The sequence below is a fragment of the Diplotaxodon limnothrissa genome, linkage group LG13 (assembly GCF_057381915.1).
Source record: "Diplotaxodon limnothrissa isolate DT_005_m linkage group LG13, D_limnothrissa_male_GT1.1, whole genome shotgun sequence".
NCBI lineage: Eukaryota > Metazoa > Chordata > Actinopteri > Cichliformes > Cichlidae > Diplotaxodon > Diplotaxodon limnothrissa.
This window is the reverse complement of record NC_140608.1, coordinates 22,438,405-22,510,493: the sequence shown is the minus strand read 5'-3', so window position 1 is coordinate 22,510,493 and position 72,089 is coordinate 22,438,405. Positions and strand designations below refer to the sequence as shown.

The following is a 72,089-nucleotide window of genomic DNA, read 5'->3' as shown; positions in this document are numbered from 1 at the left end:
ATTTAAAAATAAGAAACACATTCCTGTGAGATTTTTTAGGGGGGGGGGCGGCGATGCATTTGGTGATCATTTTAGCGGCAGCTCCGCATACGGCGCACATCCCGCAGCAAAGCACACGACTGGCTCCAAACTAGCGCTGAGCACGGAAAGCCAGAAAGGCATGGGAAGATGTGAGCCAGGACTCCATCTGCTGTACTTATTATCTAAATAGGTTTAATTTGACAATTTCATTCTTTTAAACAGCGAATGTAAGTCAGCGTGGAACTCCTGTCTCTCCTAATAGGCCTAATTTATCACTGTAGTTTATTTTTGTTTTTTCCAGAACCCATCAGATAAAGTCATTCACTGCATGTCATGGCCACATGCTACAGTAATTCTTAACATGTTAGCAGACAACTTTACATTTATACAGAGCAGAATATTCTTATCAAGATGTGGAGTCACGGCGTGTTTGGTCATCTGATAATGGATCCAGTATTCCACTGTCCTCTTAGCTTTTCCTTGGTTTCCATTTAACTCTGGAAGAAAATGTCTGAATTCCAAGAAACCACAAAATCACATTGTATAAATAGCATAGCATGAAAATACCATGAGCAAGTTACTCGGCACATCATCATTATAAATTGTGTTTAAGAAGTCAAAGCAACAAAATCTGGTGCTAAACAAAGAAAAGAGAGATGACAGGAAGAAGGATGACTAAACCCCCAGGACTTTGGATTCAAGCAGTGTTGCTTGTTATGGTGACCCTGTGCAGTCAGGCTTCTCTCATTTTTCTCGTTCCAACTTTAGAGATGTTACAGTTGTCCTTATGTTACTTTGCCAAGGATAAATCTCTTTTGGGCTCTTGGTAGCCTAGTTGAAGGAGATGGTGTGAGCTTAACATAATCTTGTTCCCCTTGTCTGCTCCCCTGACCTCTGACGGTGGTTATTGTAGTTGGTGCTGATCTTATTGATTGTTTGTTGAATTGAGAAAACATGCAGTGATGAGTATTTTGTCTATGTTCAAACTGTGTTTCTGAAATGCTACCTGCTGTAACTCTTAGGTAACGTCGACTCTGTAGTTTAAGCGCTGAGTCTGGTGATAGATGCGGCTGCCTGCCCAAACCTGTTGCCAGAAGGCAGGAACACCGCAGGTATTTCAACTTGACAGCTAAACACCAAATGAATCCCTCTGACTGACATTCCACTCCACCTCTATTTAGGTGTCCCTTTACTTTATGTAACAATACATGCCGCACAGAGTATCATACTCTGCGTTTCTCAGCTTAAAGACAGAAATTAGCTCAGAAAGGATTGTCTGGAGGCCTGTAATAACGGCTCGCGCCTCAGAAACTCTAGTATGTGTCAAAAGGAGGCAGAGAGGGAGCTGATGTGGGGGCTGCACAAATGCCAGGGATACCTCAGCCTTTATTGTATTCAGAGCCAGTGAGCGTGTGCAGAAGGTTTGAGACACCGAGCGTGTGCAGTCAAACTGAGTGTGTGCCAACAGCCGTGACACAGAGGCCAGAAAAGAGCTGGAAGGGCATTTGATCATTTGGATACAGGAACGTGTGTGGTATCAACTGAGACCATCGAAGAGGACTCTGATTGGAAGGTGCGCTGATAATTAACTCACAATTGCATCTTTCCAGTTAACAAATCAGTAGTTTCTGACCCATTTGACTGATCTAATTATGATCTAATGTTGCCTGTAAGCATCCAATATTCTCGATTAAAGGTTTAGTTAATGAATGTCCTGGAATGATCTGAGTGCTCAGAGCCAGAAGAATACCTAAACATAAAGTCGGTTCTTGTAGTAATGAAATAAAGGACCTTATGTTGCTGTAATTTAGCAATGATCATAGCAGGACAGCATATTTCAGTGAAAAGCTGCTAATAATAACTGAATTGTTTGATTCTTTTGAAGGGTTGATATAACTGAACTAATCAAGATTAAACTTTGGTATCCAAAAAAAAGAAGATTTTCTGCTGTGTACTTTGGCTAATGTGCTAAAGATCTGCCTGTTAGCACTGAAACATTAGCATTTAGCTGCTACATCTGACTATAACAGCAGTTTTGTGCTGGTAGCATCTGTTTTCAAAACAAATCAGATGAGGTTAGAGGTTGACAGTCCTCAGTAAACTTGCCATCAGAGCAGATTTCTTTTCCCTCTTTAAACCACGTGACTCTCAGCTGAAAATAGTTTACCTTTTGGAATAATGTCAGAGGAGAAAAGTTGGAAAAGATAAGGGTTGTTGCAACATAGTAACAAGCACCAGATAAAAACACTCATTGGGCCTTAAAATGCAACAAACCTGATGGAACCAACTAGCAGAGACGTGGCAGTGACATTCAGTGACTTCAAGTGAAAGTGGGCGAATTAGTGGTGATATAAAGTTGGTGAGTCCCCAGTTTTTCTCAACTTTGAAGCAAGTGATTGAAACAACTGCCAATGAGAGTGAAGGATAGCAGATGGTTAGCCCCCAGCCATACAGGCCTAGAGACTGCTTGGTAACCACCTGACAACGACCGGTATTTAGGTAAAAACAAGTGCTACTTGACTGCTTGCAAGTTGTTGCTTGAGGTTACTGGTGGTGTGAAATGTATTGCTAAAGCTCTAGTTTTACAGGCCTAGAGACCAGTCAGCGTCCTGCTAGTGATCACTGGTCACTAGAGAAAAATATATATTCCCCAACTGGTTGGCGAGTGGTTGCTGGCTATTGGTAAGTGAAACTAGTTGCGATTGCTTTGGTCACTGGTAGATTTCTGCAGTTGCCTATAGTTTGTTGCCAGCTACTACAGCTGTAGTGAAACTAAAAAGAGTATAACATAAACTGAAAATAGAGACCATTTGCCTTCAAAATAAAAGTTGCAAATTTTTGGATTCATGGTAAGGGACAATTTTACTTTGATATCAAATTCCTTGGATTTTTTTAGCTTTCAGTACTGCTTAGCAGTCAGTTAGCAAGTGTTTGCAGACAAGTCAGTGTTCTGACCAGTTACACCCAGCAACAGCTTGTAACCTCCTGCAGTCGGTTAACCGGTCAGAGAATACACCTTTGTCCCTGGCAATCCGAGGTTCCCAGTGTTGCTGTAGGATCAAAGCCTTATAAAGGAAACTGCTGTCTGGACTGTCCACCAATGAACAGCCATCAGCTACAAATCAATGGGTGATGAGCAGATTGTTTCACAACAGTTATGCATATATCCTCATTCAACGGGAACTATGACGTGCCTTTGATGTATAATCCTGGCCTTAGTCATGTAAAGCACTTACTGACTTATTTACTTACTACTAAGTTTGTCTTTGGTGATAAATTGCACTTCTTTTTCCTCTTTGGTACTTTTCCCACCTTTGAGCGACTCACACATTAAAACGACTCATAATCACTTCAAACTGTAATAGTAGTTTACAGGATTTTTGGCATGAACACCTTAAAGACTAATTAGGCTGAAAGCTACTGGAGAAGTAAAGACTTTTGTTCTGTTAAAGAGCTTTTGAGGTAGACATGATAGATGAGTGAGGCTTATCGGTAAGGCTTATGCAATATACTGTACTACAGCATTTGCCCTATACAATGTTGCTTTGATTTAGAAGGCAATAAATTATAGTGATATTAGAGATAGCTGCATACAGTACAGTCTGGGATTTCTTTTATCAAATCAGACTCCAGTCTTCTGTCTCCGGACAGACAGTGACTTTGTATCTATTACAGTTTATTGCAAAACAATGGATGATGATGAAGTAACCTTTTATTCAGCCAGGGCAGAGAGAAACATTTATTTTCACATGCATCTGTTACCATTGCTCAGCCACTCTTTATGTTCTTCTGCTATGATTAGCAGGGATTTTTCATCCTGCTTTGTTCCACTGCAGCACCTTCCTAACCTTACAAGTCAGATCAGTCATGGAAAACCAAACTCTAAAAGGATGAGAGTCAGGCTCAAGTCCAAGCCAACAGCTTTCTTCTGCCCATGGTAGCTGGGTCATACAAAGGCTGAAGACAGAGAAACACCCCATCCCCATCTGGGAATCAAATCCCCCCACAGGGCTGATCAAACGGATATCTACACTTCTCCCATGTGGTATGTATTTGACATGGGGGGGGTGCAAGGTCAGTGTTGGTCCCCGCCATCCCAATATCAGGGCTGAATCATGTGGGAAGACATATCTGACCTGCCCCATCTGTGCTTGGTTATCACCAAGTTTCTGGAGCCAGGGCTTGTCATCAAATCCAAATCTACGGCCACTGATATACAGAAGTGTCTGAACTGACCATGTGTTTCTCTCAGTGAAAATCAATTTTGGCGGCTCTGTACGTCGCTATAAATGGAAATCTTTTTGTGACTATGAGTCATTCAAAATGTTTGGCCCATTTAAACAAAAATTGTCCAAAAACAATCCAAAAAAAGACCTCAATGCTATTTAGAAAATAAAATATTGATTTAAACATATTTTTGGAGAGCATGTTGGAAAGATTCTGAAGCTCAAACAAATAAATGTTGCCTTGTATGTTGCTCACATCCAACATCTTTCTGAAAATATAATTTTTTTTAGAATCAATTCATTTTTATCTATATAGCGCCAAATCACAAAAAGAGCGGCCTTAAGGTGTTTTATATTGTCAGTTAAAGACCTTACAATAATACAAAGAAAACAGAGAGCCCCAACATTCACGTAACCCCCTATAAGAAAGTGCTTTGGTGACAGTGGGAAGGAAAAGCTAAACTTTAACAGGAAGAAACCTCCTGCAGAACCAGACTCAATGAGGGGCAATCATCTGTCGCGACCGGTTGGGTGTGAGGAGCGGAAGACACAACAAAGACATGCTGTGGAAGAGAGCCAGAGGTTAAAATCATTAATAAATAAATGCAAAGTGGTGATTAAATACATAATAAATGCTCACTCTCAGTTAAATCTGAATCTATCAAACAGCTCGATGACTTTATTTTGTGTCATCCTCAGTTTTTAAGGCAAGTGAAGGCTTTTCCAATGTTTGTTGAAGATTCTCTTTTACATTGGTTGTAAGGCCCTATCTACCATAAAAGATCTCCCAGCTGGTCTCTGAATATTCAGCTTCCCTCTAAACAAGAAGAATCTCACAGTCCTTTGGTCTTTTTTTCTTTGGCAGCCTCTTCTCCCCACATTAAAGAAGTGTGGATTAAGGATACTGGTGAGGCGATTATGGATGAGTTCTTGGCAAAAGGACTATAAGGGATAAAACTATGTTCTACGATTGGGTTCAACTCAGTGTCGTATGTTTCTCTTTTTGTTCTGCTACCTGTGAAAAGTCTCTGCTGTTGCTGCAAGCTTATGACTTTCTGGGAAGACAGTTTTCATTTGTACAGCAGCACACAGAGCTGACAGCTAATCCCAGAAGTCTCTGTGATATTGGTTTCCCAAAAACTCCTCCTTTGACTCTTCCCAGAGCACTGCAATAAGACTACATTTTTTGCATGGCTGTCACTTTAGACTCTGTTCAGTGCCCACCCCAGTTTTCTAGAGAACAGAGAATATTTTATTGCACATGTTTTTGTTATTACTATTTCGCTGTATTATATGATCAGCCTGTATTTCAGTCTTGACCTCACTTGGCCTTCAAAGGATCCTACTCCAAGGACATTCTTATGTGCACAAGTATGTGAGTTAACAGTTGGTTGTTTTTTGTCTTTGTGTGTTTCTTGCAGAAAAGAATGAAAAAAAAAAAAAAAGCATTCTCAAAGTTACACATTTATATATGAAAATATAAAAGCAGCGTTTGTGTGAGATGTGAGGGCATGGCATTGGTGCCTGACATTCAGTTATTCTCTGACAGGATTTCTTTTCATTTCTTGGTTGAAATGTGTTGGGTTTGACAACAGGGGCAATTCAGGTTACTAACCCACAATGAGTGGGCCTCTACGGTCCGTCTGTCATGCCTGTAATGCACTCTTTTAGAAATACGGTGGGCCCGGCTGGCGTGCATCCAGACCAGTAAAATACAGTAAGCCTGTGCATACATTTGTGAATAAAGAGGATGACAGAGGGAGTGAGAGTGTTTGAGTGGGAGATATAGCAGCAATTTAAGTTCTGTACAGGTTTTCAGTCGACACGTTCTTGTGTGTCGAGTATGTGTGTGCGTTTCTGCTTCACCAGGTGTCTGGAATGCATCTAAGCAAACAGGCAATATTTCACTCGTATGGTCTTTTGTGTCGCTGAACGGTGCACATTTAGGCCTGCAAAGAAAGCCTGAGAGTAACAAATGTTAACTTAAGGCCTCCCTGAAACAATGCCTCTCTCTGTACGCATGAAAAATTCCCCAGCAGCCTGCCATTACATTGTTTAGAATTTATATTTCCCAGAGGCGCACTTTGCCGACACATTCGGATACCAAACAAAAAGGAATGGTTTGCATTTCTCTCTTGCTGCCCTGAGGTAGCTAAACATTCATTAGTCACTGAATTAGACTTAATCAGCTCCACATCACTGTGTGATCAGCTGCAGTAACGCCCCAGGAATGTCGGTGTTATCGTTAACGCTGATGACCAACGCTGTGATTAACGGCACTACGGGGTGTGTTTATCCTTTTTCCTCGCAGCACTTACTGTTTCTTTAACATCTAGAAATAGCATTGCGCATTTAACTCGGTGACTATATTTTTCTTCCATTTAAATTTAAATGTTTCCCTCTCCTGAGCATTTTACAGCAGGAGGAGGAAAAAATAGATAAATATTCCTGTGTCACTGGTGTTATATTACAGCACAGCTGCCAAAAATAAGATGGGACTGGTTGAAAACGGAGAGTATGTGGAATAAATGAGCCAACTAACTTTGGCAGAAAGTTATTTAGCTCATAATAAATTATAAAATAGGAACAGGAAAATTTATATTTATTTCTGTTCAGGCTGACACAAAATCAAGTGGAAATTAGGGTAGAGGGCAAAGTCAATCTAGTTATTTTCCCCCTCGGACTCTATTTTCCTCCTACCTTTCATCCTCGTGCATGCTTCCAGTGCATTTTCACATATTTTAAAAGCCTTAAAGGCAGAAAAGGAAGAAAAGAAAGAGGAGGTAAGTCTGTGAAAAAAGAGTAAGAGAAGAGGACAGAAATAGTTGAGGGTGTGTAGGCCCGGCTCTGACCACTGGCATGCATGAGGAAGCAGCCTCCATTCCACAGGCCAGCGGATGGTTTAGAGACACTACAGAGCACACAGCTCAGCAGCCCACATGCAAGTCCACTGGCCTTCCCCACCCTCGGCTATTCTGGGCCTCTTTGCCACTGTGGTGGCTTTCACTCAGCAACCACACAAATAAAGCCTGAGCAAGAAAAACATGAGAAACTGGAGGTAGAGGAGAGGAGGGGGAGGAGATGCATTGTTTACTGTTTATCTTGTTTGTTTTTTTAATTTCCACTTGCCAACATATGGTTAGGGAGCTGATTTACGGGACTGCGGCGTCGCTAAAACAAAGTCATCTAGCCGGAGTTTACAATAAGCTGGCACGAGCATCTCCCAAAGGTTTAAAGGATAAATCTGCTTTATGTAACTGAAGTCTTATTTTTTCTGTCATGATGTTGTTCTCAGTAAGTGAGAAGGTAAGTACGGGAGGTCAAAGTTAAACTCAAAGTTAGATGATAATCAGTGATTGGCAATCATCAGCTTGGGCCCTTGCTTTCTTTTTAGATACGGTTGTCTAACCGGATGGTTAGTTTTTGAACCTATGCGATCATGTTTCATGTCACTCGTGTTTTTGCTAACAGTATCACCACATTCCCAGTGTCAGCTATCAACTTGGCGAGTACGGTGTCATTAAAGCTTTTACGAAGGATGGAAAGTAAGACTCGGAATGATCCTTTAAAAAGGAAGCACCGCCCAAGTTACAGTTAAATTATGTGAGTCTTATTTTCATTACTCTGCTGTTAAAATACTGATAACATAGCTAAAATTCTAGGATGTGGCGCGGTCACTTGTCTGCCCACAGGAAATGAGCAAATCAGATGCTATCACAAGTCAATAGTAGCGGGTGAGCAGTAAAAACTGACTACTTTACCATCAGTAGATTCACTGAGCATAGAGTTTATTTTTTTAAGATTCTTTTAAAAACGTTATTACTAATTCCTGTTAAACTTAAAGGACTAAATTTGATAAAAGAGTATAAAAAGTCACGTCAGAATATTTGTCATGCAATAAAAATACACTCATCATTTCACAATAGTCTCTTAAGTCATCGTATTGTGATATAAAAACCTGTGGCCAATGAATCAGCGTCACCAAGAGCCACTGAGAGGCGGTGCCAGAGATTCTTCTCATTCGTGTTTAATGATTTATCCGTGGGGATGTGGAATTAGTAGTAAATACATGAGTAAATCTGGATGCAGATGTGTGGGATTTGAAAGTGACGCACAACACAAGCATTTGTTTTAACGTTTACCTAAGGAGGAAGTGAAATCCTTGGGATTAAAACTGTCTCGGGCCAAGATATGGTCATGTCTAATGTTTTAAAGTACAATAAACAAACATAAAAAGTAGTATTTCACAGAAGCGAGATGCGAGTGGCAGAATATACAGCTAAGCCCGCAGTTATTCATACCCTGCTTGTTTGTTTTTTGTGAAGCAGTGTATATCATTTACCTAATTAATTTGCCAAAGGGCTCAAATACATAATAGTAGAATAGTACGATTTAATGCTTTTTAACTTTTAACATGGACAGTTAAGAATAATGCAAAATGTCAGTGTTTATAATTACACATACCCGTCATAGCAATCAACAGAATATTCTTTTTGCTTAATCGCATCTTCTACTTTGTTATTGTAGTTCGTAACCATGATCCTGCATTTAACTTCCTGTATCCTAAACCACTCCTTCTTGCCGTAGACGTCCAGCTGAGTTAGGTTGAAGGCCTTGAGTTTCAGCTCCTTCAGCAAATTTTCATTGGCGCTGAGGTCGGGACTTTGAAATGCCCACTTCTAAACCTTCACACGATTATTGGTGAATTTACTGCTGTGAAGTTACGGCATAAACCCAGATTAGAGGTTGAATATCTTGCACTTTCTTCAAGGGTCATGATCATGATCCATTCGACCTTGACCACAGTTCCCACCATCATGCTTCCTTGCTTTTGTCCTCCATACAAAGGCTGTGCCCATGTGTCCAGAAAGCTCAAGTTTTGTTTCCTAAGACCACAAAATAAATAACCAGAAAGCTTCTCCCTTCTCCAAGCGCTGTTTTCTAAATGCCAAATGTGCTTTCAGAAGCATGGGCTTGAGCACAAACATAATGAAGAGTTCACTGAAGTGTAGCCCTTGAAATTTGTATCCACTAGTTTGACAGATTCTTCAGGATGGCCTTGGAAGTGGTTATTGGATTGCTAATGACTTCCATGCCAAGACTGGGGACACTTTGAACTTCCAACCTGGAACTTTCAAAGTGTCTGAGTGTTCTTGAGCTTCCCATGATGGATTGTACAGTAGCCTTGTGAACTTGGAATCGTTTTGCAGCCGTGTTTTAGCTTTGAACCTCTTTATGGGCAGTCACAAGGTTCAGGTTACTTACTTTAGTTCACAGGAATATTTGGTCTGCAGTAAATAAGTCATTCATCCACATTTTCAAAACAAACACAGACAACCAAAAACAGACCAACATAACACAACACATAAATAAATAATTATAAAAGAGAATCCACGTAGCGTCATGGGGGCTAGCAAAATCTTGACCTCAAGTCAACACTGAGCTCCTCAGTCTTTATCACAGTAACATTTGATATATTGGCAACATGTGATTTTAGAATCATGGTGCAGGAAATTTAGATATTTAATCAAAACTAAAATGTTTTGAAGTTGTGACGTTTATAAGAATTTTTGTATTTTGCCTTAAAATTTGAGGATAATTATCGATGTCAATAAAACTAAAAAAGTGTTTATACCTATTGTACCACCATTACTTATATATTTTTGCAGATAAACATAAAGGATAGACATTGTTTCACAATACATAAAAACAGGGAAGGCGTATGAATAATTGCCAGCTTAACTGTAGGTTAGGATGACCCTCAGCTTAGTATATGTGACAAAGAACAGGCTAGCATTCCAATAAACAAGAAACACTGTGACTGAGCATTCCAGCTAGGGTCCAGCTTGTCCTGACTCCGACTGAAGTGTCTTTGCTTGTTGTGGAATTTTTGTGGGTGGGTGGGGGGCTTCCTCTGGCTGCTGGCTAACACTGTCAACACTGACTACAAGTACAGATAAACCCTGCTTCTCTTTCTGTCTATAGCCACTTTCTTATTTTCTCTAAGTTCTCTTGATGAGGTTGATTGAATTATTTGTATTTTTAAATCTTTGTTCAGATCTCTAGTAAAATCTTCATAGAGCTACTTTAACTCTTGGTTGGACTACTGGTTGGACTACTGCTCCCAGATGGCCACATATGTGCACATCTGGGAGCCACTTTTCATGTATTTTCTATCCTCTGGTTAAAAGTATCTCACTATGGCCGGACATGAGCTCACAAGACAGAAGAATCAAAGTTTTTACTGTCCTAGCTGCTAGTGTGTAATGATATTGTCGTGACGATCAATGTTGGAGAAAGTCTGACATGGGTTTGGCCAGTGCGAACTAGAATGTAACCTTTATGTCCTCTGATAGCAGCACTTTAGGAAAAAGAAGAAAACACAATGATTTAAAGATTTCAGACAAAGTGTTGGATGGTGCAGCAGTTCAATGTGAGATGAATAAAACATTTGCAACTACATGAAACAAGCTCTTTGTAGTTCCTTTCTTTAATCTTACCTTTTATACTGTGTCTACATTCCCATCAGCATAGAAAGCACGATTTACACCGACTGAGGACAGACAACATTAATAGCTGTGAACTCTGTGATGTTGTGTACGACTCACCTCTTTCTTGCCGTGATAGTGAATTCAGTAGATTGACCATTCCATTTTTTATGAAATCATTAAAGATTGATTAAAAGAAAACAAGGAAGCACTACAACTTCTGTTGCTCTTTGAAGCAACAGAGTCTCCTGAGACTACTGCACATGCTGAATTATTAGCTTCGCACTGTATTTGGCTTCATTTCATTGTTCACACTCTATAGTACAGTCTGCAACTGAGGGCATGATTCCAGTGTAATTAAATGCTATTTAAGTCAGGCTATATTATTACATCTTACAGTTTCTTTTTTATTTTATTTTACTAGTTTACCTGGGTTTTTTCCTTTATTAAATTATGGGGGTATTTTTAGGGGCAAGCTTTAAGATGTTCAGCCCTGATATTGTAATAGAGACAAAACACTTTATGAGGCCAGCTGACTCATGGTAACATAGACATCACAGTTTCAATATGCTTTTGAAAATGTTTCCTGGTCTGAAGAGTCGTGATTTCTGCTGTGAAATTCAGATCTTAGTTTAAGGATTTGATGTAAACAACCTAAAAGCTTGGATGCTTCGATCCATCCTGCCTCGCATTAGTGGTTCAAAAAAATTGGGATTCATTCATGTTATGTTCTCGTTGGCGTATACTGTAGTTAAAGTGTTTCAAAAAAAATTGTTCTCCAAAATTTCGATGATGGAATTATGTTTAAGTCACCACTAAATATGGAATTTGGAACTTCTTTAAAACAAAATGTGAAAACCTGGGTGGGCTTTTGCTAGTAATACAAACGAGGTTAACATCAGCTAGCAGGTTAGCATTCACATTAGCTTAGATGTTAGTGTAATGTTTACTAGCAGCTAACATGGTTATTTAGCAACTTTCTACTCAATTGAATAAATGTGATTCTTATTCACCTAAAGACTCACATATTTATACAGTGTTTTTACTTCCACCTAAACACTTTTAACTAAGATTCCCGCTCTCTCACACAGAAGCACAGAGGCTAAAGTCTGGGCAAGTTTGGGCAAGGTGCTAAACTCTAGGGTTTAGCATCTTGCTCAAGGAGTGTTTGATACATGGGATCTCGGATCAAACTACTGGCCTTCTAAATGGCTCCACCTGATCCACAGCCGACCCAAATGTTCAAGTTCTACATATCTTTTTATTTTTTTATGATGTGGTTGATTTTATTAGACACTGAATTATTTTGGATTATTTGGTCATCTGGGAGAGTGCTATACTGACATCTGTTCCTATATTCTTTACTATATTGGTAATGATAGGCGTAAAAGCTCAAAAAAGATATTTTAAAACACATTACAGACTTGCATGGCATTATGGCTTTGGTGTTTTGTACAGACAGTAAGTGGAGCTTGATTTGCACTTGATAATATCTAATTATCTTATTTTGGTCTACCTGAGTAGAGCAGACATAATGTAACCAGATAGACATGACTCATACTGTCCTCACCTTGACATGCACAAATGCTGACTGGATAATGTGTCTGGAGCTGTCGACATCAAGTGCAGGCTGTGTTTAAGAGCAGATTATCTTGATCTTGGATTTATTCTCTTCTCAGCCACACAGGGCTGTTGTGTCTCAGTCAGCAGAGACTAGTGATGAAACTTAGTTTGTTCTATTAAAATAAAGACTTGCTGAGGATACTGAGGTTGAGCAATGTGTCCCGTTGCATCAAATATCCAGTCCTGACAGTGATCCTCATCCACAGCTCGTCCATCTGGTGCATCTCAACACTAATTCTTTAGGCGCCACCTTCTGGCCACATCTTGCCTACATATAAAAAAAGAAAGAAAAAAAAAGCACTTTCACTTTCATTTTACCACTGACTTTTAGCTTACTACATGCAGAGTAATTTCAATGAGATAAATAATTAACATATTTTTCCCCTTTACAGCACAGGATGACCTTCATACATAAATTTAAAATACTGACAGCTGAAATGTTGTTGATAGACTGCATTAATCTCTCAGAAGATAAGTGTCATGACCTTGTGTGTTTACATAGTAAATGGAGAGGACAGGGAGGTTTGATCAAAGTTCAAGGACAGCTATGTGCTGCTGTTGTATTTGGCTGTGCTGTTAGGCAATCATGTAGTCCTACCAAGTACTCCATGTTTTGAGTAGATAAACATTTTTATTGTTGTGGACAAAAATCTCAAGAGAAATCTGGCCCACAAATTTGCTAGTGATGTGTATCTCCTTCTGGAGGAATGCTCAGTGTCCGATTGCATGACTGATTGTCACTGCAGGGGAGGATACAAGGAAGGAAGAAATCATTAAACTACACAATCAAAAGTCACAGAGAGGTCTCTCGATGCAATCGGCCTGTCTTAGGTTTTCCTAGAATTCATAACTTGTTAACCCCAAAAACCCCCTTAAAGCTGCTGTTGGTTGAATTTTGAAACGATCAGATTAGAAGCCATTGGACCAAATAAATGGCCAGGATGGAAATCTGTGCAACGCAAGCTAATTCACTTTATAACCAATATGAAACGCTGCAAAACTGTGCATGAATTAGAAAACTGGTGTAGTTAATAAAACAACTGTAACACGTTTACCTTTAAAACGCAGTTTTGATGTCATATTGATGATTTGTATAGTCTTTAAGCAACAATCTGACACATTATGGTGTGGTGAGTGCTATCGAAAGTGACTTCGCTTAATATAAGACATGCACAGCACCGACAAGTCAGGTAAGTGAAGACAGTGCCCTAACCCCTTAATGCCTAGTGTGTCATATTTGATAAATACAGGGTTTTTTCAGTTGTTGAGACTTCTACATCAGCAGTGTGATTTCCCCCCCTGAAAACCTGAATAAATTGCATTTTAAGCAATTAAAAAACAAGCCGCCAGATATCACAAATAAATTACAAATTAAAAGTCATGTATGTAAATTTAAATTTTAAATAATTTTGTCAGATGGCTCAATAAATTTTCTGGCAATTATTTCAGATTTTAAGCTTTAACAGGCTAATCCTCCAACAGGGTCGCCATTACCAAACTTGACCTGGGTGGATCTCACTTCTGAACCTGGAAGAGGATGCAAATATATATTCTGGCTTCGGTAGAATATGTTTACAGTTTTGGGTATGGCAATTATAATCATTTTTGTTTCAGAACATAGAGTTCATTTATTTCTGTTTGCCACACCATGGTGCAGTGACCGTCAGAGAAGGGAACGGGAGTTTGATTAGACAAGGGAGAAAATGATGTTTCCTGTTTCTACCAAGAAATATTTTTAGGAAAGAAAACAACAGGAAACAGCTGAAATACTCATTTTGTCTGAAGATAATTGAATATACAATGAATTAACATTTTTAAAACATTGTGTTTCTGTTGACTCTTGAGACTAAACTCTGCTGCAGTCCTTTAATCTCCTCCAAGGCTTTAAGTTAAAAAGAGCAGGTCACTTATCACTAACACAAAAAAATTACTTCTAGTTACTTATTTTTGGTATCTTTTTGTTATTATTATCATTTTTATTTTCTTTTTACATTTGCTTTATTACAAGGTTTTGTGCTTCTCATGTCTTGTGTGGCAGTTTTACATATTTTACCAGCTTATGAAGGATCCAATCAAACAACAAAAGAAAAAACAGACTTGGGATTTTATGTAAATGTCCATACAACATCAACATAAAAATGCTGGGGTTATGGTTAACCTGCCATACAGAAAAAAGAGAGCATAAAAAAATTAATGCAAGAAGAGATGATTAATTTGAAAATGATGAGGAGACAGAAGTTCAAGGCCACTTAATGTTCACTTAATCTCTGTTATCGTCTATACTTTGACTGCATTCAGTTAGAACAATAGTTATTATTTGTGCATACTTTTACAGCTCAAGCCAAAATTATGTAGGAAACGGACACTGATTCATTTGGCAATGGGAAAAGGGAAGACAGCTCGCCATGCAAACATGCAGGAATGCTATTCATGCTGCTGAGTAATACCGCAGTTGGAAGCCGCTATTGCAGACTGACGGGAATACTTTTAAACTGGGATCATGTCTTGGAAAAATATTCATGTTTCATCCACAGATGAAGCCTGAAAAACTAATTTTGGTTAACCCAGTTAACCTGCCAGATACCATAGCATAATCCCCCGCACAAGCAGGACCATGACTTTCAGCAGGAAGAATTTCAGTTTAACTGGGATGCAACTCACAGGTTTGTGTTGATTTTTGTTGGTTTTCTAACCTTGGGGGACGTACACATTAATTCACTACAGCTGAGACTCTTGGCAGACCTGAGGATAAGAACACTGAGTGCTTGCAGCTGAGATAGTCATCAGGTAGTGCTGTGAGTTAGACTTCCCCAGCTCCTCACGAACGTGATGTTGTGCATTCTGTTACACAACAGTAGCCACATCTTCATGGCTGAATGAGTCTTTAAACTATCTGTTAACACGGCACGCAACTGATACAGAAGTTTTTCCTCCCACTGAGGTAGGCATGTCATGCACATGAACACTCCTACTACAAGACCGACAGGGAACAATGAGGCTTCACACTGTGGTTTGTGTGTGCAGTTCTGATAGCGATGCCTTATTTCTCCCACATATTGTTTGACAGCTGAGCTTCTGTGTGTGCACAAAGGCAATTCTGCGATATGAAAGTTTTGGCAGATGCGTGCTGAGTGGATAAAACAAAATCGTTGACAATATCTGCTCATCTCCAAGCTTTGACCCGACGGGAGCAAGGCCATGGCTGGGTGCGCCTCTCTTATCGCCATATCTTCATCTGTGGGGCCAACCCAGAGCTGCTGGCCAAGCTTTGTTGTTTTTTTTTCTTCTCCTTTTTGCACCACCATGCCTCTGGGTTTCAGGTGGGCTTTTTGTTCCCTGTGGTAACTGGATGCAGGCTGTGGGCTAAGGAACAATACAGCTTTCAGAGAGCAAGGAAGAAACTGCACGTAGCGATTCCCACGGCATATTATGCAAGGGAACTTCTCATTACCCCTGTTTTCAAGAAAGTGTGCTTACCTCCCTCTCTATAGGCTAAAGGAAACATCCATTTAGAGATCTCATGTTCATCTTCCAAATCAAATAAACACAGTCAACTTAGAAAGAAGTCATTTATGTAATTCACCCACTCGTAAGGTCATCAAGGACATTTGTTGGTTGTTTTCTTTTCCCTCCCCTGAATGAAATGTTTCTCAAACCATTAATCATGAACTTGTCTTTATGTGCAGATTTAAAAAAGCATGAAGGAAGAAGAAGATCAGCTAATACTAATGTAAATAAACAGAAAAGGATGATTAAAAAAAATACAAAACTCAATGATTTTTGGCCTTTGCCATAATTCAAGGTCACCTTTTTGGAGATTTGTATTGGACATGATATATGTTGATAACTAGATAACTAGGGAAACTCTATCAGATAAAGCTTGATATCCTTGAAGATCTTTTTTTTAGGCTTTAGTGTTTCTCTGTTTAATCAGACCATGTAAGGACAGTTCCATGACTGCAGAGTGCAGGTCCAAGGTTTATGCAGTGATAATACGTGTGCTTAGCAGTTTTTTTAAATCCTGGAGGACATTCTGCTCAGGCTCACTGCAGAGAGACACTTGTGTGAGTGAAGCATACACAGCGGTGAGTCATTGTTTGTGCTTATTATTTCACAATAATTGCTACTAGTTTTACATAAAAGGAATTTTAAAAACTAATTAGATGACAAAGCCTTTGCACTTTCGTTAGAGATTGTAATTGTAAAGAACATAACATTTTGAAGCAGTTATTATCTGTGTTTTCTAAATGCAGTTCTGGCACATTTGCTATTGTAGTGGACCTTGATCACTCTTTGCCTGATTATTAACTCGCATGTTGAAGCCAAGTTGAGAAAAAATTGAAGCGAGGAATGTTTAGAAACTGAAAAATAAATTGACAGATGCAACAAGTAAAGTTTAAAAAAGGTGACTGCAGTGCAAACATTGGAGTGCAACAAGAAGGAAAAGGATCTGAATGGCATATAAGGATGTTGTTTGTGCATTATCCATTTCATATCAAAGCTCACTTTATCAACATGAAGGACATGTTTCACAGAGATAGTTGGAAGATAGGAAAAGGCATGTTCTGTGATTTGTTTTTGTTCTGTTAGAGTGTAGGCCTGTACTGCCACGTAGAGCATATGCGAGCACACATTCAGCTGAATATACAGTAATGTGCAAAAATCTTTAGTCAACCCTATTTCATTTCTTATTCTTCAGAAATAGTTTTCCAGGATTCTTGAAAGATGTCAAAGCTCTTCTTTACATGTTTGCTGCCTTTTGTTCTGTACTCAGCCAATCCATGGTTGATAGTATTCCATTATGTGAAAACTTTGAAAGCCCTTTAGACAATCTGGAGAGCCTTCAAAACAATATAGTCTGTCTCTTGGGAAGAAAAATAAAAATAGGACAGGGCTAGATCAATGCTGTTGCACACTACACAGTAAGCAGTATTAGAATTGTTAAAATTAGAGCTGGAGCCTGAGAAGTCTCTTCCATCAAAGCCACATCGTGCTCTATGCATGTAAGCACAGTGTAGCACAGATATGCATATTTGACAGCCAACAGGGTTTTAGCTGCATCAGTGGGAGTAACTGAAATGGTCCACCCACATTCTGCCTGGTGAAATAGAAGCAGTGGCTCTTACACCGTTGCTTCTCCCAAATGAACATACTCAAAAGAAATCAGTAACTAACAAAATAAAGTTTCTTGTGCACTGAGGGTAGAGGGTAGAAAGGATTGCTTTTATGAATGGCTTAAATACAGACAGGGAAGCAGACCTAATGTAAATTTGGAGTTTTCTTTCTACTAAACATGTCATTAGTGGCCCTGTGATGCATTAGTGACCTGTGCAGGGAGTATCTTGCTTATCACTCTATGACAGCTATGCCATGAGAACCTTCTGTCCCCTCAGAATAAGAGGTTAAGAAAAGGGATAGATGAATAAATTAATTAATAATTTTAGAAATGTCTCATTGAAATTTAAAATGTGATTTTCAAGAGAAATCTTGTGACAGCAGAAACTGCAGCGGTGGCAGAAATTACAACAGATATATTCTAATAGCTATGCATTAAATATCTGAAGTGGCCAAAAAAGGGCTCAATAAAATATAATGTAGAACACAGATAAGGCACAATAGCGCAGTGACAAAAGTCATTGCAATACAGGCTTTCTTTATTATTATTATTTTCTTTTTTTCATATATATATAGCCCATTCATAAACTCGTCGACAGCATTCTATTTACCAGTTTAACCAAATATATTAAACATAAGCACACAGAACCATCAGCAATCAATTTTTGTTTTTGGCACATAACCGGAACTCTTCCTTTCGGCGCCTGAGCCAGCACGGAATGTTTTTGCTGTCGCACCAGATAGCTGTCAAGCCGACAAGTGCCTCCTTCCCTACCTTACAGTAAGGTGTATATTAATGTCACTTTTCATTACTTTTACGTACATTTTGTTCATGTAAGACCTCGAGATGATTCTCTGTTACTGAAAGCGATCAATTTATGTTTTTGTATCTGTGTGACGTTAGCGTGTCGCTCTGTTTTTAACGTTGGCACGTCGTTTGGTAACTGGCGACTAAGAGCTAGCAGCATAACTTCATGATATTGTAAGCTAATTAACACAGATATCTTCTGTGCTTCTAGTGAAGCTGTGGTATCTCATAGGGTACTGCTAAGGAAAACCGTGAAAGCTTTTAAATTTCTTAATGTGCTCGGGCTGCAATAGCTGCTGTTTGACTGCTGGCTGACACGCTCCCTTGAAGATTATGTGTTGATCCAATTATCTGAGGCTAGCCACTACTAGCATGTGTCTTTGTTTAAACACTTTGTTGCTGACTAATGTTAGAAATTTCAGTGCTGGCAGAGTCTCGTTTTATGTGTTTCATATCTGGTGCTTCGTTAATCAGAAAGGGGTTTAAATGCTAAAGTTGGTCGGAAGTGTAATGTGAATTTAAATGCCATGATCATTTGTCTTAAAGAAAGCAAAGTATAGCCTATTATCCAAACAGGGGAATGTTGTTTTCCGTATAGTTAAACTCTCGCTGTTCTGTCCTTGCTTCACTTTTAGTAGACCCTGTGCAGGCAAATCTTTCTGCAAGAACTAAGTACATATTGAAATCAGTGTTGACAATGCTCCTTTCAGACACTGATCATTCATGCAAGTCATGAGACACATGTGAGTGAAAGGGCTTTTGTTTTTCTCTGTTAGCATGGTGGAAAAAAATTATATCATGGAAAATTTTCAATATTTTCCATCATTTTTTTTAAGGATGTGAAAATCAAATATATTTTAAACCCATTATATTGAAGCTATAGTGTTTCAAGCACTTTAAAAGCTCAAAAAATGTAGCAAACTTATCATAACATATTAAACTCATTTTGAGGAAATGGCTGTTCAAACAGTATAAATACAATATATCTCTGAGTTTAGTTCAGTTCACAAAACCATAGTCATGTAGAAGAATGCTGGCATGAGAGCTGCGCTTATGATAATTATAGACACCCTTCATGGGGAGGGTGAGCCACAGAAGGTCAATGCTGAAATGGCTGCTTGTTGGCAATAGTGTTGTATCAAAATGTACTCATGCAAAGCTGACTGGAAGGGAGAAGTGTGGTAAGAAAAGGTGTGAAAGCAAAAGGGATGGCCGCAGCCTCAAAAGAATTAGCAATTCATTAACTACAATCTTCCTTTCACAGCAAAGTTTCTGCAGTCAGTGACCCTCAGGTTGTTTTTTTTCTTCGCGTATCTTCAGGTTTGCAGGATGGCCCAGACAGACAGCAAGGTACTGGTTTTGGGAGCGTTGGCTGGAGTGGCTGGTGTCAGCTTGGCTGTGGTGTGTTACCAAAATTTTAGGTCTCGGCGAAGAGGCTCGTGCCTGGGATTCCAATTTCACCATACTAATGAGCAAGGGTATGGTCTCACGCTGGTGGATGGTCCTGGTCTGCCCAGCGGTCAGGCCGAAGTGCTGGATCGCCTTGAAGCCCTGATTCAGTGTGTGTCAGAGCTGAAGGATGAAATGAAGGCGTTGAAGAACGCTCTGCCATCGCTGCAAGACCAGGTCAGAGAGGAGTTCAGGGGACGTGAAGAGGCACGGCGAACTGGCTCTCTGCACAGGACTACGCCAACACGAAGGAAAAGAACTGCGGCCACTGTCGCTGAGGCCAGAGCTACAGGCCGGAGCTCAGAGGAAGCAGAGAGTGAAGGAGGGTGAGTACTTTAAAAGCTGAAAACAGTTTTCCCTTTTTATTATCTGGTTAGAGATTTCTTAATAATGTCTGAGCAAATGTACAACAACATCAGAATCTTTTCCATTAACAGATTCTATGACAGTAATATGCTTTCCTGAATTGTCTCTCAGCAAGCCATAGAAGTCATTTGACTTCCTCCAAAGCGCTCTTTTGCTCACATACACGTAGATACATATAGACTTAAACTGAAAATATCAGATTAACAGGATTCACACACAAAATTATGCCCAACCTAAACAAATGCTACTTTTTACTTACAATTCCATCCCATTACACCAGCCTCACTAGCTGCAGCAGTTTTGAATTTTGAGTGATGAAGAAGCCGCTAGATCGAATAAATAGATACATCTACAGCACATGAGGTGCACATATTTTATGTGCACCTCATGTGCTGTTAAGGAACACACACTGCATGTGGCCAATCTGCCAATATCACAGTACTAATGCTGATACGCTGATGCAGGAAGTGCAGTGGCTCAATAATAATGACATATTTGTAAAGTAAGACTATTGTGTCCTTCACTGTTCTTTCTTTGTGAATTATAGAATAGGGATTAAGTGAGTAACACTTAGTTTGTCTCCATAAGTCAGTTACAGACTTCTCTATTGCAGTTTCTGGCTTGGTTTCATAATTGTTACACCCTTAACAAATCTTAACATTATCACAGAAGCGAATCTGTGTTGTAAGAAAAGCATGTGCTGCAATTAAAGTTAAACAAAAGATAATGCACACTTGTGGTCTGTTTTAAGATGTGGGAATGAACAGGCACTTAAGAAGAATTCTAATCTCACTTTTATTTCATGTTCTGTGAAGGGAAAAGTATATGGTTTTCTGTGGTTTCCTGGGAGCCAAACAGCTAGTTAGATTAAAGTGACGTGAAGTGAGTCACTGAGCAAAAAGGGAACCTGTGATCTGGCTAAAGCAAAAGTCCAAAATGAAACAGAAAGCACACGCAAAAAAAATCAAGAGTTCCAATTTAATACAACAAAACAAAACAGACACTTTGATAAAGATGAAGGGGAAGATGGGACTGATTAGGATTTAGAACCAGATGTGGAAACTGTGACTTACCTGTAGTGATTTGCACTGTTTGCCTGTAACACAACCATTGTTGTGGTTGTGTTACTAAGGCAAACTATAGAACCAGTGTGTGAAATCATATAGGTATCCAGAGGAGTTATCTGCTGCTAATCACATGTACTTGATTATCTGAGCATCAGCAACTGTAAATATGCTGAACGCTGATGTTTTATCAGTTTGCAGGTCTGGAGGCTTCAGGTGTGTTAGTTGCTGAGGAGGACAGATATCAGCTGTTTGTTCAGTCTGGGAAGGGTTATATAGTTGTTTCCTAACAATTTGGAGTTCATCATTTATACAATGAGAAGGATTGAATAACAAGTGAATAACCTTCAAGACGAATATCAATATTCCCAGGAGTGGAAATCCCAGAAAATTCACCACAAGGTCAGGCTCTGCAGCACTCAAAGAATCTCAGACATAACTCCTCAGTTAGAATGTTAAATATTAGCCATGCCACCGGACAATGATCCCAAGCAAAGTAGCAAATCTGCAAAAGAGTGACTGAAAAAACAGTCCAGTCAAAGTCCAGATTTCAATCTGACTAAAATGCTGTGCATAAGTGAATGCCCACAAATCTCCCTGACCTGAAGCAAGAGTGGGCTTTTATATCTTCATAAAGTATAGAGTATGAATAAGTTTTTATATGGACACAAAGAATCTGTGACATTGTTCCACCGTTTGTCCAGCACACTTCACTCAGTTACACCCCATGAGCCTGTAGAATATAACAGTTGAGTAAAAGGTTTGAAAATATCTGCCTCACTTTATGGTTGAAGAGCAATAAATGTAATTATATTATAATCAGTTTTATGCTAATTATCTATATCCATACAATCATCAGGCTGTAGTCATTTCTTACTGAAAGTAGTTCTAATCACAAAGAAGCAAACAGAAAAATAAACTGCAGATAAATATCTTAACAGGTGGTGAGTGGTAAATTAGTTTCGGGTTAGTTTACACGTTAACAGCCGTATTTGTTGATCATTATCTGCTTTTAGGAGACTTTTGGCCCACCTACTTTACCAGTTAAACCCGCTTGCTGTTTTTTTGCATTAAATTATATATGTGACAGTATGTAGAAATGCCTCAGGTGCTGCAGATAACAGCAGACCAATCAAACACCGCATGCCCAGTCATCCACCCCCTGCCAAGATGTCTTGAACTCATGCCAGCCATAGATAACATAAACAACAGGTGTGTCTATTGTGAATGGACAACCAGCTAAAATCTCATCTTATCAAAACATTATCAGCAGTTAAATAAGGACGATTAATCCGGGGCCTTAATATTTTCACCGGTTTTTGTTGGACCCAACAGAGACAATCTGAACACGCAAACTCTCAAACTTGTATAAACTGTGAGCACCAAATCAGAAAGAGGATATTTTAGCATGCTTTATCCAGCCACTTAACCTGGATTGACCCCCTGCTTTATTTATGGAGGAAGTGGAGTATGTCAAGTGCCAAAGAGACATCACAACACTGGGTGCAGCTCTATTCACATCCTAGCCGCGCTCTTTTTAGGTGTGCAGTGAGCCTTGGATCAGAGGTGCATGACTCCTCCCCATCTCTGTTACCATCCTCCCAGTGATTATCGTACTGCCTTGGAGCAGATTTTTTAAAAAACAACTTAAAGTAGGCCAACTGAACATCCAGCGTGCTCTGAGTGTTTAATTAGTGGTGTGCTTGTTGCTTGTGCCAGTAGCGCATGAATTACTTTAGTTGGATCTTATTTAGAAGACACCAGGAGCCCTCTTTCATGATGTATAAACTTTTCAGGTCGCTACCACTGCCCTCCTGATTGGCTAAAGAAACAGTTGGGAGGTGTCAGACTGCCCTCTAGCAAATGTGTTCACAGGTTTTGAGTGACAGCCATCGGCCGCATCAAATGCTCCTAATTACAGTTGGGGTTATTATGCTTTAAAAGACATCACATCACGCACACACCTCCTATAATTAAAGAGCCTTTCCTGCCGCTCTGTTATTTGTAAGAGCAGAGGGTGTGGGGGTTAGCTGGGAACAGTGGAGTGAAGAAATTCCAGCCCCTTAGGGAGTGAGCGGCGTCCCCCTCCTAGTTAAGATTTCTAATCCTCACATCCATTTTCAAAAGCCTCTTCGTGTCTTTTCAGCCGTCTCGAAGCACAATATCTCCACAAATTATCCCCGTAAAACCCACACTCTAAGCATTAAGTAGAAGATATTATGAGTTTGCTGAAATCCAAATCCTTAAGATTAGCAAGATTAGTGCATTTTTTTTCACATAAACATTTCAGGTTAACATTTTACCTCTCTGTAGGGGCAGGGATAGCTCAGTAGGTAGAGTGGTGGCCCCATGATCGGAAGGTCGGGGATTCGATTCCCCTGAACAGCTACCCTGAGGTACCCCTGAGCAAGGTACCGTCCCTACACACTGCTCCCCGGGCGCCCAGTGGCTGCCCACTGCTTCACTGAGTGAATGGGTTAAATGCAGAGAGGGATTTTCCCCACGGGGACCAATAAAGTACACTTTCTTTCTTTTCTTTCTTTCTTCCAGAAAAAGCAGGTGAAAAAGAAAAACTATCTTAATCTTTATGATTTGCTAACAGCACAGAGGAGAAAGAAGCAGGTTTCCAACAGAGGGCATCGTGCAAGTGTAAACAGGACCTTCAACCAATCCGAAAGCAAGCTCTGCTGCAAAACATGATATGTGCACATCGTGACCAGGCAAAGGCACTTTTTTCTACCTTTCTGGAGGTCATTCCTTCAAGTGTAATACTTTTCTGTTTGCATAATTGCAAAGATTATTTTTATGAATCAACTTTGTCCTCTGTTTACAAAGAGACTTCAAGTGTGACCAGTGTTGGCAGTACAGCCTGCCTCCAACCTGAGTGCAATAATGTGTTTTACTCAAACAAGAGAACAATTAGTGTGACATAATGGCAGAGTTACAGAGCGGCGTAGTGTTGATCAAAAGCGGGTACAGGGTCAAAAGTTCCAGCTGTTTACTCCATTCACTGCTCATGTGTCACGGCGACTTCCTCAAAGCTACCTTTCTGCAGGTAAGCAGACCCATCAATCACACTGTCTTTGTGCCAAGCTGTCAGAGGCCTCATTTAAAGGTGTCTTGTAGGAACTTGTAAATCCTCAAACAGTTCCCACTGAGTTTATTCACATCACGTCGCTGTAGCTCAAGGACATTACCACTTCTTTTTTTCCTTTTCCAAAAAAACAAGCATTTATGACATCGGATAGTTGTTGATTTAAGCAGATTTAAGAAGGAGTTTTGTTTAGCGGCGGGCAAGCCTGATCAACACACAGAAATGTTTAGAAAAAAAAAAGAAGTTCATTGTCTGCTTTGTGATTAAAAGATTTAGTCTAACTTCCCTGTGACGTCATGCAGGTGTTGCTTCGCAGCTGTCCATATCCACTACATTCACGTCTATGTCCTCAGATTATTCTTCAATGAAAGGCTATTAGCCAAACAAACACATCTGTTAACTCGAGGAAAATAGTTTATACTATGCACCCATTTCAGCTGTCTGATGCGTTTCTCGTCAAATTGGCTGGTCTCTGACCTATATCTGTTAAGTTTGACCACCCACGTCTCCCTTTTAGGTTGCTTCTTTATAGACCCGATCTTATAAACGTGATGCAAAAAAGGCATTTTTTTCCATTAGCATTTTAATCTGTTAAACAGTTTCAGTCAAACATTGTTTAATCAAGTTTTCGCTGTACAGTATTTAATCCGTATTTATATTAGAGATGGCACAATACCACTTTTTTATGTCCGATACCGATATCATGAATTTGGATATCTGCCGATAGCAATATAAATCCGATATAGGATATATATATATTCATAGTCCACCAACACTGATCAATCTAATAAACTTAAACCTACACCATCCTCCCTATTGTGGTATTTTAAAGAGTACTTAGTGGAAATATTAAACAACCTAACTAATAGGGTTGCCAGCAAAAAAAAGAAAGAAAGAAATAGGGACCCCCCCCATAATGCTTAATTGACGTAATCAACTTGAATTTAAAGCACGTGTTAAAAAAAATGCACAGAAGTCTATAATTTTTCTACAGTAATTAAATAGATTCAACATCTTTCTTCAACAGAATTGCAAAGGAAAAAGTACAGTAGCTTTCTAGGTTATAAATTTGACTTAATAGTTACTACACTCAACAAAAATATAAACGCAACACCTTTGTTACTGCTCCCATTCCCCATGGGATGGACGTAGAGACCTAAAATTCATTCCAGATACACAATATAACCATCCCTCCCAAACAGTGGTCACAAATCAGTCCAAATGTGTGGTAGTGGGCACATCTGCTATATTGAGATAATCCATCCCACCTCACAGGTGTGCCACATCAGGATGCTGATCTGACATCATGAGTAGTGCACAGGTGTACCTCAGACTGCCCACAACAAAAGGCCACCCTGGAATGTGCAGTTTTGGACTGATTTGTGACCACTGTTTGGGAGGGATGGTTATATTGTGTATCTGGAATGAATTTTAGGTCTCTACGTCCATCCCATGGGGAATGGGAGCAGTAACAAAGGTGTTGCGTTTATATTTTTGTAGAGTGTATATACAATAATGGATTTCTATACATTTTACATCAGATGAAAACTTTGGTTGTAAGATTCAGATAATTATTTATTAAAAGCTAGACATGAGAATTAGAAAGAAAAGTATGTTTTTGTGCCCCTCTTTCCCTGTTAATGCCCTACCTGCCCCCCTGGCAAAACTTTGCTAGATCCTGGTGTAGAAAGTAATCTTAAATAAATTCTAACAACAGCTTATCAAGCTTAAACGTGCTGCTGTTGTTCAGCCCGGTTTCCTCTTTCTGCCGCAAAGTGGGTGAAAAACAAACAAGAGAGACGGGGGTCGCGACAGAAAAGCCGATCAGCTGATTGTTGATCAGTTTCAATTTGAAGTAGCAGCAGGAGAGGGAGGGAGAGAGAGGCAGTCGCTCCATATATCGGTTGTTAAGCTTAACGTGGGAATGCTTTACGAACATTCAGAGATGAACTTACACACTTGCTTTACTTCTCTGGGATAGCTTTCTCCAAAATGAAATTCTGGTTTGGAAGCACGTAGTGAGGCTCCAAATACTCAACCAGACCGCCAACAGGTCTCGCACGCCACTCTATCACGAGACGCACACCGCTCCGACGTGCTAAGGTCATGACCCGGGTTACGCTGTGTCGCTAGTTTTGTGAGGTGCTTTTGTGATATTTAATGGATCGGATTACATTTTTTATTTCTCTCCGATATCCGATCCAGTAATTTAGGTCAGTATCGGACCGATATGTAATATTGGATTGGTCCATCTCTAATTTATATTCAGATGATGTGGTATAGAGAGTAAAGGTTGATGCTCACTCATCTTAATGAGATCGGTTATTTTGCAGGTGGCCATTAGCACCAACACTTTTGACCAACAATTGCTCCTCCAGATGTATAGAACTCTTGCTAGTTGGCCAATTCACCTTTCAGGACTTTCTAGAATATAATGAATTTTACTGTCGTCATGAAAAAATAAATTTATAAAGTTAAAAAAAAATCGAAATAATTAATAAATTCCATTTAGGTTCTGTTACTAATATAATGAGGTCTTCATAATCAGTCCTAAACAGATGGCCTGTTCTGCTTTTAGTGTAATGTCACTTTTTGCGTTGCTTTTACTGTTTCCACAGCAGAGCTAAGACAAACTTCCTTTCAGCTTTCTCTTCCAAACTTTGCAGGACAGCTGTTAGTAGCTGGTAGCTAGCATTAACGCTCTTGCTATTCGGTGGCATCATTTGGGGGGGGGGATTACAATTAGTCAATTTATCAGCAAGTTGATTATATTGGCTGTTATTAGCTACTTGATAACCTATTGGTGTCAGAATTTACAACGGATAAAAAAATGACAGAAACACCCTTCAACTATGTAAGGAGTGTTACATTGTATAGTTTGCCCAATAGAGGGCAGTAATGTTATCGGCATTAAAAATCCTGTATTAATCATGCTCTAGTGTCAAATGATTTATGTTGCTTTGTTGTTTTCTCCTTTAGAGTGAAGCGTTTGCTAATAATTGTTGTGTCATATAATTAGAACCTCTGAGTTTGCTCCATGACGCTCCTGGTAGTCGGTAATTTTGTATGTTGAAACCCTTGAAAAGCCACAGTGGGTGTTTTGTCTATTTTCCTGTTCATCGGTATAGTAGTATTGGAAAAATTCACGTCAAGCTTGAAAAACTGGAATACCGATACTGTTCCAGTTTGCTTCCCAGTACTAATTTTAGTCTGCTTCAGCATTAATAATGCAGAGAGAGGTTGATCAGGACAGTGATTTAGCTATTACAACTAATCAGGTGCACAGAGTCTGTGGGTCAGTCATCATTTCAATTCAACAATTTATGTATATAATCATAGTGTGAATATATCTAAAACTACCAAATCTAGTCATTCACTGACTTCCAGTTTGCTCTGTGGGCTTTATGGGCCTACATGTCTTTCACTGGAAAGCTCTTTGAGCTGTGTTCTTTACTCTTTGCTGTTCTTATTTGTTTTGCTACAAGAACAAAGCAACATTTGGTATTCTCAAGAAACGTGCTGCTGCCACCCTGCTGTCAAATCCTCTGTCACTAGAGTTATCAGAATCAGAATCAGAATCAGAATACTTTATTGATCCCTGGGGGAAATTATTTAATTTATTTATTTATTATTTATTTATTATTTATGATCCTTCCTAGCTGATTAAAAACCTTTTCCAGCTAATGGAAGCAATCCATCACAACACATCAAACTCAGGAAGTTGTGTAATAAAACACACAAAAAGAGTAACCTGTCGGATAAATTGCTTATTCTATACTCTGTTTCTTATTTACTGTGTATTGCCAAACACTCTGCTGTAATTTATTTTATCTTAAATATCTTTGTGACCTTCTAACAGGTTTATTGGTCACATTGATGACTCTCATACACGTGTTTCTTTCCTGTTTACTTTTGGCGACATTGCAGCTAAATGTCAAATGTGCAGCTGTGTACATCCCCACTTTCAAAACTTGTTTATTCATCTGCTATTTCAGGAACAACATTTTATCATATCCTAATAGAAGTGCTATTTATGGATACACAGTAGAGATAAAAATAACGTGGCTGGAATGAATGGCTCTATTCTTTATTAATGTGCAGTGTCATCTTGTGACTGTGAGAAATGAATGATGCGTTGTTTATCACCCACATCTTTTTCCAGCACAACGCAGGGGGTCATGTTGAGAAAGTCAGTGACGCTGTCAGTTGGCTTGTAGGTCGGTAGGGAAAGTGAAAGGTGACATCAGCGTTTTTAGGGGGAGGGATGGAGAATAAATAACTGGATTCGCTCCAGTCAGTCAGGCATTGTTTCACAGCAGGCTTTCATTGGACCTGTCACCAGACTCTGAATAAGCTGAGCTGCATGCTCTTAGGCCCGGTGATGTTGGGATGGTAACTGGGGTTTTGTTTTGAAGGCGGTAACCGTGGAAACTGCCATTAGTAAGCTCTATTAAGAGGTTCCTTCTTTGCCCCCTTAGGCTCTACACACTGAATGATCTCCCCTAGGGAGCACACAGCCTGTTTGAAAATGAAAGTAAAGCTTCAGGAACCATTAACGTTGCAATGGGGAGTTACAGTGTTGTTCACAGCTTTGTGCATGGTGCTGATTACAAACCAAGAAGTTCTCTTTTTACAGGATCCAGTACTGACTGGATAAAATTAATTATGAACCCATTTTTAGGGGGTTTCTTTCAATTAGCAGCATTTGAAACCCCATGCTGTGTTACCAAAGCTCTACTTTTTTTTAAAAAAACAACAAGGGGAGGAGGAGGAGGGGTTGCTGAGCCACTCTGTTTAGGGTAAAATCATGTCGCAAGTTTATTCTTGGAGCAATTCAGCAGGCAAAACAAACCAAGAATAAACTTGTTACATGATTTTTGGCAATTATATTTAGCAATTCCTTTTTAATTAAATTTTTTTATATTGAGCTTGTGTTCACACTACTAATAAACACCTGTTGGATAAACCTCTAGAGCCATGCAGCACTTGCTTTTTCCCTGTATATTGTTATTATTTTCTTTAGGTGTTTCCATATAACAGTAATCTCCATGAATTTAAGCTTGTAAAGCTATTTGTTATAAATTCCTCTTTGTAACACTTCACTTGGACTTGGGCTGGACTTTTAATCTGAATGAGCTGAATGATGTAATCGTAAAGTGAAGACATTATTCACTTTTCTCATTGTCACGCTATATGGGGGTGGCTGTAGCTCAGGTGTAGAGCATCTACTACTTAGAACGTCGGTGGTTTGATCCCTGGCTGCTCCAGTCTGCATGCTAAATAGCCAAGATACTTACCCCAAGTTAGTTTCGGATGTATCCGTATGAATGTGTGTGAATTTTAATTAGAAAGGACTCAAGCATAGAAAAAAATGCATGTATGAATGGTTGTGAATGGGTGCTCAGGTGTATTAGAAAAGCACTATAGAAGAACCAGTGCATTTACCATTTATCATTCTGTGTGATGCTGTGCAAAATCTAATACATAATTATCCATGTTTGCTACATTATCTGGTAGTTATCTGTTAAATGCTTTGACCAAATGGTCAATTTTCAGGGTCATACCGAGGTGTCAAAGATTATGATCGAAGTCAGTCATTGTTTTTCACTAATCTGCACCATGATTATAGTCACAGAAGGTCTCTCTCCCTTTCTCTCTCTCTCTCTTGTAATACTGTTGTCTTTGTTTGTGAGGTCCTTTCCCTTACCCAAACTTAATTAGATTTGTTCTTTCAGAGCTATGCGCTGCTAGTAACACCGCCAACATAATAATGGTTCCTGTACAAACATATGTACATTACATAAACACACAGTAAGACAAATAGATTCTTAGCTTCTTTTTCTTTCAACTCAAGTGATTCATGAACCGTGGAATGGCGTGACAGGAATACGTTGATCACTCAGTACGCCACTGCCTGTCTCTCCACCCGAGAGGGAGTGAGGGAGGGAAAAAGGGCTGTTGAATGAATTAAAAAGACAAAAGGATGAATGAATGAGAGAATGAATGACTAGTGCAGTGAGGCTAAAGATAAATGCAAGGCTTTTTTTTTTGGTGAAAGTTAGTGCAGCGTGCTGTGTTGCAGCTAGACCAAAAAAAAAAAAGTAAGAACACAAAAGCACCCACATTCAAATTTTTTTAAGCTGAAATGTATTGGCCAATAAATGATTTGAGCTTCGCCTGCAGGTATTAGGGTTTACTTTGGGGTTTAGTGTGCAGAGGGAGATTGTAGCAAGTCTGCCAAAGCCTTGCTACAATCTCAAAATGATGGTATAAAAACAAACGGAGATTAAAATATGTATGAGGCAAAGTCTGGTTTCTTTTGCAGTTACAGAGATTCTCTGTTTCCTGCTAAGCTGCTGAATGTGACAAGCCAATGAATCAGTTATTTAAACTCCTGACTAATGCTAAAAAAATAAAAATCAATCCTGTAGTTAAAAATTTGGACTTTGGAGCAATAAGATTTACCCTTGCTGAAAACACTCTTGCAACCTTGTTTTAAACTGTGCTAACTAATGTTTCTAATGACCCAAGTTTTAATACATATATCTGATTTTATTTTTATTATTATGTATTTATTTAGATATTTGGATATTTGTTATGTGCAACACATGAAAAGCCAGATCCACTAAATGGGGAAAAATATGCTCCGTTCTAAAAACAATCAGTTTATTTCAATATCATGTCTTATTTCAAAAAATAAGACATGCTTTTTTCTCTCAGGAATAAATATCAGCACAGTTGGCAATAAACTAAATAGAGAGCAATTCACATTTAACAGAAATTCACATTCAGTTATTAATTTTATGCTAAGGAACCTTCCTCTTTTATAGGACTATAACCAGATGCATCCAGCTGGCAGCCAGCTGAGTTGACGCCCTTCAGGTTGTGTTCATTTAGACTGACAACATGTTGGCAATCTGTCTGCATTTATAAATTATACAGCAATTATTTGTAAACCTTCAACAATCTCTCTGAGATTTATTTCAGTCAGTTCATGTCAGGCTGTGACTATTTGACTGAATGACTGTTATTTAAATGTATTTAATAAAATATCAACATTTAGTGTCCCTGTACAGATATTGCTGTATGGTTGTGTTTTTTCATTTTCTCCTCCACCCGTAGACTGTTCTGATGTAGAGGTCTTTCACTATTGCAAAAACTCACGTTACAAGTGCATGCATTTCGCTCACAAATGATAAAAAGTAAGGCAGAGGGGGCATCTGAAGTTAAATGGTAAATGGCCTGTATAGCACTTTACTTAGTCCCTATGGACCCCAAAGCGCTTTACACTACATTCAGTCATCCACCCATTCACACACACATTCACACACTGGTGATGGCAAGCTGCATTGTAGCCACAGCTGCCCTGGGGCGCACTGGCAGAGGCCGGATACTGGCGCCATCGGGCCCTCTGACCACCACCAGTAGGCAATGGGTGAAGTGTCTTGCCCAAGGACACAACGACCAAGGCTGTCGGAGCCGGGGCTCGAACCGGCAACCTTCTGATTACAAGACGAACTGCCAACTCTTGAGCCATGATCGCTCCTAAAGACATCTCGCGGGAAAGAAACCCTGCTCATAGATTCCAGACATTATGGCAAATGATTAATCTTTATGCAGTCCAATTCTCAAATTTATAACAGTGGTAAAAGCGATAGTCCATCCATCCACTTTCTTTCTCTTATCTGGGCCCAGACCTCCCTCTCTACGGCCACTTCCTCCAGCTTGTCCAGGATAACACCTAGGTGTTCCCAGAGGCCTGCTGGGAGATATAATTTCTACAACATGTACTGGGTCTGCCCTGTGGCTTCCTCTTGGTGGGAACCCAAGATACTTAAACTCTACTGTATGTATTATTGTAGGGTAAACCTTACAATATAAAGCGCCTTGAGGTGACTGTTGTTGTGATTTGGCGCTATATAAAGAAAATTGAATTGGAAAAACTCCTTCACTTGGGGCAGTAACTTGTCCCTGACCTGGAGTAGGCACTCCACCCTTTTCCAGCTGAGGACCATGGCCTCCGACTTGGAGATGCTGATTCTCATTCCTGCCAACCAAGATAGCCCTACAACATCCAGAGCTTTCAAGAACTCTGGGTAAACTTCATCCCCTGGAGTGGATGCCTCCAAGGAGTTGTTTAACTGGCTCAGTGCCCACCATCTGGTTCAAAGGTTACCACCAAGACAGACACCAACCACCTTGTGGCTGCAGCTCAGTGGAGAAACTTCAGCAATTAAGGTATTAAACATGGTCTATTCGGACTCAATGTCCCCATTCTCCCTCGGAATGCTGTCAATGGTGGTAAGAGTTGAAGGTAACCCTCACTATACATTTAGGCACCTGTCTTCACCCAAGTGTCCAGAACATACGGCCTTAGATCTGATGATACGATTACAAAATCTGTCATCGACCTGTGGCCTTGGGTGTCCTTATTTCAAAATCGTGTTCGTTGTGGACAAACTTTGGTTTGCACAGAAGTCCAGAAACAGAACCCTGCTCGGGTTCGAGCTGGGGATCAGTCCACCAGGGTTTGCACCCCTGGCCCCCGCCCAGCACACACTGCACCAGACTCCTACAGCACCTCCTGCGGGTGGCGGGCCTACTGCAGGGTGGGCCCATGTCCCTCATTTGGGATGTGCCTGCCTGGTGTGTCTTAGACTAAGGCCCATCCCCAGGCACTCGCCCTTGGGCACCTTCCCCACCTGTCCCGAGGGCAGGGCCCCAGTAACCCTATCCCGGGCTAGGGTGAGATATTCTCTAGATCTTTCACTCATTGGGGTTTTTGAATCACTCTTTGTCTGGTCCCTCACCCAGGAGCAATTTGCCATGGGAGAGCCTACCACGGGGAAAAAGCCCCCCGACAACATAGCCTCTGGGATCCCTGGGAATATAATATTTCTCGGTAGCTGGTCACCTTTCCTACAGTGTAAACTATCATGCACTTAACTGTTTGTATAAAAATATTGATAGGGGTTAAAAAGCATTTTCATTGAAGTAAAATTGATTGAAAAGTGGGAAAAACTCCCATAATTTCAGTGTATAAGTCGATTTGTGCACTTGACTTTTACTGTAGTGGCACTTCATCATCAACAGTTGCTTTCTTGGCTAAGGAAAATCTCTGCAGTTCAAATGCCCTCATATTACTCCTGTAATCACTGCACCCAGGGGTGTGTGTGTGTGTGTGTGTGTGTGTGTGTGTGTGTGTGTGTGTGTGTGTGTGTGTGTGTTATGGGGTGGAACTGGCAAGCAGCCCTGCAGCACAAGGCAAGGCACCTGTTGGGTCCACAGGGTTTATGTCTGAGGCCCGCTCCGACACATCCCTTCAGAACCATGGCTCACAGCCCAAAACATTCTCTTAACCACCAATGACGCATATGCAGCCACTGCCAACACTTAATAGAAGCCTTTCATATTTTTTACCTTTGTCTGTCTTTCATTTTCACCTGCCTTTTTAATATGGGTATTTTTTTTCTGCCATTGCTATTTAAGTGTTAGCTTAGGGAGTCAGTGTGCGTGTGCAGCCATTGAAAGGGCACCGTAAAACTTCTAACACAGGCATTGCGTGCCTCACAGTGCTAAACAAGTCTCCTTGTGTTTGTGAAAAAGCCTTCAGGTAACTAAAGTTAGACTTTAGGAATTCCTTAAGAGCTAGTATTTTTAAACAATTAACAGACCAACTAAACAAACCTGGTGCCTTTTTTTTTGTGCATAAACAGGCAGTGAATAGGGCTTCTTTATAATCAGTATGTGGCACAGAGTGGCTTGTAAAAATTCTCATGATGACAGGATTTTGATTGATCTGAAAAGCTCCTCAGCTGGGGTGAGTTCACCTCACATGTAGGGCGGTTTATTAATTCTTCTTGAGTTTAGCGTATGCACTTTGCTGATAGCAGGATGGAGACGGTGTGGTCTGCATGTACGCGTTCAGCACAGCTTTCTAATCCACATCAGTAACGTTTAATTGCACATGCTGACAGCAAAATGAAGCTGCACCTCATTCTTTTGCCATTTGTTTGTACTTACAGGTACATGACTGCGCTGACAGACTCAGAGGAGGATGAGCTAAGTGATGCAGAAGAGAGGGATCAAGAGCATCCTGTGGACAAGTTGTCTCTCCTCATTGAGCAGATTGACCGTTTGCATCAGGGCTGTGAGTCTGACAAACGGGAAAGTCTTAATATCCTTTTGGAACAAAGAGAAGAGGTGCATATACATTTCATTAATTCGTGTTTGTCTCCATAATAAATACAAAACAGTGTGATGGAGTTGTGTACTTTCATGTACTTCTCTAGTTTGGACAAAATTCGACATTTCTTTGGCGGCTAACCCGAGCTTACTGTGACGTCCATGACAGCAGCTTGACTCTGGAGGAGAAGAAGACCTACGCAGAGACTGGTAATTTACTAAAACTTGTTTCATGTCTCGTTTGACTAGCATTCTACGCTGGATATGAGATGTTATCTTATAATAAATCCGACTGTTACACTGGCCAACCCTCAAAAGTCAGTGTCTCATCTGGAATACCCAAATCCAAATGTGGTTTTAAGCAATGTCAGGGAATTGGCAGGAGTGCTTGGCAAGCTTGGACCAAACATAGCCCTGGATTGGTATTTATCTGTCATACTAGCTTGGATGCAACACGTTCATGTATCTTCAGTATCTTCAGTTAAGCATATTGCTTAAGTTAATTACACAACACTTCTAGAAAAATTCAGTTCTTTAAACAGCACTGAGTCACAACTTCTGCAATGACCAGTGCAAAGATCCTTGTATAGTGTTATATTCTAGTCATTTACTCTAATTTCTGTTCAACGTAAACCCCCAAACATTGGTGTCTAGTACCTCATCTTTTTAATTTCAACAAGTCTAGGTTCTAATTCTAATAAACTCAATGGCTGCTTTTAGGTACATCTGTACAGATGCCCATTAACCTGGATATCTAATCATGTAATCAGTAACTTAGTGCATTTAGTAATGTAGACATGATCAAGACAACCTGCTGAAGTTTAAACTCAGCATCAGAATGAGTACTGAAGGTGATTTTGAATGTGGTGTAGTCGTTGTAGCACAGGCTGGTCGGAGTATTTCAGAAACTGCTGATCTACTGGGATTGTTCCACACAGCCATCTTTAGGTCTGAAAACAGAGAATGGTCAGGCTACAGTTCACAGAGGCTCACCAGAACTACACAGTAGAAGATTGACAAAATGATTGGCTGTGTCAGAATTTGGTGTCAGCAGCATTAAAATCTTGGATCCATCCTGCCTTGTATCAAAGGTTCAGGCAGTTGGCGGTGGTGTGATGCAACAACCTATCTGAGTGTTGTTATTGGCCGTGTCCATCCCGTCATGACCAAAGTGCATCTTCTGATGGCTGCTTTCAGCAGGATAACGTGTCATCTCAGTGATGTTAGTGGTTTCTCTAATGTGGCAGAGTTCACTGACTTCAAAATACCCTCCACTGTAACCAGAGCTCAGTCCATTAGAGTGGCTGTGGGATTTCCTGGATTCCTGTGAGGAATGTTTCTAGCATCTTGTTGAATCTGTGCCACAAAGCAGCAATACTAGCAAGGTGTAATCCATGAGGTGGCAGGTGAGTGTAGGCTCAGTGGAGCTAATGGTACTGTACACTTAAATGAAACAAAGACAGTTTTTCAATTGACGATTGGACTGTTCCAGATGAAAACTGACATTTGTGTATTTTTATCTATAAATTAAAAAAATGTAACAACAAAATGTCTCCTATGAGCTACTTTAAGTGTTAAAAGGATTAGGTGACCCTAGGAGCATTTACAATACTTGTGTCTGAAGTTAACTTCAGAAAATTGTCCTTTTATGTTGCCATCTTTGTCCTGTGTACATAGGTAATACGCTCAAAAAAGAGGATACTTTCATATTAACTTAATGATAACAAACACTTTGTTCTTTGACCTAATTTGCTTTATTCTTAATCGTTTACATTTGACCACAGTGGGTTTTATTTTTCCAAACAGAGGCTGTTTTGTTTTTTGTTTTGTTTGTTTTCGTTTTCATACTGGACTGACCTGTTTCTCTGTAATCCTTTCTCATCATTGTACCTCTAAGCAGAGCCAGCCAGGTGCTTCCTGCTAAGGCACCTGTCTCAAAGCATTTGAACGTGTCAAAGCCTTGAAATTTTAAAGTAGCAAAGAATCATGTTTAACATTCTTTTAGATATTAATAGAGCGGACAAAATGAAACGCATTCCACTAAGTGATGAAGGATTAAAAACTGAGCTGTCTTCCTGGATTGCATTTGATGTAACTTCTGTTTTATTGCTTTAATCCAGTGCCCATTGATGCTTCTTGATTTATGTGTGTCCTGTTGTGCTTTCTTAGTCAACACACCCCTTGATTGTACTAATCCAGTCTCTGTTCTTTCGTCCCGTAGAACAAGAATGTCCAGGTTGCAGAGTGTGTGTCAGATTTATGTTTCAGCAGAGGATCGTTATCCGTTTATCTGTCTTTTTCTCTTTCCTCTCAGGGAAGAAAGTTGGCGAGGAAGCAGTGAGCTTAAATCCTACATGTGCTGAAAGTCATCAGTGGTAGGTCTGAGCCGTTTCCTTATGCTTGTTATCATTTAAATGCAACTTTCTTCTGTTCAATAAACTCTTTCTGATTTTCGCAATGAAAGATGTCTGAGATGAGGCTTAGCCTGAATATGAGAGAAGTCCCATTATGTGAGAATCAATGTTATGCAGATTTCTAATCCAGCTAATTTTAAGTTAAATGCTATGAGACCAAATGAAAGCACAAATGCAGGTACTTTCCCCAGATCAGAGGTGTCAGTAGGGTTGAGTGACTTGTTACCCTGGAGCGCCTGTTCCTCTGTGTTTGAATAGATGAACGTCTGACTCAGGCATTTCCTTTGGGTAGCCTACTAAATGCAGCTTGAACAAGAAAAGAGAAAACTCACACGGGTAAATGAAAAAAGCAATTTAAATATGAATTTGTTGGTTTATGCTTTACACCCAACCAGAAAGCCCTGCAATATGTAAAATACGAGTGAAATGGTGTCCTTCAGCAGAGCACTGCCGCATCCTTTGAAAGCATGTATGCTTGTCAGATAGTAGTAGCTTACATCTCAAACATCTCCTTCCTTCGGATCAGCCCCTCATCCACCTGATAGCATCTCATCCAATTTAGGAATGTAAGCACAAGCTTGGCTCAGTTCGACTGACGGTTATAGTGGAGTAACTCGTGTCTGCAGAAGTTGCAACAGTTAACTTTTTCTGCAGGTTGTTAGTTGCTTCACAGCAGTGCAAGTTGTACATGCATTGTTTGTAGCCGTACGTATTCAGCGCTTAGGGATGTGCTGCTGAACAGGTCGCTCCAAGGCATTTATTTTCATTTTACATGTTCTTGTCACAAAACATCAGCATAATTTAATGATACCTTTGTTGAATCTGACGCTAACAGACAAAATGACTATTATTTGTCCTCTGTGGTCCTTAGTGTAAGTGGCAGTCACAGATTATTCCCGGACAAATTAAAGGAAAGGATATCAGGAATACCTCCTCTCCACTTGTACACCACCCCAGTCAGTCTGTGACTCAAGCAAAAATCCCCTTGCTTTTAATTAGCTCTGCATAGTGGGCCTGATGGCGTGCATCCCGTTTGTATTTGTGCAGGCCCCAATGCATTCCTCCATCTGAAACACTGCTCATGTCAAAACTTGACTGATGGAATCTGTGGCTGAAACGGAGAGATGAAAATTGCACTAGATACAGTTATGATTTCTTCAGAACACACGCGCGCACAGCTCCAATAAAATGCGAGCACATTTATCTAGCTTTTTTATTTTTTTTTTAAACTTGTCCTTAATGGAGGCCATTCTAAAAAACGTTTCCAATTTAAAGTGTTTACTGGTACTTGCATTTCATAAATGAGTGTCCAGTGTAATTGAGATTATGTGGTTACTTTATGTATAGGCACACAAAGTTCTCTCACAGAAAACGGCCCGCTTGCACCAGAAGTCCTATTTGTTCTGTTCGTTAGGGAATAATTAGCATTAGCTCATGCACATACCGCAGCACTCGAGACAGCAGGTGAAAAATAAGGCTGTGTTTGTTTAGCTAATTAAGAGGAACGGCTTTGAAAAAAGAAAAAACCTTAATTCTTAATCCTGTATCCACTGATGGAATTTGTAAGATTCTTAAACCGAGCATAAACAACATCTAAGTTGAACGGACAGAGCAAAGTAGGTAAAGCTGCACTTTGGGAAGGGAGGGGGCAGGGAGTGGGGACGGTGCCAGGCAGTGTTGCAAGGAAGTTTATGTCTGAGGTAACTGTTTACTTAGTGTACTGATGGCGTGAGAAAACTTGTCACCTGTTTTCCTGAATGCTGTTCAGCTTGTCACAGTTTCACAGATGTTGATTAAACAGGCTGCCAGTCAGTTTCTGCTCAGCCACTGAAACTACTTATAGACTTTACATACCAGTGAAAGAATGTCTTTTTGGACCTTTTTTCTGCCGTGTGACCTCATTTAAGGTGTTTAAATTGATTGATTGCGATTTACCTGGAAGTCAAAGATGTAAAAGTGATAAACGGTGTAGGCACAACTGAAAATTGAAAGCCCAAATCATTATTGAAATTGCAGTGGATTTATAAATGGCTGCCAGTAAACTCCTGTCACCCTTGCATCTATGAGTGACAGTCGAGCAGGTTGGGTGAGGGGGACTGTCTAAACAAACCTGCTTTGTTGTATCTGCAGTTTGCATGGCATATCACATAAAGTATGTCTCTACACCTACCCTGGCTTTTCTAGGCCAAATATGCTTCACGGTGGGGTGTGTCTATTGCAGCCAATAGTATTCCAGGTAGTGTAATAGGGCATCATGATTAGAAAGGGACAAATTGCTTGGTCTACTCTAAGTGGTAAAATGATTCAAAAGTCTAACCGAAACATCGAGCCAGTGGCTCACTGAAATGAATAACTAGTCAACTGTCTAGTTTACTTCGAAGGACTTTGCCTTTCCCCTTGACAGCAGTTCTAAATGACATGATTTCTCCATCAGGAAATTAAGTTTGGATCATGGAAGAAAATGTTTTGAATCCCTAGTATTCTTTACTACATAACATTTATTGTAGGGAACTTGAAGATAATTCAAAAACGGACAACATAAACAATTTTGTTACCTTTACTGTATCTTTTACTGCTCATGATATAATTCAATTCCAATTCAACTTTATTTATACAGCGCCAAATCACAACAACAGTCACCTCAAGGTGCTTTATATTGTACAGTAGATCCTACAATAATACATACAGTGAAAAACCCAACAATGGTATGACCCCCTATTGTCAAGCACTTTGGCAACAGTGGGAAGGAAAAACTCCCTTTTAACAGGAAGAAACCTCCGGCAGAACCAGGCTCAGGGAGGGGCGGGGCCACCTGCTGCGACCGGTTGGGGTGAGAGAAGGAAGACAGGATAAAGACATGCTGTGGAAGAGAGACAGAGATTAATAACAAGTATGATTCAGTGCAGAGAGGTCTATTAACACATAGTGAGTGAGAAAGGTGACTGGAAAGGAAAAACTCAATGCATCATGGGAATCCCCCAGCAGCCTACGCTTATTGCAGCATAACTAAGGGAAGATTCAGGGTCACCTGGTCCAGCCCTAACTATATGCTTTAGCAGAAAGGAAAGTTTGAAGCTTAATCTTAAAAGTAGAGATAGTGTCTGTCTCCCGAATCCAAACTGGAAGCTGTTTCCACAGAAGAGGTGCCTGAAAACTGAAAGCTCTCCCTCCCATTCTACTTTTAAATACTCTTAAATACTCTGGGAACAACAAGTAGGCCAGTGCGAGAGCGAAGTGCTCTAATGGGGTGATATGGTACTACAAGGTCATTAAAGGACATTATTTTGAGAAACGTGATCAAGGTTTAATGGACACTAAAGTAGCCTTTCTCACTTGCATCAAAGCCTTAGAAAATATCCACTGTCACTTGGAGAAAAACAATTTCTTATGACAAGATTTGACATTCTTACCTTTCAGATAAAGTACGCACGGCAACGTGAGGAGAATTCTCCAACATAAATGCAAAGTAAATGTTGCTGCAAATTTCTATTGGATTCTTGTGTGAATTTAGTGAAAATGTCAAGATGCTCAAGTTAAATATTTGTATATTCAAATTCAAACTATTTAAAAACATAACTGAATATTTTTTGCCAAAAAAAATCTTCCAAGCCTTTTACTTTTCAGCACTTGTCTCCATCATGACCAAGACTTGGACACATACTGAATCCATTACACAGCTAACACGTGGACAATAAGCAGTATCTTCTGGTTGTCTCATCTTCAATAGATGGGTGTTGTCTTTTTTGGTCAAGCTTTTGAAATGTTTGTACTGCCATAGTCAGAACTACTCCTTATAGAACCCCACCCGTTATGTTACTTCATTCATTACGCCCAGCCAATACTGTATACTCTGAATGATACCAGATCAAAATAGATCTAACGCAAAAAAATTACAATTTGCTGTGTTATGTTTAAAGTTTCAATTAATGAGGTAAGCAAATCCTTACTGTTGTCAGTGTCACCCACCTTAAATAATGTCACACCTGCTGGCATGCTTCAGTATTTCTTCTTCTTCTAGGGAAACTCCCGATTTTTGTTACCTGGTACAAACGGCATGACAAGTAAATCCAACCTGGAAGCTTGGTCTGCCTTTTAATGATGCGTTGACTGATTGTGCCAAGAGTTAAGAGTAGGGATGGGTATCGTTTAGGTTTTATCCGATACCGGTGCCAAATCGGTACTTTTGAAACGGTGCCGGTGCTCAAACCGGTGCTTAAAGACTGGAGAACACAAAATTGGTCCAAAAACCTCTCATGTTCAGCTGGTTTTTTGTAAAAAGATAACAAAGTTAGCCTTTTCTGCAGCTATGGGGCATATATGGTATCACTCTTGGCTGGAAGCAGTGCTTAATCAATGGGAAAAAACACAAACTTTGTCCAAAACCTCTCATGTTTAACTGTTTTCCACTTTTTCTTTGGTCATTTTAGCCTTTTTGGCCAGGGTGAAGGGAGTATCTGCCATCAAACAAGAAGACAGCCGCATGTAGCTATGATGGTGTTTGCTAGTTCACCTTACGTGCATTAATGTAATAACGTGGTTAGCCTACTAAACGTAAATTACACGCGAACAACATTAAGCTACTCACGCAGAGAAGAACGGCTGCTGCTGCATCATCATCCGTCATCATTTCTGCTACACTGGCAGGGCTAGGGGCCAGGACTCTCCTCTTTGTGTTTTTGGGGGATATTGCTAACTCCGGGTCCGATAACAGGCAACCCACGCACAGTAGATGTGCTCGGTGTGAGGTCTCGCAGCAAGCTATCATACGGCGCATTTCTGGGCTTTTAAAAAAAAACGCTATGCGGCGCCAGGTGTTTCATCGGATTTGAGGTGTTACCTCCTTTGACAGTATCACAGTATCAGCTTAAAGCACTTGTTGCAGGCTGCTGAGTTTGCATCTTTTGCTGTGAAGTACAGCCAGACTTTTGACCGCTTCGCCTTGGGCATTTTTAATCTGTAGCTCTGCTCTAACAGAACGTACGTACCTGGACCCGCCTACTATCCTCGGAAACGTAAAATTATTGGCTAGAAGTGTATCACAGCTCAGGGAAAAAAAGCACCGAAATAAAGCACCGAAATGTGCGCTGCTTTTCGGTCTGGTTACTACCGTTTATGTCAGAACCGGACAGCGGTACCCATCCCTAGTTAAGAGAGATGACACATTCTGCAGAAATAGTAGAAAAACTTTACTGAACTCTTAGTTTTCTGTTTCAGCTTGGTTCACAGTTTCAGTGAAGCACTGTTTTGTGTTTCTGTTTTGTTTTCATTTTTTTTAAAGCAGTGAGACTGACAGTAATGAAATGACGAATGACCAGTGTATCAACCATATCTGTTGCTCGCAAATTGCTAGCAAATATTGGTATATAAGCAAATGTAGTTAGGAATATGTCGGTAACAAGTTATAGATCAAAGGGTCTTCATTGTGTGTATGTTTACATGTGGTTATGTAGAATAAAGTTAATGCTAAAGTTATGACCTTACTATAGTAGCTATACTCTAAAAGCACCTTGAGGCAACTGTTGTTGTGATTTGGCACAATATAAATAAAATTGGAATGAATTGAATAATATTGTTAAAAAATTAAGAAACAACATTCCGTTTTAAAAAAAGAAATCAAGAAACCTCTTTTTATGTGTCTACGTTTGATAACGTTGATGTTGACGTCATCATTACACCTCCATCAAAAACAAGGATTATACTAAAAACAAAAAAAATGACTTCCTTATTTAAAACTATTGTTAAAAAATAATAACTAACCAAAGTTTGGAGACAGTAGGACCTCATACAAGAACAAAACACATCCTCTCTGGGGTTTTATGGTTGTTTAAGGCTTTAAGTGATGAGGTAACAGTGGTCACCTTAGGAGAGATTACACATACTTTCCCATTATGTCATGCAGTCTTTTTGAGTAGAAGGTGAATAAGGACTCTTTTGAAGTTGGATGTGTGTAGAGGCACTTAACTTATTCAAAGAGCACCTCTACCCCTGCATACTACCAGTGTACTCCGCACTAAAATAAATTTTATGTCCATGTCAACTCTTAATACTTCAATTTCTCCTCTCCCAGGTTTCAGTTTTCAAAAGCACTCAGTCTATAGCTATTGTGTCTATTTACAGGGCTAATGTATTGACCACGTGTATGACATTAGATGAATGCATACGCATACGTGTGGGGCTTTGGGGACATTGAGCGTGGAGGCCGGTTTGTGTAATCTGACTGACGGGAGGCGTGATGGCATTCTTGTATCTCTGGCTTTGTATATAGGTGCATTTTCATTGATCCAAAGTAAATCCCCGACTTTAGAGCCTCACTGATGATACAAAGACCCACGGATTAAGCAGGGAGACAGAGGAGGACAGGAGGATGGAGTAACTTTGAACTTTGCAATGACAACCCTAATTTTAAACACGTGCCTCATAATTGGTGGCAGCACTGTGCTGTGTTCCCAGCAGCCTTGGAAAGCCTGTGTCTGCTTAAACTTCACACCTCTTTGTACACCGTTGGAACACTTATCGTGCCATGAATTTCGTCTCCCACGCATAGAAAAACAAAATCAACTAATTTTGTCTTGAGCAAACTCGCATACTCTCACACAGGTTAGCCGAAATTCCTCAAGTTTCTCCTCCTGTTTCTGTACGGCTTTTAGTCTGAACAGGTGCCTGATGGTGTAAAGTTCAATGAGCTCTGTGTGTTTGGATGTGAAAGTCAATCTGCTGCTTCTTCCATGCAGCTGAGACTTGGGGCTTTTTGCCAAGTATAGTCGGTGATATTGAGTCTGTTAACAACGTAGGCTGACCTTGCACAATTAAGAGCTCTGTCCTCCTGTTATTGTACTCTTTCCTGATTCCTTTTTCTTTTCTTGCCTTAGAGACTCAAATATGAGATAGAATTTCAACTATCAGTAAAAATGAAAGGATAAACAACAGCAGGTAGACCCTAAGGGCAAACGCACCTTTGTACACCTTCGCATCTAATTTCCTCATACACTCCCTCCACTTACCCTCTGCCCACACTCCACTGAGGATCTGGTGCATTTCAATCCTGTTTTCACAGAGTGACAATAAACCCCAAAATGCCACACTTGATCTCCTGTATGGTGTTTGCAGATTCTAACCCAGACAGACATCTGCTTACTTCCCACAGTCCAGCTGCTGGTCCAATAATGGTCCAATAATTAGCTACTCTACCAAATCTTTTCTTGGGGAACATGTGTTAGTAAACACTGTTTGAATTGCTTCATGCTGAATGTTGGTGTTAATCATTGAGTGGGAGGCTAAAATATGTCTTTGCAGTAAGCTGAATGTTGGGCAATCTTTCCCACAGCTGTCACCTGGGAAATAATTGATCTTAGTTGCTCTTCTTTGGTTGTATTTGGTCTCCTCGTGTTGTTACTGTCTAGATTTATTGCATTTAATCACATCAGCATATTGCAACACGTACATAATGCATGTATGTCATTAGAGCCCATTGGACTTTTTGATGTACGTATTTGTAGATAGATTTTCATGGTTAATTATTATTGTCTAAAAGTATTTCAAAAATTGCTGCCACAATGTCAAAACATTGCTTTATAGTTTAATCACAGCAGAATTTAATTTACAGAGATTGGGTAACAAACACCAAAACGGCTAATCCTCATGTTGACACGCTGAAGCAATGACATTCTATTTATAAAGTTACAAAACATATCAAATTGTTGAATTTATTTAATCCATTCAAGAGATTTGAGACATTTTATACAGGAACAATCTACACACATAGCACACACACCTTTATTTTTCAGTACTTCAAGTAGTTTTCAGGAATAGTACTCCATATTTCTTACAGGACATTCAAAGCTCTGTCTTGTTGGTTGCCTTTTTGTTCTGTTTGGGATCATTGTCATGTGGAAAATTAAGCAATCATTGTGCATTGTGGATGAAAATTTGTCAATAATGTAGTCCATGCCAGAGCCTCCACTATGTTTTCGAGCTGACCATCTCAATCTATTCTGGTTACAATTTGAACCAAAAACTTCATATTTGGATTCATCACTCCATAAAACATGTTGCAACTGATTTTAAGACAAGTTATTGTTTGATTAACCGTCGTTCAACCTTTGCTCCGTGTTTCCTTTCCTTAAGAATCACTCTTTGAACGCTGCTTCTCCTGTGAGACCTTTATTGATACGGCTTCAGTCAACAGTAAATGGATAAAATGAAGGGCCAGATGGCTCTCTCAGGCCCTGTGTCAGTGTCTCCCAGTTCTTAAGGACATGGCTTTGAGTTACTGTTTAGTTTTCAGGTAATACCCCTTTGAGAATCATCTTAATGGTCTAAAATAAATATCCTAAGCCTGTCAAACTCTGTGGCATTTTTATAGATGATCAGCTAAAGAAAATGGAACAAATTAAGTGTTTTTGCAACAGGATGGTAGAAACAAAGTGCATAAAGATGCAATTTAAAATTGTTCTTTGCTAAGTTGTCTGTTATCTGTAGACTCAACACTGGGTTATTCCTTTTTTTTGTGCCTGAACGATTCATAGGTCACCGTTGAGCATCTTAAGAAGCAAGGGAGAAAAAAATGGTCAGTTATAAAGAGCGGACTGGAAGTGATTATAAAAGCAGCAATGTCCAACGAAAAACTTTTGCTTTAACTCTTTGCTAACAGTGAACCATTAAATACTGTGAGCAGCTTTTAACTACTAATTTACTTTTTTTTTTTTTTTAAGTGAAACGGTCACGTGCAAACCAACTGTGTCGTGGCTTGGTTTCCTATCTGCAGATATTTAGTTGCCAGTCAAAGATTTGCTCAAAGCATTTACATCCAGCTGTGTGTTTTCATTGGAAGCCAGGCAGCACAACTGCAGACAGATAGCATCTCTGCTCCTCTGATGTTGTAGAGCGCTCCACTCATCAAGCGCCAACCAGTGGGCGCATGGGCACACCCTGCTCCACTTAAGAAAAATAAACACGTCTTTTTTGTTTAAAGTTACATCTGCCCGTGTTTGGCCAATTTAAAGCATTTAAAAGTGATGTGATTAACGCGTGTCTCATCTCTGACAATTTTCCAGTAAGTGTGAGTAGTTCGTGTGAAGATTCATGTTTTATGATGTTTCATCCAACCATAACCAAAATGATTGTGAATTTATTTTCATCAGATACCGATCAGATAATAGTTGGAACATTCTCAGCTGAATGAAATCTCCTCCTTTGCTCATAAGATTAATCTTTCTGCCGTCATGATCTTAATTTAGTAATTACCTGCTAATCGTGTAGTATACTCTGCAGTTTACTTCATAGCCCCCATCATTTCATTATACTGCGCTAAAAAAATCTACTCACACATACCAGACACTGTAGTACACACGTACAGTTGTAGATTCCATCTCCCATCACCGCCACCGTGTCAGGCGACGCTGTCAGATGACCTTTGCACACACTGATCCTTCATATAACAAGGTGTTTATGTTGCTCGGTGGTGTTTGACAGAGTACCAGCAGGATTAAAGCAGCCGTGCAGTGAAAAGGCTTTGATCAGCTCACTCCTCTCCTCTCCGAACCCTCGGTGTCATGCTGACTTACAGATCCCAGAGCTGAAATCGCCCTTTGTTTCGCTTCCACCTGCCCACTGGTCCAAGGCCAGCGTATTAATTAGAGAGCGGGGGAATAAGGTGGAGCAGCTTATCTTTGCTGGTGCTGTCTAATGAGGAGTCTTTCCACAGACCACTGAGTATGGTGGGTTTTTTGGAGGCCCTTTGGTTGTTAGTGACCCAAAGAAAAGGTGGTGTGACTGTGAGGTGCTGCTGACCATCTCTGTGCTTCTCACCGCCCCCTGCAAAATATCATTGTTTAACTTCTGTTTTGTCAGAACCGGGGAACCGAGAATGCCTGATGCTGCCGTTGTTTTGCTTAAAATCCAAATTGTGTGAAAAGCTAAAGATGTTAGAGGTTAGGTTTTCCTTTTAAGGCTAGTTTCCTTTCAATCTGGTAAAAAATATAGATAGAAACTGAGTTTTGCTGCAAATAAACCACACAACCTTTACAACAATAACTACATTTTACACCTGAATTTAGTCATGGCCCCTCTGTTGTTTAGAAACTTGTACTATGCCTGAAGAAGCACCAAGCACAGAGAGCCAAGGCTCAAGTTGCAGTGTTATAGCACAGTGGTGTGACAAATGTCCCAGTTGCATGGATGGTTTACGCAATAAAAACAAATACAGAATATAATTAATAAAAATATGCAGTTTGGATCCTAGGATCTGGCTGTTTTCATTCCATTTATATATTTATAAGGGTAGAATGTAATTGTTAAACTTATTTCAGCACCACCTCAAGTTTTTGGGTCTGAGTGTTGGATGACCTGGAAGCACTTCATGAACTTTCATGTTTCCAGAACTCAAAGGTTTTTATTGCACACAACAAATTTGGTGCCAAATAATAAATAAGCAGAAGGGTTAGAAGAATTGCCAATACGGTTCCTGCAACTTCAGTTCCTTGAACCCTTTATGATATCATACAGGCTTGAAAACATTAAATATTAATTTGCTGTTTGGTACGATTTGTTTGTTTAGGGTTTTTTGGGGTGTTTCTTCACATAGCTTGTTTAAGAGTAGGATGGCCTGAACCTCTAATAGCAGTGTCTCCCCACAGGTATGCCATCATGTGTGGAATTATGGCCGAATATGACACCATCCAAAACAAGATAAAGAACGGATACGTCTTTAAGGTAAGGCATGTGAACGGAGAGCTAGTTTTGACCTTGCAAATTCTTGGAATGGTCAAATAATAATATAATGCAAACAATGCATTTTACATCTATTTATGCATATTGGGCATTGCATTCTCCATGTGCTTAGGCTAAAGAGGAATGGTCATTTTCACAGTTTAAGCCAATAAGACCCTCCTACAGTCATTAAGTTGCATCAGAGTGTGGAACAGCAGCACGTAGCATTTTATCTTCTGTCAGCAGCCTCTAGCAAACACTGTTTTCCCTCAAAACTCTTTGACAGGTGAAAGCGAGAGATAGAGCCCTGGAGAGGGAAGATATTTAAAAAAAAAAAAAAACAGAAGGAAAGAACGAGGGAGGGTGCGTGACAGCCAGGAGTGTGCGGTAGCTCGACTAGATCGCGTGTGTGAGAGGTGTTTGTGAAATACTTGTGGGTTGGTGAAGCAGGACAGATCAGGTCAGAACAGAAGGCGGTGCAGCTGTGCTATGAATCAACAGTGAAAATCTTCTCTCTGTCTGTCTGCTTCTCTTCTCAGGATCATCTGGATAAAGCCATTGAGCTGAAGCCGCAGGACCCGCTGTCCTACTACCTTCTGGGCCGCTGGTGCTACGCTGTATGTGACCAGTACAGCACATCTCTATCTCTGCTCAATATGATGTACATTTATGAAGGCTAGCGTGTCTGCGTGACCTCCCACCTCCCTATGCTAACCCACCCACGGTTTCCCCTCATTCATTTCCACTGTTTAGGTTTCCTCAAGGTTTGTTTTTCCCTCTGCGATATTCACAGAGAGCGCTATGGGAGGTTAACACCATCCATTGTTAGCTTTAAATCAGATTGTACCAGGGAGATAATTTCATCCTGTTTCTGTTTGGCTCGTGTTCGCTCGGTAGCTGCAGTCATTTGGGATGCAGCACGTGATTGTTTCTGTAACTGTCTAGTCTTTTCAGAAACGCACGTAACATGATGAATTGCTGTTGTTTAGATCGAAATTTCCAGACGTTCTGCTTTTGACGGTTCCTGTTGTTTTATGAGCTGCTCATAACACCTGATATTTTCAGGGGTTGTATTTTACGGGCTGTCTACGGGGCATTCATGTTAAACAATGACCTACTGTTCACATTCAGCCAGCATCTCTGTTTGAAATTTCCTGATGTTGCCAGAGCAATTCTACACCTGGAGTTAGATACAGCTCTGATGACTGTGTGAGGCTGAAGCTGCTGCTGGCTGGTGACATTCTTCTGCAAAAGGTGTCAGTAGCAGAGCAGAAGTGGACGGGGGTGCCCGTTGTCATGGAAACACTAGTAAAATAACAGGAAGTTGGCTGTAAGAGTTCTGAAAAATGATATGTAACCAGTCCTGCTGGTAAATGGGTGCAGATTATTTTAATCTATGTTTTAACTGTTACATTTCTTCATATTTGTTCAGAGATGTCATTTCTATTACATGTTGTGTATATCAGAGTCAAATGAGACCATTTGTTTTGGTCTGAGATGCTGCTGTTTTATACATTATCCAGGGTGTTTTGGATGTCACATACTGAACATCAACATTACCTAAACAGCTCAAGAGATGGCAGCAATACAGCTGTGGTCATACGTTTACATACAATCATCACTGGCATGAATGTCAGGGTCATTTTGGGCTTTTAATGATTTCTTAGAACTGTTCTTTCTCTAGATTTTACAACATTCGTCTTTAATAACTCTAAAAATTAAGAATTGTGTGCGCAAGTTTGACTTTATTCTAGATTTCTATGATCCACATAGGGTCAAAGTTATAAATATTGGCTCACATGTATACATATATACGTACATTACTAAGTGTTCTTTAGAAGTTTGTACCTACACCTAATTCTTTGGGGGGTTTATTTTTGTTTGTTTTTTATGTCAAAAGTCAGAGGATGTGTGAAAGTTTGTGAAAGTTTAATTGTCTTTGTTATTCACAACAGTTCTTTAACTCATTCACTGCCATTGACGTCTATAGCCGTCAATTGCAGTGAATGAGTTAATGGGTTTAACTCATTCACTGCCAATGGCTGGCAGTGAATGAGTTAATTTTCATTCACTGTCAGAAAATAGGCTTTTAAATATTAGCTACAAGGGGCGGTGATGCACTGCTTTTTATGGCTCAGTCACACGAGTCAAAACTGGATGGAAGTTTTTTGCATTTCTTGCGAAGGTTTTCACATAAAATTTTTAGAATCAGACAAAGATAGACGAGCTGAAACATTTAAGTGTGAAAATGTGGAAGAAAATAAGAAATCACAAAGGCGAAAATACTTTTTCCATCACTGTACATTCAGAGTATAGTCGGAACCTGATAGGTATAAAACAGAACTTCAGAAATTCATCCACAAATAGTGACACAATCGCTGCAAAATAAGAGCGGCCCACAGAAACCCTGCTTTTACATAGAAATATAACTAGAATACAACATGCTGGCAACAAGAGTTCAGTCCCCTGTTGCAAAGAGACATTATGCAGATGAGTTGTTAGAATAGTGGCAAAGATTTGCCATTCTATCACATTTAATCGTCATGTCGTAAACAGATTACATGTAAAGATTAATTCAACCAATTCAGCTGCAAACTGAAATTAGACTGCCTCCAACTTGTTACTATTTCATCACTGACTTGATGCCTTTGACTGTAGCATTACCCCTCTCATCCATTAATGTTAAGCCAAGGTGGCCAATTTTCTTCTGATTGGTGATGTTTGTTTTCAGGTGTCTCAGTTATCGTGGATTGAGAGGAAAGTTGCTTCAACTCTGTTTGGAGAACCACCAAGCGCCACAGTTGAAGACGCACTGAAGAATTTCCTTAAGGTACTGGTGTTTTGTTTCTTAAGCTATTCTGCGATGTTTTATACACACACACCCAGCACGCCCCTGCGGGCGGTTTATCCTTCAAGCTCGGGACCTCTACCAGAGGCCTGGGAGCTTGAGGGTCCTGCGCAGTATCTTAGCTGTTCCCAGGACTGCGCTCTTCTGGACAGAGATCTCCGATGTTATTCCCGGGATCTGCTGGAGCCACTCGCCTAGCTTGGGAGTCACCGCACCTAGTGCTCAGATTACCACGGGGACCACTGTTACCTTCACCCTCCACATCCTCTCTCTCGAGATATATATATATATATATATATATATATATATATATATATATATATATATATATATATATATATATATATATATATATATATATATATATATATATATATATATATATATATATATATATATATATATATATATATATACACACACACAGATGTGGACAGCAATATGCTGTCCACATCTGAATAAAGTGTTTGAGGCAAAGTCAGAGAGTGGGGTGAAGCACGATGAACTGTACGAATAAGAGCAATCATTTCTGAGCACAAACGATGGGCGTAGCCGTCTGAGGTTTAAAGTTTACCAAGAAAGTTAAGCATGATGGTTATATGTAATATTCAGTCCATGTCCTCAAACCAAGAAGTGAGACTTATTTCTTATTCAGTGGTTTATGTTTTTGTACTTTTTAACTGAATACTTGTTCTGACCTCAGTTATGAAACACTTAAATCACACCCCTGTTTATCTTGTGCTACGTTGCAATTTGCCTGCAGGTTGCATCTGTTCCCTGTTTTTAAAGCCCAAACCCTCTGTATTTAGAAAGGCTTAATCTCTGTTCCTACATTGGAAATGTTTATGTAGTGGGGGAAATTACTTTTGCTTTTGGCCAATATTCCTATGCATGCCTCATCTTCATGTCTTCTAGACCATAAGCTTGATTCAGGTGGTCACAGTTACAACATGTCACCAGTGACCTGGAGAAGCTTTAACTAAAACATTATACACCTCCCCAGCCTTGCTAGAGCTTAGTGTAGAGATGCGGCTCCGTTCTTGACATATTTAATGCTGCAGACTAAACTTGTTACTCCTTCTGTGTGAAGATCGAATTCTCAGAATGAAAGCAAGCTCTGTGAAACCAAAATATTCATGTGTAGTCCAAAAGCACACGCTTCAGTTAGTAACAGAAGCTGTTATTACAGACGTGAATGAAAGTCGTGACAGCATGGCTTTTATCGTTTTTAGACAGTGATTCTGTCTGTGTGATTAGCTTGACACTCAGTTCAGAGGAATTTGCTGATATGTCTGCTTTTGTCTAAGTACTGAGTTGGAGCGCCTCAACTCAACTGAACAAACTTGCATTGTGTTGCATTGCATACATTTTAATGCAATGCAACATATTTTGAAGTAGCTCAACAGTATATCACTATATCTGTGTCAGTGTCTGTATGTAGTCAACAGCTGGCTGTCTTGTGGGATTTTCTGTATTCATGTGCTGAATAAAGGATTTGATTGGCTGAATATCACACGTGTACATACGTTACCTACCATAAGAAAAAAAACAAAGAAAAAGCGGCACAGATTAAAATAGAAAGATAAAGTCTGGTCTGTCAAAATCTAGTAATAGTTCTGGTGTAGGTCCAGACTGTGATGTGAATGTTTTTGACCTAATCTATAAACTGTATATAAAAGATGGACGTTTATTTTGTGGACTTTTATTGTGGTGCCTTATTTATGACTCCAGCATGTGTTTAGTTGTTTGTTTCTTTCACAGTAGACATGTTGGTATTCGAAGTCAACGTTTGTTCTTGGGACTTCTCATTGATTACTAGCTCTGGTTAGCTAATGGGGAAAAGACTTAAGAGGTCAAAACTGTTGTAACCGGTTTTAAAAGTATTTTATTTCTTCTCTGAAATTGGACATGGGCTCATGTGGTGTCTTTGGGGATTGGATTCCTTTTGGTGCTGCTTCTAACCGCTTTTGTTTTGTTTTTTTGCACTTGCACCTTAGCTTTTTATTTCTATGCTACAAATGTTAGCGTCTTTTGCGGTCGTTGGAAAACTATGTCTAACTAAGTCTTATGAAACTTTTCTTGTCTGTGTTTTTAACCAGGTCGAGGAGCTCCATCCAGCTTATTCTAAACTCAACTATGTGTTTCTGGCTAAGGTTAGTACTAAACATATCAGTACTTGGATTGTGAAATATAAACCGTTTTACAGATGCTAATAGGACAAAACAGTCGTTTGACAGTTCTGGGTCTTTTCTTTGGTAGTGCTACAAAGACTTGGGTCAGTGCGAAAAGGCTAAGAAGATGTGTCAAGCTGCTTGTTCAATGAGTGCTGAATCCAAAGAGGTACACTTCAGGACCGTCTGTATTCAGATCTGTTTGTTTTTGCCTCATCTAATCCAGCTAGCAAAAACGCATCATAGCTAGGGATGGGTATTGATAAGATTTTCACGATTCCGATTCCATTTTCGATTCTGTTTAACGATTCGATTCTTTATCGATTCTCTTATCGATTCTTTTTTAAAACAAAGGAGAACACTAAGGTCGATTTGCTTAGAACTTTGTTTTATATCTTCTCTTTGAACAAGGTAGAAATTTAGGATTAGCACGGCTTTACAAACCCAACAGTGAGATCTTAAGAGATCCTTAAGAGATCCAGCCTATGGCTCTTCAGTGGGGTGTCACAGGGTCCCCGGGGAAAAAATTGTAATTGTAAAATAAATATTCTTCTGTAGCAATAACAAAGTATAACATAAATTATTCTGTAGCAATTACACAAGAATATCCAGTAATGTCCTGCCTACAATTAAACACATTCACTTACCAAAAATCGGGGGCATCTGCTGTGGCAAATGGGTGCGAGCCTTTTACCACAAACTTGGTCACTGCTCGGTGACATTCGTCTATCCTGGCCTGAAAGGAGACGCTACCGGTAGACTGCAGCGACAACTGCCAGCATCTGAGCCAACCAGACTCTGTCTGTCTCATCATGGTCACCTAAATGCACAGTAATGGCAAGTTTGGTAATAAGGCAGATCGCGCTAACATAATATGCACCGTTAGTTGATTATTTACCTGCCGCATTAACGGGAGAGGACGTGCAAACGTTACCGCTGCTGCTGGGTTGAGATTCACGAGTCCGGAGTGGAATTAAAAACATGACATTCATTTAAGGTTATCACGTGTGTTTTGTGAGCAAATGCTTTTGCATATTCGTAGTATTTCCCCCCTTAAATGAAATATCTACTTACAAGTATTGCAAGTTGCCCTGTTGTCATCCGTTCTCGTAAAGTATAACCAAACTTTTTAGCGTTTGAGCCGCTTAGGCGCCGTGTTTCCTGCCAGGTAAATGACGCTCCGCAACGTGGTGACGTCATTCAGCAGTGTACCAGGGGCATGGAGAAAAGTTGTCGACTGGAATCGATAAGAGAATCGTTTGCGAAAATGTCAAATAATTCCAAGGAATTGAAATAGTGGGAACCGGTTCTCAACAAGAACCGGTTTTCGATACCCATCCCTAATCATAGCCTGCTGTAATAGGCAAATTAAACCAAGATATTTAACTGTTTGAAGGTGTTACTCATTCATTATCATGTGTTTTACCTTCAGAATGAAGAGGCACAAAAGGAGCTGAGTTTACTGTGCCCAGCACTTGGAGTGTGACAGCAGAGGAAAGGTTTTTGGGAATCAGTTTGCGAGTACTGCAGCTGCATGTGATAGACCATCGTGTTATTTCACTCTGTGAGTGTAGATAGCGCCCGTGGGTGTAAAAGGCTACTGCATCCAGATCATCTGTTGTACCTTTCCAGTCATATTTGTATTATGAAATTTTTAAAAGTAGAAACCAATCATCATAAAGGATTCCAGCTAAATGAGTGAGCTAAACCAGTGTTCTTCAGCTTATAGCAGTGCGTAGCAGACATTCTCTGAGGTCCGATTGCTCTGATAGGAAACTTAATTCCAGTGTGTCTCAGGTTGATGACACAGACCTGTCGCCTTTTGGGAAAGTGACAAACAGGGTTTGTTGTTCCGTCCTATCACATCAGACAATGACGCACCCAAACATTTTGCATTGCTGTGACCACTGAACAGCCACCACCACCCTCCCGATACAAACCAGCAATAATAGTCTCTTTTAACATTCACGTGCAGACTTTATGAGATTATTTTCTCACAGATAAATTCTCTGATCATGACTCAAACTCGTTTACCTCCTGCTCCTCAGTTTCTGTGACAGCAGTACCACCAAATGAAGTGTAGTATTGGACAGCAGCAAGTTCTGTGTGTACACCACACACCTGAAGTCCTGTATTTAATGTGCCCTTTTGCATGTTTGCCAGATCATGGAAAAAATGAAACCATAAATGATGTCAGTGACTTCCTCTTAATAGATTCAAAGAGCACCTGTACAGGAACACAACAGGTTTTTTTTGAACAGAAGCGCCTTTTACTCCAGAGTTCCTATTCCTGGAAGGTTTCCTCCTCTCATAGGTCACCAAGAACATTTGATTTTCCACGCTTTCATTTTTTTAAACCTTTTAAATTGAGCTCTGACACACTCACATGTGATTAGTTTGAAACATGTTAGGAATTTTTCTGAGTCAGCATTTTTTTTGGAGAGCTATGTAACATGTACCACATGAATCAGGAAACCGAAAAGGTGTTTGATGTATATAGAGAGGTGTCATTATGCTGCATATATAGTACACGTTATTGTACTGGTTACTGTGAAATGGATATGTTTCAGTTAATATGGAAAACCAAATCTGACTTGGGATTCAAGGAACTTAAAAAAAAACAAATGAATCTGGTGTTCATGTAAAAAGAGTCACTGACAGGAAATCTGAGGGTGTGTTTTGTTTTTTTGCCATCAAAAACACAAGAACAACAACAACAAAAACCACAGGGCTGATGGCTGTCCATTAAAACCGATCAATAATGCCAGGTTCAGACTCGTTGTTTATCATGACACAGCACTGAATTCCTGGTTGCATAATGCCACTAAAATGTGACCCAATCAGATTGAAATGAAGTTTGAATGTTTCCTTTTATTACTCTTTTACATATTCTCAGCTGTTATTTTTTATTATTATCTCTACTCAATGAAGAAAAACGTGCATATTGATTGAAAACGTCGGTGCTGTTGATACTGGAAATTAGTTTAGGGCTTTTATTTTTTATTTCATTGTATTTTTTAAGTCTACTTACAAAATGAATTATTTTGCTTTGTCGCTTTATGTATTTTTCTACCAACACTACAAATGTTTTTCTTTTTTTCTAATGCCATAACGAGTTCCTCAAGGTTGTATCGCATCGGATGGAGATTATGCATTATACTTGTGCTGTATTTTAGACAGTGTGTGTTTAATGATTGATGGTACTGGAATCTACAATTAAATCTGTGCAATCCTGATCAAATTTGCCAGCTTGTCTGTCTTGTTTATGTTTTTTGAGGTTTTATTGCTGAGGAGTAAAGTTATGTAAGCTGTAACTTATAATTAAGCTATACAGTGATTTATTTGTTTTTGTTTTTTTCCTTATACTCTAAATTGATCTTAATCCAGAATCAACAGAGTGTAACAAGCTCCTGCTGGAGCCTACATGATTACGGAGACTGTACATTTTGTGCCAGGGCAATTCGGAGTTTGTTACTGGATCACATTCAGGCTAACTTCCCACCCGCCTAGTCATGTTTCAACTTTTCTTTTCTTTTTTCCCGCAGTAGAGCCATGTTAAAAGGGTGCCTCCCAAGTGAGTACAGGTGTTTGTTTATACAGGAATGAAAACTTCACCTTTCCTGGCTGATTTTATGAGCCTCCTGTGCTCTTTAATCAAAAGTCTGAGTTGAGACAGCTGCAGAAATCACTTACACGTTGGTCTGGATGTGTGTGCACACACTAGCTGTCCATTGTTGCATAACAGATTTATAACCTGTTTGTTATCCAGGAAACTGACGGGCTGTCATTTATGTTTTTGATCATAAAACAGACGTGCAGTTTATCAAACTTTTTGTTTAATGGTTTTGCAGACAGGGTGTTGCATTTAGAAGGTTGGAGGAGTTAAAGAGTCAAACGGGGTTACATTTTTTCTTTAGAGTTTATTGCTGGTTTGTTTTCTTTTAGAGAAACTAATGTTTTTTTTTCTATGACTAAAATGTAAATAAGTGCGAAAGAGGCACAAACAAGAGCAAATTCTAGACTTTTACAGGGTACATGGTATTTTTGGGGGGCAATGTGACCAAGCTTAGCTAGGCTAGTTGTTCTCTGCTGATCCCCTGTCGTCCCACAAGATTCAAGTTTGTCCAAACAAGTTTTTATGGACAGCAATTATTTATCTGGTGCTCAACTTATTTACATGTTGTTCAAAGGATAATTTACTATCTATTTGTGCAGTCATGAAAAATAAAACCTTGACAGAACTGTTTGCAGTCCTACGGTAAAACAAGGTACATGCTGTTGTTGCTTCCATGGGAATTAAAAGGGTAATTGGCAGCCAGTCGCTGATACTTAAATAATAATTGCACTTAAATAACTGATCATCAGCAAGAGTGAGCACCTCTATAAAAACAACAGTTGTGTTAATATTTTTGCTGATCTGGGACATTTGGTGTGTGTTGGTGAGTGCACATCTCAGCAAGCTCACTGCAGGTTCAAACCTTAGATGTACAACTCGAACTCCAGGCCTCAAGGGCCGGTGTCCTGCAGGTTTTAGATCTCACCCAGGGTCAACACACCTGAGTCAAATGATTAGTTCATTACCAGGCTTCTGGAGAACTTCGAGACATGTTGAGGAAGTCATTTAGCCATTGAAATCAGCTGTGTTGGATCAAGGACACATCTAAAATCCCTCAAGGCCTGGAGTTTGACACCTGTGGTCTACAGGCTTGTTTGGGAAGCCTGCCAACAGCAGCATGGTTTACGTTTATAAATTGTATCCTAAAAAACTACCAGATTTCTGGAGGATTGCCCTTTGGGCAGATGAAAACAAAGTAGAGCTATTTGGCCATAATGCACAGCACCACATTTGGCAAAAACTAAACATAGCACATTCAGAGAAACACCTCATACCAACTGTCAAGCACGGTGGTGGTTGGGTGGAGATTCGGGCTTGTTTTGCCGCCACAGGAGTCAATCGTGAACTCCTGTGTATTCCAATGTATGCTAGAATGAAATGTGAGGCCATCTGTTTGACAACTAAAGCTTGGACAAAAGAGTTTACGAGAGCTGCGTATAAACGAATATGACTGCGAGCCTCGATAAACTGAAACAACACTGTGAAGAAGAGTGGGCCAAAATTCCACCACAACTATGTGAGAAACTGATAGAGACTGAAAACAATTGCTTAAGTCATTGCTGCTAAAGGTGGTTCTGCAAGCTATTGAATCCTGGATGTATTCATAGAGCTAAAAAGATTTTAGCTACATGAAATGTACCAATTCATGTGGTACATTTATGTTTCCTCTGTAGGTTATGAGCTACATAGTCCGTTTAATCATTCAGTAACAGAGTGATTGTATGACATTCCCAGCTCTTCATTATCTTCATTAAATGGTACCTATGCCATTTTGAAGTTGATTAGAGAGTCAAACAAACTTACAGTAAGTTCTTTTAACCCTGTTGTAGGCCCAGGTACTTTAGAGCTATAGGTCCATATTTGACCTACATAAATTAGTCTTCAAATCAGCTGTCCCTCCACAAGAGAGGACCGCATTTATATAACACTGCAGGTATCACCTTCAAAATTTTCAAAATTGTTTTCATACTTCCTACTGATCTCTGTTCGTGTCTTTATATCTTGACCAATCTGATCTTGTCTTGATCTCAACTTAACCCCTTTATGAAGGTTTTGACCCCTGCTGCTCACAGCCTGCTGATAACTTGCTCGGTTAAGATCATTTTAACTTTTAACGGTTAAGATCATTTTAACTTAACCGTGCAGTGTCATTACAGTTCTATCACACCATTCCTAGCAGCGGGCTTCAACAGTTTGGCTGCCTTCTGTCTGAATACCACATCTGTTTTAATCTCACTCACATTCATTCAGATCTCCGTATATCCCTCCATTCACAATCTAAGCTCAGCTATGTCTAAGTTACACAACTTGCAGTCAACAGCAGATGGATCTTGTGTGAATGGGCCACATGTGTACGTGCTTTATCTTCAGCCAATGAAGGATACAAGCTTTCATGCTAATCTTGTTAATGCAGCCTTGACAGGTCTAAGCTGTAATGACATAGGATGCGTCTTAGCGCCACTTCTTGCAATATTTTGAATTTCTTAGCAGGATAAAACCACCACAGCCCTTCTTATGCACACCAAGCTTGTATAGAGCACGCGCCCATCTGTGCAAGGCATGATATTTCTCGTCACCTTCATTCAGTCACCATGCACTTTGTCTGTATGTTTCACTCTCTGTTACTGTACAGAAGAATATTTGCTTCCTTCTGCAGCTTCCTGAAATGCAAGGCGACAGACGATATCAACCTTCAGTGGGTTACTGCTTTTGTCCCATCCCTGCAGTTATACCTGAAGTTGCTGTGCAGCTGCACTGGGTGCATTAACCACAATATTGTCCGCTTCTTTGCTCTTTTTTAACTCATTTATCATCTGTCTTCTCATTTCAGCTGAAGAAAGCCCACGGTTTTCCTTCCCATTCATAAAGATTATGCTTGGAGCATTGCCACACATGACTTCACTGGCACTATTTAGTCTTCAGATTTCACTTTGTATTATTAGAAATGGACAAAGGGTTGCGTGGAGAACGGCATATCAGTAATCAACTACTGTCTGAACTGGCCGTGCACTGGCTAGCTTTCTATAATCATCCAGCTGATCAAGAACAGGATGTTCTGACAGAGTGAGATAAAATGCTGAGAAGGGAAAGGCACCTCGCCAACACTTCTCCTTTGTTCCCACCTGACATGATACCCGGCGAAGGGTCCTTCACTTTCAGAGTGATTTATTAATCAGGTCGGATTTATGAGCTTTAAATACAGATTTTTAAATGTAATCATTTCTCCCTTTAAGTTGATTACAACAGAGCCAACTACAAATGTGAAAAACAAAAAGAAATCTTTTTATTATACAACTGTACAATCTCATTACAGACTAAAGAAACACTCAAGATAACATCACAGCTGCAGCATTGTGTACTCAGAAGCATAAAGCACTGTATTGTTACATTAAGCAGAGTTAAATGTCTTGTTTGTGCCAAAAATCTACACAAATGTATATATTTCTATTAAAAAACGCATTTGAGGTAAAGGTAATGTAAATTGTTGGATTTGAGGTATTTCTTGACTTTCGTCATGCTTTCGGCTTTAATCTTCAATACAACTTTTTCTGATCTCATCAAGCGAATTACAGCATCAGTGGAACAAGTCCACAGACATCGTGCTTTTCCGCCTGCTGTAAATGCATTAACACCTAAAATCGGTTGGTTTTTTAGCCAGAATTTCATTCAAATGCATCAGCAGCAAGCCAACAAATGCTCAAATCCAAGACTTTACAGTCAGTCTATTAGTCTCCAGTGCTCACACAGCAATTAGATGAGTCTATAAACAAAATTAACAAAGTACTTGTATTGTCTCAAAGCCAATTTCATCAGCATTTCTGTAACAGAAAAATAGGATTTAAAAAAAAAGTAAAAGGTAAAAGAAATTTTACTGGCAACATGAGTGTGGAAATCAAAAGAGGACATAACTGGTTCGGTTCATTACTGAAATTTAAACAAAAGGAGAAGCAAATCCCTAATTCAACACTGATCGAATATTAGCTTTATTAACTTTCTCATACATGAACTGGGCAGCAAGAAGAGACAAGTGTTCCCTTCAGCATGTCTGCTCGGGGTACTCCTTGTTTTCCTCTGCCTCGTTCTTTAAAACAGCATCTACAACAGGTTTCAGAATATAGATGTATCACATTAGCACTTAAAAGGTACTATTTGGCTTTTATCAGCCTTATTCCTGAGTATCTACACATATATACCTTATATTAAAACAACAACAACTGCGTGTTAGTCAGGTATTTAATGTTAGCAGATATGAAGCTTTAGGCTCCGCTATTAGCTTATTTATTGGCAAGATGTCTGACCTTGGCACTTTCTGTTTCGTCACACAAAAATGGATTAACTCCAATCTTTAGTGCTTACCTTCAAATGTCACGTATTTTTGCTTTTACAAGTTCGATATTGCACTGGAAAGGGTTTGGAGCCCTAATTAGGAAAATAAACACAAAGACAAAGAATACAGAGAGAAAGAGAATTTAAGAGCTTCCTGAAAATCATATTTTGTTTTTTGTTGTTTTTTTGTTTTTTTGGGGGGTTTTTTTTGTTTTCTTTTAACTGACGTCACAAAAGAACAGCAAAAAAACAACAACAATAAAACAAATTAACTGACAGCTTTAACTTTCTGCTTTTCAGTAAATTGGAACTCAGGTAACCACAGTGTGACTTGCTTTGAAAGTCCCGTTCACAGCTGGCGATGTGCTGCAGTCCTCTAATCTGATGAATCAAAGGAGTGTGCCTAATTGCTGGCTGGCATGTGAAACTGTTTTTGAAGTTAGATGTGAGATTGATCCAGGTGAGATGGCGTCTACAAGATGTACATCTTCTTTGATTTGGATACCAAGGCTATTTCTTTCTGGCCCTGATTAGAATAAGTCAGTAATCAAAGGCTGTTAAATCAGTCTCGACTCTGGTACATGAAACATTTTAAACAGTGTATATGAGATCAAAAAGCAAAAGCAGTGGCCTGAGATTTCCAGACATTAAATATGGTGCTCAGCCTCAAACAAAAGTTTCTACGTTTTCCTCTGCCTTCATGTCTTTTAGCACCTTATAGTTTGAATCTAATTTATTCTTTTGTTTGTGAGTCTGATGAGGGCTGACTGGTAGCTGCTTCCAGCAACTTCATATCATCGCGCACAGACACGGCTACAGAGAAAGGGTGAGGCTTCAGAGTCAGGCCATAGCTGTAGCCCAGTTTCACCGGCACTGCAGGGTCGGCTGTGATGTTGCACTGGTGCGCTATGAGAGCTGTGAGCAGGAACAGCTCCATCTTGGACAGCTCCTCGCCGATGCACCGCCGCTTGCCCAGGGAGAAGAGGAGCACGTTGCTGGTCAAGTCTTTATTCAGCATTCCGCTCTGGTCCAGGAAGCGCTCTGGGTCAAAGATATCTGGTTGGGACCAATTGCTTGGGTCATGGTTGACGGACCACTGGTTGATGAAGATGACTGTGTTCTTTGGTATGGTGTAGCCCATGATGGATGTGTCTGTGGTGGTGGAGTGGGGGATGGTGAGAGGGACGAAACTTGTGAAGCGCATCACCTCGTAGATGAAGGACATGACATAAGGCAGCTGCTGCTGGTCCTCGATAGCAGGGACACGGCTCCGGTCCACCACTTTGTCCACCTCCTGCTGGAGACGCACCTGTATCTCTGGATACCTGCAATCACAGGTGAACACACATTTAAGGTGACTACTGCCAGGATAGAAGTTAAACACTCTTGCTGGTGAACAAAGTGGAATGAAGAATCTTTTTCGTTAGAAAATGGTTTCTGCCGTTAACACCCCCCCCCCCCCCCCCACCTGCCCCCACCTCCAAATAAAATGAGGTTTAATTTAACTGCCTACACCTAGATGCATGACTGGTGACCTGTAGGATGTTAACAGCTTAAATGGATCATGTTAGATAGTCCATAGACACGAGTAGTCCTTGCCACAACTCAAGCAGAAAAAAAATAGTGGCTCTGTAATCCAGGCATCCACTGATAAAGGTATCAGGCACAGGACAGATTAAATGGCACTAAAGATTTTAAAACGCTGACTGGGCATTTTGTTCTCTTTCATTGTGGTGTGAAGTTTCAGCTTATTACTGCCAGTACACGTACACACACATACACACACACACCTCCAGTGGGCTGTTACATAACTCAAATGCAGCTAAACTTCATCAATTCTGCAGAGCCTTAGCAACAAGTTGAAGATAAACTGTCATTTATCATGCAGTTATTTATCCATATAAATAACTCCTTCTATAAAGTCATTTTTTAAAATGATTAAAAAAAATCTTACTTGACGAGAATGAGGATGATCCACTGTAGGGCAGTCGACAGTGTGTCTTGACTTGCTCCAAACACATCCCCGACTGTGGAGGACACATAGTCTTTCTCAGAAAGTCCCATCTTATCTCGTATTTGGTCCAGCGTCACTATAAAGGCATCAGTCATGTCTCTGATGGTGCTTGAATCGATTGTTTTTCTGTGCTCCACAACTTTATCTCGAATGAATTCACTAAACTCCAGGTTGAGCTTCTTAAAATTTTCAAAGATGGTTTTGATGGGGTTGGGGAAGTACTGCAGCCAGGGCATAACGTCCACTATGCTCCCTGCGCCTACAGTCTTGGTGAACTGGTCGTTCCTGCCCACCACCTGCTGAAACTCCTCATCTTCATGGGAGTACCTCTTCCCAAAGCAAACCGCGCTCATTATATTGGCAGTGGACACCACGACGTAGGTCAGGGGCTGGAAGTATTTGTCCTCCTTCGTTTTCCTCAGAAACAGCCGCAGCAGCTCTTTGCCCTCGCTGAGCACGTGGTTTTCAAATGTCTTCTTAGTTTGGGGGTTTCCTGTGGAAAACATCCGGACTGTGGACTGGGCCACTTTGCGGTGCATCTTCCACCAGCCCGTGGAGTTGCCAAACGCCATGCTGTTCCCATTGGAGATGTACTGGAAGGAGGTGAAGTCCGGTCTGCCGGAGAAGTGGGAGCCCTGCTTGACCAGCGCCTGTTTGATTGACCCCCCGTTCAGCACCACCACCGTCCGACTGCCGAGCTTGATCTGGAAGACGTCGCCGTATTTTTTCACCATGCGCGTAAAATACAAGTGCGGTGCGTTACCAAGCTGCGGTGCGTTCCCGATGACCGGCCAGGCGAGGGGGCCGGGCGGCCAGGAATGGGACCGCTGCCGACACAGCCACCGAAACAGGTGCAGGGACACCAGCAGAGTCATGCATGTCACTAACAGAGCCCTCGGAGTTGCTGGGCTCACTCCCTCCACTGTCACATCCATGATAGACATGCTGCAGGCAAGACATAAAATCATTGTTAAATGCATATGTTTGCAGATTAAAGGCTTGAAATATGATACCCCAATTAAATGGGGTAGAAAAAAATGCATAATTAAATACCTAGTATTTTCCCTCATGGCAAAATATTATATTTTAGAATTTTTCCAAAATATTGAATGCGCCTGATCCAAAAAATAAAAAAATATATTCTTTAAAATAAAAAAAATAATAATAATCAAACACGTTTCTCTGTGAGCCGAAGGACAGCACTAGAACCTCGACAAATAAAATAATCATTCCAAAAAAAAGAGAGTCCGGTTAGCGCGTATCTCTCACACACAGCCTGATTTAAAGTAACAGACTGTGAGCAGCCTACTGTGCATCCACAGGCAGTGCAGCAGCTTGTGTGGGAGATCCGTCCTCTCTGTCCGCAGCCTGCTCATGCTTTGAAGCCCCACAACACCAGGCGAAGTAATTTATCCCCACACAGCGCAACATCACGGCTTTGTTACAGTGGGCAGGTTTGTTGCAAAAGGGTGTCACCCCCACCACCAACACATCTCTCTCTCTCACTGACTCTTTTTCTTTTACTCTCTTTCTTATGATAGCTCACGCCCAGGCAACGGGACCTAAACAATACGTTAATTATATGACTGGATATTCTTCTAAGAAAATATAAAAGCAGGACTGCCAGTTGCAAGTCCTAAATATAGTTTGCCATCTTATTATTATTATTATTATTATTATTAGTAGTAGTAGTAGTAGTAGTAGTAATAATAATAATAATAATAATAATAATAATAATAATAATAATAATAATAATAATAATAATAATAATACAAGGAATAAGTAGAATAAGTAGTCTTTCTATGCGGTATTAAATAATATGGCTTCAAGTCAAAGTGCTTGTAACGACGTGCGAGTCTGCCTGAGGGAATTATGTAACACCCGACACAGTCTCAATCTTTTCAAATAATTTATATAGTCCGGACCCGCTAACTGTTAACTGCTTTACTTTTTTATGAAAACATAGTTTTAAAAAAATATTTTATATTGTATTTAAAATATATATACATTAATATATATTATATAAATATATTGATCAAATCAAATGATATAATATATTTAGTTTTGGAAACTGGTCGCGTGTGATCAAACAGCCTGTATGTTGCAAATGTAGAAACGCAGTCGGGGTGATGGGGACGCTTTAAAATGCTAAAGGGATCTAGAATCCATGTTTGCTGCTCCTTTACTCGTTTTGGTGTTTCGGCTTTGAGAATACAAATTCTTGTTTCTACAAACTCCCGGCTCACATGTCCGTGGCGCAGGGCTCGGTGTGTTGGCGGAGTACTTCTCTTGATGCTCGAGGGTGACGGTGTGAGGGTGCGCTTTTCGTTCGAGCCACCAGGAGGAGGCGAACCCCGTGTTGTGACTCATTAATTCCCCCCAATTAACAGCCATGCCGGGCATCGGAGCTGCTCTAGCGGCAGGTTATACACCCTCGTTTCTCTCTCAGATCTTCAAATGACAAACACGTGTGGACGAACGGGAACTTTAGATCTACTGTCCAGATATTTAGCTGATTCTGGTCAAGTCTTAAATGACAGAAATATTTGTTCCCCTCTAAGATTTAATCTAAAAAATAGAATCCGGAGTTCGGGTTGATTTTATAGCTCTTCTATTAAATTCTGTGTAGATTTAGTTTCAATCTGTTTCAGTTTTCTTGAATCTGCAAGTATTGTTCAAGTGTCAGAGCCCCGCTCGAGCCTTCCTGCTAACATCTGGTCTGGTTTTGAAATGATGTGATTCGGGAAACCCGCTTCAGCACCGCGGACAGCGGCTCAGACGATGGCTCGTGTCCCGTGACCCAAAACTTTCACAGAGAAGCTGCAGGCGCAAATTTGAACTGTTTGTTGTATCTTCAAATTAAATTCAGAAATATCCAACTCCATCAAATACGGCCAGTTTAACTCCATCTCTTTCCCCCTTTTTTCCTTTGACGAAATGTAATCCAAATTATTAAGGACCAGAAAAAGGATTTTACAATACTTTTCGTATATATTTACATGTCTAAACTATGTTATAGAAGTACACGCAAAACCACATTTATACAAATTTCATTAGGATAGAAAATTACGGGTCAATAACACTTCAAATTTCCTTGAAAATTCTGCGTTAATTAAGCGTATACTTTGTCTGTGGCCTAACATGATATCTAGAAAAGGGTCTGACGAGCTTTAAAAAAAGTATTTCAATCACTTTAGTCCATATGGTGTGTTTTAATTAAAACACACATTTTCTCATTATAAATAAAGTGTGTAAAAGCAGGTTGTTAATGTAATGTTAATGTATTCAGATGAAATGAATGTAAAGGGCGTAGAGACTTACTGAGACGAGACCCTCCACTGCTGCTGTTGCTGCTGCTTGAAAAACTTCTCATAAGGTGACAGTGTGTGATCTTCTTTTATTCCAATAAGGAACCGATACACGAGGGTGGGGACAAGTCAGTGAAGTGCCTGGCCCCTCTCCTTGGCTGGCAGGACCCGGCTGTTAGACCAAGCACGTCCATCCTGTCACGATCCTGGGTCTTATGACCCAGTGTTTTGAGTTTTAGTTCATTTTGATGTTTTAGTTTATGTAAGCCCTTCAGGTTCCTAAGTTCATTTGTTATCATGCTTAAGTGTTTCTAGTTCTTATTATTTCCCCCTCGTGTTTCCAACTATGGTAAATCTCCCCTGCTTTTCATGTGTTTCATGTCTGTGTCTTACATTGTGAAGTTTGGGTTGTCATGTCTACGTCTCATTATGTTTCCTGTTTTATTGTGAAGAGGTCTGGTGTTTCTGTGTTCATCGTGTTCAGTTTTACTCTTCCCCTGTGGCGTTGTTATGTTCATGTTGATCTACTGTGCCTTTCTGTTCCATGTTTCAGATCCCTATGTTCTGTCTCCCCCAGTCTGTTTAGTCCACATGTCTTGAGTTCCGTCAGTGTGTTTCCTGTTTTACTTTCACAGTCTGTTCTATGTTAATGTTTCTAGTTTTGCTTCCCTTGCCTCGTCCTGCTCAATTACTCTCAGCTGTGCTCTCCTCCTGTGGCTCATTCCCCCTCGTTATCCCTCAGTGTATTTAAGCCCCATGTTTCTCTTTGTCAGTGTTGCGTCCTCCATCATAGCTGTGTGATTTTTCCCTGTGGTTCTTTGTGCTTTAGTTTTCCCAGTTTAGTTTATTTTGTATTGTTTTTTCGTGTCCCACTTCACGCCAGCAATAAAGCTGTGTTTTTTGAGTTTACCTTTTGTCTCTGTGAGTTTGCGTTTGGGTCCTCTCCTGCCTGCCACACAGCCGAACTGTGACAGAAGGACGCAACCAGACAATGGACCCAGCAACTCATAATCCCTCCGCTGAGCTCCGGGAGGACATGATCTATGCGGTGGAGTTTCTATGCCAGGAATGGTTTGCGCTGCCCTTTGAAGAGTACCAGGAGGAGTTAGCCATCCGTTTGCAGAGGATGGTTTCTGGACTTCCCTGGCTATTTGGCACGCTAAACCCTCTCATCCAGGACTTCCTCGTTTCCACCGTACACATCCGCCCGGATCGGCCTCTCCACTATGAAGACTCGGAGGAGGTTCAGCCCGGTCCGCTGGAGGATTCGCGGGCTGGCACGTCTCCTCCCCCTCCTTCCCGGAGAAAACGGCGTTCACGCCGTCAGCGATCCCGAGCAGCGGAGCAGTTTTCTTCCACTGCTGGAGGGCCCGAGGAGCCCGTCCAGCTTCATGCCACGTCAGCTGGAGGGCCCGAGGAGCCCGTCCAGCCTCAAGTCACGTCAGCTGGAGGGCCCGGGGAGCCCATCCAGCCTCATGCCTCGTCAGCTGGAGGGCCCGAGGAGCCCATCCAGCCTCATGCCACGTCAGCTGGGGGTTCAGGAGAACCGCACCAGCCTCATGCCACGTCTGCTGGAGGGCCCGAGGAGCCCTTCCGGCCTCATGCCACGTCTGCTGGAGGGCCCGAGGAGCCCTTCCGGCCTCAAGCCACGTCTGCTGGGGGGCCCGAGGAGCCCTTCCGGCCTCAAGCCACGTCTGCTGGGGGGCCCGAGGAGCCCTTCCGGCCTCAAGCCACGTCTGCTGGGGGGCCCGAGGAGCCCTTCCGGCCTCAAGCCACGTCTGCTGGGGGGCCCGAGGAGCCCTTCCGGCCTCAAGCCACGTCTGCTGGGGGGCCCGAGGAGCCCGTCCGGCACCACGCCACGTCAGCTGGCGGGCCCGAGGAGCCCGTCCGGCCTCACGCCACGTCAGCTGGCGGTCCCGAGGAGCCCGTTCAGCCTCGTGCTTCGTCAGCTGGAGGGCCTGAGGAGCCCGTCTGGCCACCTTCTGCTTCACCACCTGTGGCTGCCTCACTGTCACCTGGTTCTGCCTCTGCTATGCCAGGACCAGCTCCAGCCTGTGCTTCGTCAGCCGCAGCTCCAGCCTGTGCTTCGTCAGCTGCAGCCTCAGAGCCTTCATCCTCGCCCGGTCCGGCCTCTGCATCAGCTGCTCCTGCTCCACCTGGTCCGGCTCCGGCTTCAGTCTCAGAGTCTTCGTCCTCGTCCTCGTCTGGCCCGGCCTCAGAGTCTTCGCCCTCGTCTGGCCCGGCCTCGTCAGAGTCTTCGCCCTCGTCTGGCCCGGCCTCGTCAGAGTCTTCGTCCTCGTCGGGTCCGGCCTCGTCAGAGTCTTCGTCCTCGTCGGGTCCGGCCTCGTCAGAGTCTTCGTCCTCGTCGGGTCCGGCCTCGTCAGAGTCTTCGTCCTCGTCGGGTCCGGCCTCGTCAGAGTCTTCGTCCTCGTCGGGTCCGGCCTCGTCAGAGTCTTCGTCCTCGTCGGGTCCGGCCTCGTCAGAGTCTTCAGCTACGCCTGGTCCGGCCTCTGCCTGTGCTTCTGCTACGCCTGGTCCGGCCTCTGCCTGTGCTTCTGCTACGCCTGGTCCGGCCTCTGCCTGTGCTTCTGCTACGCCTGGTCCGGCCTCTGCCTGTGCTTCTGCTACGCCTGGTCCGGCCTCTGCCTGTGCTTCTGCTACGCCTGGTCCTGTGCCCTCCAAGCCTCGGCCGGTACGCCTGACACTTGGGCGCCGCCGCCGCCTTCCGCACGGCCGGCCCCCTGAACGGTTCCCGCCCCGTCGCCTTCCGCACGGCCGGCCCCCTGAACTGTTTCCACGTCACCGCCGTCGAGGTCGGCCCCCTGAACCGTTTCCGTGTCGCCGCCGTTGCCGTCCGCACGGACGGCCCCCTGATCACATGAACTATGACTTTCTGGACCGTCACCCTCCGGGTCGGCCCCCTGAGGAGTCATGAACTGTTCCCTGCGCTCCTGTGATTTTGATGGACATTTTGTTTGTTTTTTTTGTTTTTTGGCCTTGTTTCTGGCCCTCCGTCCTGGACCCCCACCGCCCGCCCTGGGCGGGTTGTTTTGGTTTTGTTTCGTGTTTGTTTCTTTGTTCATGGTTTTGGGCGTCTGGAATCCGCCCTTGAAGGGGGGGCTCTGTCACGATCCTGGGTCTTATGACCCAGTGTTTTGAGTTTTAGTTCATTTTGATGTTTTAGTTTATGTAAGCCCTTCAGGTTCCTAAGTTCATTTGTTATCATGCTTAAGTGTTTCTAGTTCTTATTATTTCCCCCTCGTGTTTCCAACTATGGTAAATCTCCCCTGCTTTTCATGTGTTTCATGTCTGTGTCTTACATTGTGAAGTTTGGGTTGTCATGTCTACGTCTCATTATGTTTCCTGTTTTATTGTGAAGAGGTCTGGTGTTTCTGTGTTCATCGTGTTCAGTTTTACTCTTCCCCTGTGGCGTTGTTATGTTCATGTTGATCTACTGTGCCTTTCTGTTCCATGTTTCAGATCCCTATGTTCTGTCTCCCCCAGTCTGTTTAGTCCACATGTCTTGAGTTCCGTCAGTGTGTTTCCTGTTTTACTTTCACAGTCTGTTCTATGTTAATGTTTCTAGTTTTGCTTCCCTTGCCTCGTCCTGCTCAATTACTCTCAGCTGTGCTCTCCTCCTGTGGCTCATTCCCCCTCGTTATCCCTCAGTGTATTTAAGCCCCATGTTTCTCTTTGTCAGTGTTGCGTCCTCCATCATAGCTGTGTGATTTTTTTTTTTTTTTTTTTTTTTTTTTTTTTTTTTTTTTTTTTTTTTTTTTTTTTTCCCCCTGTGGTTCTTTGTGCTTTAGTTTTCCCAGTTTAGTTTATTTTGTATTGTTTTTTTCGTGTCCCACTTCACGCCAGCAATAAAGCTGTGTTTTTTGAGTTTACCTTTTGTCTCTGAGTTTGCGTTTGGGTCCTCTCCTGCCTGCCACACAGCCGAACTGTGACACATCCGCCTTTTATTCCAGAGTGTAAATAATCCCAAACGTGACCTCATCATAATCATTCTAAACACAATATACCCTTTAAAACGCACAGTTAATACAAAAAACTGGAACTGCTGACTTCTTTTACTCAGCAGGTTATAGGTTTAACTCTGTACCACTGAATGGTGAGAGGAAATGTGGACTCATTTATCTGCTCTTGTAGGTATTTCCTGTTGCTGTTAGTATACAAAATGATAAAAAATGTTACCGCTTCTTTCTGCCACGAAAGATTGAGGCAAATGGGATTAAATGGAGTATCATAGTTACCACTTCCTTCTTCTGAAGCCTATATTAGAGTCGAATCCCTTTTTGAAGAGTGACGGTTTCAGCTTCAAGTGAAGGGAATTTACCAACATTACTAAATCAAAGCCTATTGGAGATTTTTTTTTTTTTTAAAAAAATACAGAAGGACCTATTACAGAGACAGTAGGAACTTTAGGAGGCCAAATCAACAGTTTAAGCGTAAAGTTGCCGTCATGAATCTAAATACAGACAGTTTACTTTAAGATTCAAACCAAACTAAAAAGCCAGGCTAAACATCTTTAAAAAAAAAAAGCAAGGTGAAAATGTACAGAATAATCCTGTAGTGTTTAGCGCTACATTTTTAGTCAAATCCTAAAATAAAAACTCTTGAGACTGCTTCACAATGCAATGACAATGAGTTCAAACATATTGAAAAACAAGCCAAGTTCTTCTTAAGCAAAAGAAATCAAATATTCCTAAGTGTCCAAGTCAGTCACTCAACATGCCTTTCAATTACAGTATATATCAAGAAACATCCTTTATAATCTTGTCTAAAAAAAAGTTATTCATCAATGATCTATCTCATTAACACATCATGTTGCCAGTATTTGAAGTCTATATTTTTAGTAAGCAACCTTTAATCTTTATTAGTATCACTGCATTTTCAAATATATTGTATAAACTCTGAGTTACAAAGTCCTTAAACCTGAAATTTACCAGTGCATGGCATTTAAGTTAATCCTTTCAAAGCTGCAAAAGGAAATACAGGCCTACACAACTCTGCAAGCGTTTCATTGAAGCTTCTCCTTGCTAGCAGCTCTGATACCAGTTTCCCTTCCTGTTTGACTGACAGCTCAATTGCTCATCGCGTGTGAGTGAGCATGGAGCTCGGGGAGGAGCTCACAAAGGTGTGTGCAGGTGATGATTTGCTTAGACGGTAAAGGTACAGTTGCACTGTAAAGTTCCAGCCTAGCACAGCACAGCACAGTTCTACTTCCAGCAACATTTTTCACATTCAGAGCATAGTTTTGTGCAAGGAAAATCAAGGTAAGACATACCAGGAAATTGCATAACCTGCAAACACAAATAATTAATAAACTAGGCCATTACACTGATTTATGTCTGTTATTTGTGGAGCAATGCACGACCTTGGACGAAAAGAATGCCTTTTAGAGCACTTGTGGGCCTTATCATGTTCTGTGAATCAGTGCTGTGAATAGAGGGGACTGCCCAAGGCTATTCTAAAGGTGCCGTGCAGTCACGCACATGTGCTTCATCACAGGGGTGACAACTGAAGGGAAAGCTGCTGACAGCTTCACTAAACACAGGTCTCCCTCCATCTGCCTGTCATGGATAGGCACAGAAAAGAGCTGCTAAGCTGGTAAATATATAACTGAGGCTTGGTAAATATATAAAGATATTTTATTCCAATCTTGGCATGCCCATGAGAGTTTACAAGTCATGCTTGAATTAAAACATCATCAGATTTATGGTATGAAGATAAATGTTATCTTTGAGATATTCTCATAAAAATGAACAGATGGATTAGTTATGCTGATTATTAAACCCTGAAAGTAATTCAAAAGGCAGTAATTCATTGTGTCACTGGCCAGTTTTCTGTGATTTATAACACAATAGGGGCTTTGGCATCTACAAGGACTAGAACACAATGCAGTTCTTGGAAGTGGACTTGAAAATAACCCCACAGAAACTCTACCTGAGTCAGCACTTTGTTCTGAGTTTTCAGTGCAGCAAGAAAACAGCTTCAAAAGAACAAAACTGTTTGCTCAGAGCTGTATGCAAAGTTATTTAAAAGCTGCACAAGTCAATATTTTTGTGTAGACAGTGGATCAGGTGAATACTTTGTAAAGTATTCATGTAAAATGACTTAAGCTGCATAAAGCATTTTAACATCATTGTTCTTGCAGTATAACTTCCTGTTACCATTTTGATTCAGTCTTAGCACTTTTACAAACCTTTGAATAGCAAGCCGCTAATATAAGTGAAAACGCTC

General features: G+C 40.7%; 2 protein-coding genes across 5 annotated transcripts; one reads left to right on the top strand and one right to left on the bottom strand.

The window, feature by feature from the left end:
* The first annotated feature begins 16,388 nt into the window (after positions 1 to 16,388).
* rmdn2 (regulator of microtubule dynamics 2) lies at positions 16,389 to 55,811 on the top strand. 4 transcript variants are annotated; one of them, XM_085368897.1, is made up of 11 exons: positions 16,389 to 16,443; positions 19,602 to 20,056; positions 34,280 to 34,457; positions 34,547 to 34,649; positions 36,754 to 36,814; positions 47,488 to 47,563; positions 48,100 to 48,177; positions 50,292 to 50,390; positions 52,508 to 52,561; positions 52,668 to 52,748; positions 54,012 to 55,811. In XM_085368897.1, the coding sequence occupies exons 2-11, from the start codon at positions 19,611 to 19,613 to the stop codon at positions 54,063 to 54,065; spliced, it is 1,230 nt and encodes a 409-aa protein (XP_085225023.1). In that variant the 5' UTR covers positions 16,389 to 16,443; positions 19,602 to 19,610; the 3' UTR covers positions 54,066 to 55,811. The 4 variants fall into 4 exon arrangements, with proteins under 4 accessions (XP_085225023.1, XP_085225020.1, XP_085225021.1 ...); XM_085368894.1 differs by lacking the exons at positions 52,508 to 52,561; positions 52,668 to 52,748; positions 54,012 to 55,811 and having other exon boundaries at positions 50,292 to 50,676; XM_085368895.1 differs by lacking the exons at positions 16,389 to 16,443; positions 52,508 to 52,561; positions 52,668 to 52,748; positions 54,012 to 55,811 and adding an exon at positions 17,999 to 18,254 and having other exon boundaries at positions 50,292 to 50,676.
* A 5,405-nt stretch (positions 55,812 to 61,216) lies between these two features.
* Positions 61,217 to 63,653, bottom strand: cyp1b1 (cytochrome P450, family 1, subfamily B, polypeptide 1). The gene is made up of 3 exons (XM_085369535.1): positions 63,589 to 63,653; positions 62,476 to 63,480; positions 61,217 to 61,846 (listed from the first exon to the last, which is right to left on the bottom strand). Exons 1-3 carry the CDS (start codon positions 63,603 to 63,605, stop codon positions 61,255 to 61,257), a joined length of 1,614 nt encoding a protein of 537 aa, XP_085225661.1. The 5' UTR covers positions 63,606 to 63,653; the 3' UTR covers positions 61,217 to 61,254.
* Positions 63,654 to 72,089: the final 8,436 nt, after the last annotated feature.

Bases quoted from the DNA above. Each gene is read 5' to 3' on its own strand.
- cyp1b1 (XM_085369535.1), bottom strand. The intron at 61,847-62,475 runs GTAAGATTTTTT...CTGTGATTGCAG, and splicing joins ATCATCCTCATTCTCGTCAA to GTATCCAGAGATACAGGTGC.
- rmdn2 (XM_085368894.1), top strand. From the start codon at position 19,611: ATGGCCCAGACAGACAGCAAGGTACTGGTTTTGGGAGCGTTGGCTGGA. The intron at 47,564-48,099 runs GTAAGGCATGTG...TTCTCTTCTCAG, and splicing joins AGAACGGATACGTCTTTAAG to GATCATCTGGATAAAGCCAT. The intron at 48,178-50,291 runs GTATGTGACCAG...GTTTGTTTTCAG, and splicing joins TGGGCCGCTGGTGCTACGCT to GTGTCTCAGTTATCGTGGAT.